Source organism: Camelus dromedarius, chromosome 7 (genome assembly GCF_036321535.1).
Source record: "Camelus dromedarius isolate mCamDro1 chromosome 7, mCamDro1.pat, whole genome shotgun sequence".
Lineage (NCBI taxonomy): Eukaryota > Metazoa > Chordata > Mammalia > Artiodactyla > Camelidae > Camelus > Camelus dromedarius.
Genome location: NC_087442.1, coordinates 79,144,611 through 79,196,844, shown reverse-complemented (window position 1 = coordinate 79,196,844; position 52,234 = coordinate 79,144,611). Strand labels below are relative to the sequence as shown.

Genomic DNA, 52,234 nt, shown 5'->3' with positions numbered 1-52,234 from the left:
GTATTTCTCTGTCTTACTTACTTCACTCAACATAATGCTCTCCAGGCGCATCCATGATGCTGCAAATGCAAGATTTCCTTCTTTTTTATATCTGAGTAGTATTCCATTGCATATATAGACCACAGCTACTTTCTCTAGTCCCCTGTGGATGGACACTTAGGTCGTTTCCATGTTTTGACTGTTGTAAATAATACAGCAATGAACACGGGGGTGCAGATACCTTTTCAAATTAGTGTTTTGTTTTCTTCAGATAAATACTCAGAACTGGGATTGCTGGATCATACAGTAGTTCCATTTTTAATTGATAGAGTTTTCCATCGTAGCTGCACCAATTTACATTCCCTCCAAAAGTGCTTAAATGGTCTCTTTTCTCCACATCTGCACCATCACTTGTTATATTGAGTCTTCTTAGTGATGGCCATTCTGACAGGGGTGAGAGAATATCTCATTGTTGTTTTGATTTCCATTTCCCTGAACCTCAAATAAACATATATATATATATGTATTTTTTTTTTTTTAACTGTAAGCATGTCTCAAATATCACACAGTACCATGCAGGGTTTTTTTCTCTCCTTTTTTTTTTTTTCTGCCCACTAAATCTGGCCACCCTACATGAGGACTGTTTACTTGATGACGAGCAAAAATGCTCTATCAAATTGATTTATAAGCAAACACACACTATTGCCTTTGAGGAGAGTCGAATAAAGATCGACACACCTCATCTTTTTTTTCTTAGTTGACATGGCTTCTAAGTCTTTTTTTTTTTTTTAAGTACAGTTGATTTACAATGTTGTGTAAGATTCTGGTACACACCATATGGATTCAGTTATACCTATGTATATATTATGTTTCATTATAGATTATTATAAGTTATTGAATATAATTCCCTGTGCTCTACAGTAAGACCTTGTTGTTTATCTATTTTAAATACATATAATCATTTGTACCTGCCGATCCCAAACTGCTAATTTATCCCTCCCCCAACTTTCCAATTTGGTGACCATCGGTTTGTTTTCTTTGTCTCTGGGTCTGTTTGTGTTTTGTAAATAATTTCATTTGAACACAACTGATCTTAAGTTCATGAAATAAAGCAGGTTGGAGGCTTTTAGATTTGCTGTTGGTTGCCTCAAAGTTTCCCTACCGGGAATAAAAGGATGGTAGTTCAGGGAAAGAATATAAAGAAGTTTCATCACCGGACAAGACCAGGGCAGGAGCATTAACATTGAAACACTGACCTGCAGGGACGTTAGCCCAATTCAGGACAGTGCACTCCCCGAGGCCACAGGCAAGCTCATCCAAGGTCTCCCTCCCACCCCAGCTGACCCACCTACTTGCAGCTCTGAGCCCCCAGTGCTCCCCGCTGCCCTTAGGAGAGGGTCTGCTCCCTGCCGGCCTCAGGAGGGCCCTCAAGTACTGGGTGGGAGTGAGGGTCAGGGCTCCTCCAGGAGGGCCCCCCGCAGAACCGCCCCCTCTGCTCTCAGCCTGGAGTCTTTAAGAGAGAGCCCCACTTCCCTCCTGTCACATCTGTTCCGAAGCCCAGTCTCACTCATGGCCACAGGCATGTTGAGGGGTCCAGCCCTGCTTCTCGTTTTCCTGGCTCCTGGTAAGTATTTTGCCTGGATGCTCATGGGATTTTTCGTTATTTTTTGGCAAAGGTCATACTAAGAAATTAGTGTTTCATCTTCTGCATCTTTTTTTGTTGTTTTTGATTTTTCCCTTGCAGTCACTCAGGTGTCTTCCAACATGGAAGGGGACAAGACGTCAGTCACAATGAAGATAGGATCGTCTTTTGAAATGACTTGTGATCTTAATACACAAAGTGTCAACTATATCCACTGGTATAAATTCGGGGACAGGACAGCTCCACGACGCCTATTCTACTATGATGTCTACTACAAAATGACTTCGTACGACTCAGGAATCGATCGAAAGAAATCCCGTGCTTATGAAGGAGCAGAGAAGAAAAATAAACTGCTCATCTCCAATCTGGAAGACAGCGATTCTGGCACGTACCTCTGTGCCATCTGGGAGCAGCACGGTAGTTCAGACTTGCTTCGTGCTGCACTGGAAATTGTGCTGTGGCTGCCAAGAGCAGCCCTGGTGCACAGCACACAGCAGCCCCTGCCCCACTTCCCGTCCCAACCTCCCAGTCCTCTGAGCAAACGAAGTCCTGAGCTCAGGGCCCATCCCCCAGCCCTTAGATGCCACAGCCACCTGTGCCCTCCCCCCAACAGCCATACTTTTTCCTAAAAACCAGCCTCCATCTTCAGGTCTTGGGCAAGCAGCTGGCAGCGGGGAGCATCTTCTCATCTCTCCTAGAAGCTGATGGAGTCCATAAAATTTTCTCTTTAGACAGACAGGTCACCTAGGGTTTACGTAGAAGGAGAGACATTTAGGAGAGCAAAATGGAAAAGTTATTACTGAATCATTTGTCCGGTCATTTTCCAGAGGAGGTGGCTGAGAATACAGCACCTTCATTATTCAGGAGTGTGAAGAATGAGAAGAGTTGAAAAGAAAAATGAAGAAATCCTGAACCTCCAGCCAGTGTCCGATTTATCTTTTGGACAAGCTGGTATTTTCATCATGTAACCAAGCAGGGCATGGTTGCCAGAGTGAAAGCGAAGGCAAGGAGAGTGGTTGTTTTCGGTCTGCCAACCACTGTATTTTACTTACACCTTCTTTTGAAGTTCAGTCCACAGCGAGGACTGCTGTGTCTTAAATAAGTAAAGCCACACTTCTTCCTGCCCTTTCCCTCTACATTCCCGGGGCCAAGTCCCAAACTAGAATGAGTCTTATCAGATTTTTTGTTTCTCAATAAATCAAATTAAAGAGCACTTTGGGTGAATAATCAGACAATGAATAGCATACAGTTCAATTGAAAAGTCATACAGGAAAGGGCTGTGGCTGCCTGACCGGGCTAGGTTTAAGGATGGAAAGATAATACTGAAGTATAGACATGCTGGATTTGTATTTCTGTGGTCACTTGTGTATTGGATCCTTCCAATTTCTACCAGACCAGTGTTTCTCAAACTGTGGTCCGTGGACCACCTGCATCAGAAGCACCTGGCTTTGTCAAGGGCATGTGTTGCTGGCAACCAACACAGTGTATCCAAATCTTAGAATGAAGGCTGAAAAGTGTGTTCTTCCATAAGCTCCGCAGCTGATTTTTCTTCGAATGGTTCTAGGAACTGTTGTGCTATCGCTATAAGGTAAAGAGAGGTCGAGAGTTCATTTTGAGAGGCAAAGGGAAGGAATCAATGAGGTGTCCAAATTAGTGGGTATGTTTGTCTGCAAATAAGTGGAACAAGTTGAGGAGGAGGAAGAAGGTTTTTATCAAGTTTCTTTCATGTCCCTCTCCACAACGGCACCAAGATCCCGCCCCTAACAGAACAAGATGTGCCCTTGCTCCTCCAGGTATAAAACAGGAAATTAACAACTGTTGAGAAATTATGATCAGATTCTGAACTTCCATAGTTGATGAATTTAATAGAGAAGATCGTGTAGAATATTATGATGCTTTTGTTCTTGAGTTTAAAGATCAATCACACAGATTTGTTTACTTAATAGTAATCAACACATTAGAATATAAGAAATAACATAAAAGAGATTTGATGTGTAGATAAATGATTATAATGCTTTATGAATGGATATTATGTTAAATTCATTCTGTGTCCCTGATGTTTTTTAGAACAGCAAATAATAATAAAGTAGTGAAAGAATTCCAAATGTTATGAAATGACTGAGACTATAGAACTGCCTGCCACTTTCAAATGTCAGCTAAAACCCACCCGACCCCTACCCCATCCCTACAGCTTTTGTGATTGATCTTTCCTGTAGTTCCTTGATTTATTTTCTGGTAACTTTTGAATCAGTCTTTAACCGTTTTGATTACATGCTGATCATTATTACTCTACTGTAGTTCTGTTGCCTTTGCTTTTTTAACTGATAAGTTAAAGTTACAGAGTAATTCCCAAAAATCTGCAGTTACATTCTGAAAGTATTTGGGGCAGTAGATTTCTTTACCTCTACTTCTTTTCTTTGCTCAGCCAAAGGAAAACAAAGAATTAATTAATTTTTGTGTACAGAGTTGAATACATAGTCATTCAAGGAGCTCAGTTCCATATGAAAATAAATAAAATGTAATGTTCTGATGAGAATATAATAATAACATTTTTATTGAATATACCTCATGTGATAGGGCACTATATTAAGTATACCATATACTTTATGTTACTTAACAATATGGAGGAATAAGTCTTACTATTATCTCAATTTTATGGATCTCTTTGCATACTAATTTGATAAATGAAGTGAGTTGATAATAAGAAATAAGTCTGGGATCTGAATACAAATCTGTGTGATTACAAAATCCAGATTCCCAGAATGATGAGCAAAACAAAAAAATAAATCTCCAGACTTTTCAAAGGAGACATTTTAGGGGGAAATAGAGAATTTAACCAGTTATTTTATGATCAGGTGTTTTTTACCTGCAACATGAGTTTCCATTCTCCAGAGCCACATGGAATTATTTAAACTGAAGCCTGAATTGTTTATTTAGTGACAAGCTACAGAGAATCCTCTGCAGAGAATTTTATTATACAATGAATTTCTCCTGACTTCTGAGTTCTAGGAATTTTTTTTATGAGAAAAAAAAGACATCACAAGTCTATGAGCTAAAGAAAAGCAGCAAGATGGAACACACAAGATTGCTACCCTCCTCCACTCTCAACCTGCTGGAAAGGACAACAGTATTTTCCATAGGTGGATGGAGAAGAAAGTAAAGGACTTCCAGATCAATCACAGTGACCGAGTTGAGAAGTTGTTTACCCTACTTTCTTTGCTGAATTTGAAATTCTCCCGGACATACTCCCAACCTCACTGGGAACAGCCTGAGAGCTCCTCAGAAGTGGAAAACCCTTGGTGATGAGACCCTGAGCATTAGCACCTGGTGGACAGGAGATCATTGTGCCCAAACGTGGAAGGAACAGGTTGATGGAGGAGGCAGCCATCATGTTGAAAACATTAAAAGTGAATCAAGGATTGCTGGAGGCTGTTTGGAGGCATATGTATAGAGTGTTAATTGACTTACTGTGTCCAGTTCACAAATTTGTGATGGAGATTGTCTCCCAAGTGAACCAATGAGTCTCCTACTTGTTCCCTCGAACACACATCTCTAGGTGCCTTTTTAATAAAAACTTAATTTATATGGTATGAAGTGGAGAGCTACTTTTGTTTTCCCAACAGAAAATCAATAGTCCAAATTTAGTGTTAAAATAATCCGTCATTTTCCTACAATTTAAAAATGTCTTATACTTTTATGCCAATATATACTTGGAGCATTTCTGCAGGGTTTATGTTTCATTGATATTTCAGTATTCTTATATCATTATCATACAATGGCAGTAACTTTGCAATAAGGGTTAAGATCTGCTAGGCCAAATGTCCATTCATTATTATTTTTAAGAAACAATTTTTAATTATCTCATATTAATGCTGCATATTTCAAATTAAAATCAACTTAACTAGCTCACCCCAACCCTTATACTATGAAACAAAAATAAATAAATAAAAAAGTTGGCTTAATTCTGATTAGAATTATAGTTAACTCATATACATGATTTTGGGGAAAATTAGCAACTGTATGATATTGAGTTTTTCCTTCATGAATATGACGTGTCTCTCCATTTATTCAGGTTTAATATTTTGCCCTTTAGTAAAATCTTAACACTCTTTTCTTCTTCTCGTTCATGTATTTTCTTATAAACTTAATTAAAAGATTCTATAACTCTTTACTTACTCTTTTGCATTCTATTGCTTAAATCCTTCATGGATCTTGAAATTTAGACATCTCCTAAAGTTCCTGATAATCTGCTCATGGCCCTGGAATAAAGAAAAACAGAGCACTGAGTCACAGAAATGGACTTAGTGGATAGAATTCAATCTCAATAGGTGCAAAGAGTATTTGATAACATGAAATACAAATAATTCAATTCTCAATTTTTAAAAAAGCCTTCTAAACCTAATTTTCATCCAGGTCTCTTGTCCTGTCCCATGGTGTTCGGGGCTGTGAGCTACTGTGAATGGACAGTTGCCCACTGTGACCTCCTCTTACTTTCATTCTCAGGACAGAGGCAATGGTTGCTCATGGGACTCAGGATGGGACAGGAGGGATCAGGGTTTGTCCTTTATGGGTCCCAGCGCATGGATAGTTCATCTGGACTCAGAGGAGCATTCAGCTGCTTCTTCACAATTTCTTTTTCTCCTGATCCAAGGTGAGTGGCTTAAGATTACAGAACAGCCTCCCAGAGACTTCTTCTTTCAACATATCAGAGAACCTGGACTTTGTTTTCAAGTTTTACTTTAAATAAGAAATCTATTATTTCAAAGGAGATGGAATTTGACACATTTCTTTTTTAGCTTAGAAAAATATGACAATTCATCACAGAACTTATTTTCTCCTTTCGCATTACTGTGGTAAAGAACCGTGTTGCCCAACGAACAGAGAACTTGATCCCATCTCTCAGTACACTTGTGTTGGCATACTTTGCACTTTCAATTACTGAAGAGCTTCCTCCTTTCAGAAATACATTCCCAAACCGCTAACGGAGCAGCCCTGGTGTTAGTGAGAACAGAGGGGGTTTTCCTTTGATGCAAACTCGGAGCAGTTTCAACGCAGCTGAACACCTGGATATTTCAAAAGAAGTCTTAATTCTTTGAATGCTTTTCCTGGTAATTTAGAAAAGCAGTTGGTTAACCAGTAGCTGACATCACATCTTCTTTTCCTGCTTTTATCTCTTTCATCTTTTATCAGTGTTTTCAATAATTACTCCTCTGAAGAAAACAGGTATTTGAGTCCATTTTGAGGCAAATTTATCGACTATCAGATACCATAAAACCTACGTTCAAGGACTTCCAAAAGAACCCAGAAGATCAAATTGCCAGTACAAAATTTTTTAACTGCTAGTCACTTCGAGAAACTAGGGGAAGGCTGAGGTTTTTGTTGAAACTTTAACCAGTGTGATAGCTCGGGCTGGAGGAAGACATTTGGAAAAGGGACTGAGCTCATAGTAGTTCCCCTTGGTAAGTAACTTTTTTCTTCTATTTTTACCTTAGTAGTGAAAAACTGACAGATAGTTTTCCAAAAAAACAATTTAGGATGCCCCTTATCTGACTGCCACATTCTTGGCCTCAGCATGTGAACAGCAAGTTTGCAGCTTCTGCTCCCTGTATATGGAAACAAAACTACTTTGAAAATGGTCTGTTCTCTTCCCCGCTCAAAAGCAGGTTGAAATTTTTCATTTAGAATGCACACACACACACAGACACACACACATACATGCAATAGAGTCACGCTAGATATTAGAATGTTTCGGCGACCCTGTCTGTTTCATTATTTCGTTTATGTTTCTTACACCATTAACATAGTATTTATTGTGCCGGTATGTTATCGGTTCAAGTTCCTTTTCCTGTAGATGGTCTACTAAGTGAGAAGCACCTTTCTTAATTTTCTCTTCTCTATAGTTGGAGCTAAAACACAGTGTTCCTTTCTCCCAGTAACCTGCAAAACCAATATTAACGGTTTTCATTTCATCCCTAAAAGCAGTGAAAAAAATTCTCATAGTAAATGACTACAGAACATCAGTAAACCCTACTTCTTATTGCTCTAGCTTCTTACAGGTAGGCTGAGCTCAACTGAGTTTATGCTATTGCATCACTTGTTACATTGCCTGGATCTGGTCCAAGTTAATGGAATTTGTGAGCTCAAGGAGCCATTTCCACTCCAAAGTCCATGGAAAGAGTCTGCATGGCTTTACATCCTCATTTGCACTTTCATTCTCTCAGCAAACATTTATTGAGGACAGTTTCTGGAGATAAAAGGGTGAACAAGATGCAGATAGGACAAGTCCCAACACTCAAACAGCTTCTAGTCTGGTGGAAAAGCACTCTAGATTCTGGCTTGATTGGACCCCATGTTCTAGGGTCTGTGGCTGCTGAAAAGTGAGATGTCTTGGATTGATGAGCTTGTTTCCTTTCTTAATTTATGTAACAGTTATTGCTTATAAAGCCCATATCTTTTGTTTGGTGGAAGAATTTGGTGAAACGGCCCCAAACCATTCCACTAAAGAGAATTTTAATATTAGCAAATATGGACTGAGGGCCAGATACCATGATATGCTGTTTCAGCACTGTATCTCATTCCTCAACAGGAATTCTCTTCTTCCCATTTCATAGATAAGGAAACTGAGGTTTAGGGGTGTTCTGTTAGTTGCCTAAAGTCATGTAACAAGTTTAGGATTCAACAGAGACTTGTTATTCCAAAGTGCATGGTGTGGGCCATTATGTGATGTTAGAAATCTTTACATCACGTTTTTATATCCTGAGTACTTACAATTCTGTAGCCTCATCATTTAAATAGATTCTTTAATTGACTACTTAATAAGTAATAGTTCATTTTTTTTTTACTACTCATGAGTGAAAACAATGCTTCTGTTTTTAATCATGGCACTGAAATAACCTCTCTTCTCCCTAAAAAGTGTGTATAAGTCATATTGAATATAGACTTATTAAATGCTCAAAATATGATTCTCAGGGTATCTCCACAGAATGACACCATTGGGCTCAATTTTATTTCTGTTTTAGCATTGTATTTACCAGAAATACTGAATCTGGTAGAAGAATTACAGCATTTCTACTAAAATACTTGACAATTGCATAAGCCACAGCTGCTTTCCAATCATGATGGAGGCAGAAAATGGAAAACTAAATAAAATCCTCCGTTGAGCAGGACAGGGTATGAATTTAATGCCCTAGGAACCATAAGGCAATTTTCAAGTCAAAAGGAGCATCCTCTTAGCAATGAATAGCTTAAGAACTCATCATTGTCTGTAACAGCTCATATGGTCTCCTAAATCAGGACTGGGTTATGGAAGGAAGCTACCGTAGAATCATTTGATACACACACCTCAACACATACAAATCACAAAACATCTGCAAAATGTATTGAGTAAGCATTTATTTAATGCTCAAATATATTATTCTTATTATTGTTCCTCTTTGATAGCTAAAGACATTAACTCTAAGTTACACTCTAGGCAAAGAAATGACTTTGTACATGAAAAACCCTTTCCAGAGGAGATTTAAAAGATTCAGGAAAAATGGTGAGAAAAGATGAAATTATCTTCCCAATAGATGTGTGATGAGGCAGGAACAGATGTAACCTGAGCTGCCCAGGCAGAGAGGAGTCACTCATCCATTCTTGACCACATTCACATCTCATGTAGTTTTGCTGAGCGTCACCTCTGTGTAATGGTAGCAGGGTCAATTTCTGTCTGTGTTTATATAAATATTGAAAAAATAGGGGCAAAAGGATAAAGCAGGCACAATTCTGTGTGATTTCCGAATGTTTTGCATCTATGTCACAGAACTAGGATGGGCAAACATTATCTCCCATTTCTCATGTCATAGTGGAGTTAGACCTTATTAAATGATCAATCCCTGTGATGGGCAAGCTATTTGTCATTTATTTAAATGGCTTGTTTCCAAAATTGATTGAGACCTCAAATGGAAAACACTTGTATAGGCAGAGCATGAAATAAGAATAGAAGATCAAGGCATTGATGGAAGCAGAAGAAATAAGGCCTGTGATGATCTAGCAGGAAGCACAGGGTAAGATTTTATGCTCAAAGGAAAGAGAGTTCAGTGTCAGTCTATCTCTATTTTTAAAAAAGTGAATAAAAAATTTAAAAGCTGAAAAAAATGTAGTGGAATACATACTTTCAATAAACTGGTAAAGAAGCACACCAAAATTTCAAATAAGATATATTTTCTCATCATAAAATTAGAAAAGGACTTCATTGCAGGAGTCTTCAGGAGGAAAGTAAAGTAAAAAGGGGGTGTTGCCTTCAACATCTATTTTGTAAAATGGAAGAAGTGGTCTTTAATCAAACCCATTTATATTCCCAGTGCATCAATATTATGGACATTGTAATATTTAATGTCATTCACAGATGGTGATCCTGAAGAGAGGGTCAGGCAGGTAAGGTTTTCGTGATCCGCCATGAATATTGGAGGAATCTGAGGACCAGGCATCCTGCCATTTCTCTAGTCATTGTGCCCTCAAGGCCCACTGCCAGGAGTTGCAAGCTTAGCTCTGCATGTGGGTTGGACAGAAGTCAGTTTGAGGCTGAAATTTCTAGTAAAAATTTGAAACAGAAATAGATTATGCTGTTGATTGGTTAAAAAGCCATCTGTTGTGGACAACACAAGTGAAGCAGTTCCATATATTGCCAGCATATTTTAGGCTTTAGCCAATATTCCTTTTGATTTTCTTAACCCTGGAGATGCAGGGGCTAAGACAAGACAGATCATTGCCTTTTAATTAGATGTGTGTAAAAGGCACGTTTCCTGTGATGACCGCTTTGAGAATTCCAGGCAAATGAGAGTGCAATGGAATGCAAACCAGGGAATCAGTCTTCATGTTTAATTGCCACAGATCCAATTGCAACCCCAAAATACTGAATTCCTATCAGTGAGATCAAGTTTGGTCCCATGAGATTCAATGTCATGTTGGACTACACAGTTATGACAAATTGCAAATAATGATAATAATCATTATTATCTCATTTCTATAGCATTTTTAATCAACTTGCTTTTCAGATCTTGTTTTATTTTGGTCTCCCTTCAGCACTGGTAGTTATGTTGCATTGATTTATACTAACACCTTTGTTTTCAAATAAATAAAGTATTAAAGGATATAATTTACCTGATTTGCTCACCACAGAACTTGTTAGGAGCGAAACAAACCAGGACCGGAAGCCTGGTCTCTTGGATTGTAGGCAGTCTTAGTTTTACTAGGATTTGAAGAATTCAGAGAAGCTAAATTAGTCTAAAGATTTCAATATGTATTGAATCACTTTGAAATCATCATAGAAAGTCTTTGGTAATGGAATATAATTTTCGTCATAGGGAGGTATCAGAAGGACACAATTTTTTCAAGGTAATAGAGGGAAGGCAAGAAACAAATTGGAAAAATAGTTAAGAATTTAGGAAAAAATGAGAATGTGAATGGGGATTAGACGTAGAACTCTTAGGAAAGATTTTAAAACAAATCCATATTGTAAAGGACAGTACAGACAACATTGTGCAAATATTGTAATAAGATTTGTCTTTGTCTGCATGTGGACTTTTATAAAGGGCTCCTGTATAAGGTATTCAGTCATCATGAAGTGTTTGGCCCAAGGCTGAAGTTTGTTATTACAGGTGTATTTTGTGAGTTGATATTTCATTTTCTGGTGGTGAAAGGGTGTTTTCAATGTGCCCAGGCTTCAGAGTCAGGCTGACTTGGTGCTATGAATCCACCACTTACTGCTTATGTGAATTTTAGTGATTATTCTCTGGCCTCAGTCTCCTAATCCATAAAATGGGATAACAGTGTGTATCCAGCAGGTGGTGTATGGGAATTGAATGAGATAATGTGAATAGTGTGCTTGGCACGTTGTCTTGGCACATGAGGGGTGCTGGGTATATGTATCTACACCCAGTTCAAATGTCAAGGGAGAATTGTATTCAATATAGAGAGTTGTTTTCAGCCAAGAATGTGGACAGAACAGAAATTCTCCAGAGGATGAAGCTACACTTCCTACTCCTCAAATGGAAAGTTGTCTTACTGTCCACTCACACGCAAAACATTGAATTTGAAGATAGTTGTCTCTCTTAAGCTGACTCTTCCCCACTTGGCAAAAAAACCATGAGATTAAAATGTGTTTGTTTGGTTTTTTTTGTATTTCTTGTTATTTTACGTGCTTCAAATCTGAACCCTTGATCTTAATTGATAGCTTCTCTAACACCAATGTTTGTTGGCTCTAAAATGTATAGCCAATAAGTTTTGCTCATATTCTTCAGAAAAAGTTTTAGTTCATAAAGAAAATGATCAAAATGTAAAATCAATTAAATATAGTTAGAAATGTCATAATTTGATATTCTTATTTAGATATGCAATAGGTCTATTTAATTTATAAAAGAAAAAATGATAAGAAAAACAAGTCAATATAAACAAAGTATACAGTTGGAGAAATATACAGTACCTTACCATTATTATCAATAAAAAACTATTTGTACTAAAATAATTGTATAAAATAAAAATGAGTACATTATGGCCTACTTATACTTTCAGCATGATTTTAAACATTTATGTTTGCTTGCTGATTTAGAAGAAAATCAAGAACTTTGCTAAAGAGGCAGAAATTCTCAAGAATTGTTTCCTTTTCTTCTCAAATGAGGAGTATAGTTATTCTTAAGAAATTGCCCATCAAATGATGAAATGAACTCTGAACTCCAATTTGAATTGAGTATTAGTAAAATATTTGTCTTTCATTGGAAATCAAATTGGAAAAGGTTCTTACATTTATAATTCCAATTGTTAGATTAGCAATAAATGCATAGTCAGTAACATTCCAGCATTCAAGTCATTTGCCTTTGTACATGTAAGACGTTTCGGCATCTATTTTGAAGTTGTAAGAAACGCAGGAACTATACTTTTAATATAATCTCTAATTATATATACACTTTATTCAGCAGGTGAAAAAAAGAGAAAATGGTGGAGCTCTGAAGATGCTCAGCAGCCTTACAAGGCAGATTCAAATTATGAGGGAGACACTGAGAGTTAAAATATGATGTATTTTTAGTCATGCTTCAACTTCAAATGGAATTCCAAGATACAATGTGCTCTTTTGGTGAACATTTTCTGAAGTGAGACAAAGTGCCTGATAAGTGCATTACTTGATAATGTTCATGTGAGAGCATTTATGAAGATGCATTTATAATAGAAGTTTTAGAAATATTTCAATATTCAAATATTTATGAATATATAAATAATATTTATATATTATGAAGATGCATTTATAATAGAAATTTTAGAAATATTTCAATATTCAAATATTTCAATATTCAAATATTTCAATATATTCAAGGCACAATAAATAATTTGGAGGTGCAGCTTTAATATGGCCCTACTCAAAAATCTGGATTGGTGCATATGAGACACTGAGAGTTTGTATAAAATAGGAACCAATGAGGCGAACCCCGTCACTGCAGAACTGGGCGTGGGACCCACATATGAAACTAAAAATTCAACTTGATAGGCTGTCAAGTACAGGTGGACATAGATTCCCATTAATGCAAGTGACTGTATATTGTTTTTAAAAACTGATAAATTTCCTCCTGACATTTATTAGTAAGGAAAATATGGAAATATGTTGCATCCCAGAATCAGTTAAATAAAGAATGAGTTTCCACAGAGTTGCAGATCATAAGAAGTTTTTATTGGACCAAAGAGAGTGTAAGTTACAAAACTCATGGGATGGGAATGGGAAGTAGTTTAGAAATAGCCAAAGATCCTCACCTGTAGAAAGGTCATCATTGTTACCTGGTCTCCTCCTTTATACCCATCCCCACCACCCACCCATTCAGCCTAAAACAGCCTCCACTATGATAGAACAAAAGAGATTTTTTTTAAACATTTTTTATTGATTTATAGTCATTTTACAATGTTGTGTCAAATTCCAGTGTAGAGCACAATTTTTCAGTTATACATGAACATATATATATTCATTGTCACATAACAAAACAGAAACAGACTCATAGACATAGAATACAAACTTGTGGTCGCCAAAGGGGCAGAAGGTGGGAATAGATAAACAAGATTATACTGTATAGCACAGGGAAATACACACAAGATTTTTTTTTTAAAGTGTGTCCATGAATGTCGGAAGCCATGATATGTGGCAGTTAAAAGTCATAGCCTATCTTAACATACATGCAAAGAACGGAGGCCAAGGTGCAAATCAGCCAGTGCTACTTAATAGCTGTGACTTTGGGCAAGTTACATAAAGTCTTGAACCTTCTTCCCATTGAAAATAAGAACAATAATTAGCACCTGACAGCTGACTGTGGCCATAAGGTCAACTTGAGCGCTGATTCAATGGCTCCCTCCTTTTACTACACGGTTCCAAACCACACAACCTTTGTGTTTCTGTCATAATTCTCCTTAATTACTATTTTAATTCCGCTCCCCGCAGCTAGCGACCTTGATGCAGACGTTTCCCCCAAGCCCACTATTTTCCTGCCTTCAATTGCTGAAATAAACCTCCATCGGGCTGGAACGTATCTTTGTCTTCTGGAGAACTTCTTCCCTGGTGTTATTAAGGTTTCCTGGAAAGAAAAGAATGACAACAGGATTCTGCAGTCCCAGCAGGGAGACACCGTGAAGACCAGCAACACGTACATGAAGCTGAGCTGGCTGACCGTGCCTGAAAAGTCCATGGATAAAGAACACATATGTGTCGTCAAACACGAGAAAAATAAAAAAGGAATTGATCAACAGATTCTTTTTCCTTCCATTAATCAAGGTATGTATATAGAAATAGAAGCATTACCTCCCAGAACATTATTTTTTAAAGGGAATAGCCCCACCTTTTCTGTCAAGCGTCGATGAAAAACAAACAAATATAAATCTTTCTTAAGTATTGAGCTGTTTCCCCACAGAATTAAAATAGTGTAGGGTTTGAAATATAAGAAAGAAAAAGGAAAAAAATTACTCAACCTTTCTCACCTCGGTTTCATCTTCCAAAATATTAAGCTCACAGTGATGTATTTTAGGGTTGTTCTATGGTTTAAATGAAACAACATTCATGAAACTTAGCACACAATATACAACTTAGCACACAATAAACACACAAAAAGAGACTCCCCTTTTAATGATCTTAGTTGATCAGGAGATAAGAATAATTATACACCTCTTATGATTGTTCCTCTCCATCAAGCAAAGGCATCTCACTTCAGTCTTGCTTTACTCAAAGTATAACCCAGAAACAATGAGTATTAAATGACAAAATGGTGATCATCTGAGAGAAGCAGACTGCAGTGTCACACAAGGTGGAATAATTTGACTACTGCACTTTTTTTTTATGGTCTTAGGTTTTTGAGATTTGTGTTTTATATTTCACTGCAAGGTAAAATTTTGGAATTAAAGGTTGGGTGAGGTTACAGGGTACAGACATACTTCCATTCTACATGATGAATATATCTTGCCATTGGTAAGTGCCTCTCAGCAAAGTGTAATCACAGCCCTAGCGTGTGCGCCGAGCCTGGAGGGGACGTGTGCATGATACCCTCGGTGAAGAACCGTCCCAGGGAGGACGCACTGCAATAATGAGACTATACCCTTTATATAAGCACTCAGAAGTCCTGAGTCACTTAAAGTCCTGCGTATGGACACAGCTGACCAAACTGCCCGGAGTGCCCGTAAGAAGGAATCAGTTTGTACTTTTCCCTGTGGTTAATTAAAAAGCCCTTTCTAAGCAGCAGGAAGCAAGCGCCTAACAAAAGATGCGAGAATTCGCTGTGTATCACTCCGAATTTCTGATCTAAGTCTTTACTTCTCAGAGCCTTAGTTTGTCCAATAACCAAATTTGGTTTCAACACTTGCCTGCACTTTGTCCTAGGGCTCCACGAAGAGCAGATGAAACAAAGTCAGTGAAAATGCTAGCTTTTGAAACATAACCCAGACGTATTTATTCATATTTTCAGTGTATTTTTTATGTCCTTTCATAAAACTCTTTAAAAGCAAGACTACAAAATAACCCTAAATTTCCTGTTTCCACAGCTAAGAAAAAGAGGGAAAGCAAATATGTAAAGTGTTAGTTTAATATAATCGTGGGCTTAATTGTCTTTAGATTTTTTTTTTAAGAGTAGGTACCAGGGATTGAACCCAGGACCTCATGCTTGTTAAGCGTTACACTCTACTACTGAGCTATACCATTCCCACCAGATTTTAATTTTTCTAGTGATGAGTGAAGAATAAGAATTATAGTAAGTTTCATAGGGATGATTATCATAAAGGAGATGAGTTTGAGTTTATAATGTGTTCTACTTAGCACTAATTTTCTAAAATAAATGTTTCCCATGGGCTATTCACAGCAACAAAGCTAACGTGGGCATTTCTGTTAATGTCATCCTACAGCAAATTTTTTTTAAATTTTTAATTTAAAAAAATTTTTTTAAATTGAAGTACAGTTAGTTACAATGCATCAATTTCTGGTGTACAGCATAATATCCCAGTCATGCATATATATACATATATTCGTTTTCATATTCTTTTTCATTAAAGATTAATATAAGAAATTGAATATAGTTCCCTGTGCTATACAGAAGAAATTTGTTTTTTTTTTTAATCTGTTTTTTATATAGTGGCTAACATCTGCAAATCTCAAACTCCCAATTTTATCCACTGTCTCTTGGAAGTTTTGTTTCTGTTTACATTTTTATAGAAGCTAGGAAGGTAACATGGAAGGCCAAATCAGTGTTATGATTTTGAAGAGAGAGAAAACTAATCTGGTCCAAGTTTTCCACCAACCCTCATTGAGAAAGAGAACTTGGGATACTTCTGCAGAACTTATTATGAAAATGTATTGCTTTGTTGTTTCTACTTCAAGCCATGCATTTTAAAAAGAGATTTGTTTTTCTTTTAATGAATAAAGTCACTGTAAAGAAAACAAAGAGAATTTTAAGATACATTAAAGTCAATTCTTGAGGATATTTTAACATCTAAGCATGACTGTACTAACATTTTCATTCTTAAGATTTACTCTGAAGCCTTTATACATCAAACCCACTTCTTTTTTTTTTTTTTTTAAGAATATACTGAAAAAGAATCTACATACAACGGCCTACCAGAACCATGTTCATATGGGCAAGAACACATCCAGGAGAAAAAGGATAAACCAAAACAAACACTATAACTCCATTTTTCTCCATCCAACAGCCTATTATCTTAAAATTTTTTTTTTTACTTATATGTATGCCTTTTTTGTTTTTTCTTTATTTGTAGACAAATACAACTCTCACCTCAGGTTTTATGTAATCCGAGAACCATACATATGATTTGGCATATTTTTCTACCCTTGAAAAATTGCACTGAAATGCTGAGCTCCTGTAATATAACGGTCATTGTAAAGAATATTTAAGATATTTAGAAGAGAAGATGTTTTTAGTGTCCACAGTGGTGGAATTATGTTGTCTCTCTACAGATTAACTGCTCTGCATTTCTATGACAGTTTTTACAAAGTGCTTTCCACGTGCTCTGTCTCATTTAATCCCCCAGGATGATCCTTTGAACGCTGGCTCTGCCCTCACTGGTATGACTCTTAGCAAATTACTTACCCTCTAATTCTTATTTCCTCCTTTGTAACACAAAGTCCTTCAAAATACAGCTCACTCTACTGTCACCAGGGGGTGAAACGAGATATTGTATGTGAAATATTGAAGCCAGAAACAATCACTCAATGGCTAATGTTGTTTTCATTAGTCCCACAAACACAACTGCAGAAAATAATGTACATGAGTTGGGGATACTGGGGACATGAATGATTTGGAAGTGTATGGCTGTTTATTTTTCCTGGATGGGAAATTGCCTGAGCCAGACTCCTTCAAAAAGGAAATGTTATTGTGGATTCTGGGATTGGATGAATTCATTTGGGTAGCCACTCTTCAGCTCAGCAGCATGCGCTGAAGACTGGAGAGCAGCTAATTTTCTGATTAATTGTCTTTTTGACAGTATTTCTCCAACACCTACTTTGTAGCCAGCACTATCATAGGCGCTATAAATACAGAAGGAAAATAAGATGGTCTTGGGTATTACCCGCCAGCTGTGACTAAAAAAAAAAGAACAAAAATGTACCCTTCAGAACTTCGATATCTTCATGTGCAGAAAACAATATATGTATTAGATCTGCTAACTCATATAGAATCAGACCAACTGTTCCTGAAATGCTATAGGGCTCGTGTTTTGAATGACTGTCTCCCTGTCCATAGTCTATATACATATACATGTTACAATACATACGTGTATTAATACATACACACACTGTCAAATAATGGGCAGGAATAACTGACTAATGCTTCTTCTCATTTCTTGTAGTTGTCACTTTAGTTACTGCTACTCCAGAGCCGACAAATGATTGTTTGAAAGCTAAAAGCAGTAAGTTATTGCACATGTTTGCCTTCATACTTTGGTCTTTTTTATTCTCCTGATCAATTTACCTTTTGAAATTTACCTGGCTTAAAGTACAAACAACCAGTTATCTGGAATTGTAGGGCTCATCATCTGCATTCTTTTAATAATTCTCCTCCTGTCTCTCTGTCAGTAGACACACACCAGAAAATTACAGGCATGAGCCGCTGACAATATTTGCTCTCATTTCTTCTAGAGGGCACTGCTGTTGATTCTACAAAAGCTTGTCCAGAAGATGACAGTGGTAAGCTGTTCTTTTACATACTTGCCTTCATTTCATCCTGCAGCCTTTTCCCCTCCTAATCAAGCTAGCTTTTGAGCTTCCTTGGTCCATAGTAGGAGAGACCAATTATTTCTGGAATCGCGGGGCTCCTACATTTAATCAGTATCTCTCCTGTCTCTGTTGGCAGATTTTACAAATATACGTATGTCTATATGTATATATCATATTGTCAAATAATAGTTGTGAACAATTGACTAAGACTTGCTCTCCTTTCTCCTAGAAGCCGCTGTTGTTAATTCTACAAAAGCCTGTCTGAAAGATGAAAACAGTAAGTTTTGTTCATGTTTGCCTTTCTGTGAGGCTCCAGCTCTGTTTTCCTCTGGATAAACTTAACTTTTGACTCATGGTAGAAAAACCAGACTGGATTTGCAGAACAGACTGAGTGAGATTTTTCAGTCAATGTAGCATTTCCTGGGAGTCATCTGAACATAGTAAATGCTGGTTTGGGTATAAGATGACTGTAAATTAGAGGGTGCAGTGATAGGTTCCGAATTATTTCAAGAATGGACTCCATTCTTTAGTGTGGCCTTTGTTTCTAGTGACCGAGGAAACGTGGTATCACTTTGCTTCTAGACTTTTTTTCTCCTTGGTCGTTGCTAGTGGCTAATACGTGAACTGACACAGAAAGCTTTTTGTTCAGAAGTTATTGTGCTCTATCTTGCATGCTCTGTTTAATCCTCATCATACTCCAATGGAGTGGCACAGTATTTTCCCCCTACTTTACAAATGAGGGCAATGACATTAAAATTAATGATGTCCCCTGTACCATGTCACATAGCTAGATCTGGGGATCCAACCAAGCCCATCTGAATCGGTGGTTCATACCCTTACTCAGGTCTCTATTCCTCTTCTAGGCTATAGACACAGAGCAAGAAATCCCAAAGCCAAGGCCCTGAGACAGGATGGACACGTGGGTGGGGGTGCAAGTGCACAGGCCTCTGATATCACAGACTGAACTTTAAATTCCGGTTCTTTTATTAACTAGTGATATGAAAATGAGTAAATCTCATGTATTCTGAGCAATACTGTCCTCACCTGCCAATAGGGAACAGTTATTCCTCACTCAGTTACTGAGGAGGTAAGGGCACAGGCGTGGAGTGTCTCCCGTGGGGACTCCACGCAGCTGGCACAGAACCAGCACTAGCGGGGCGGGGGCGGGGGGGGGCCTTTCCCCCTGCGTGGAAGGTTCTGAGTGATTTAGAAGCATTGGCTCTGGCCCTGCTCATCCTTCCTCCTTCTCAGGAGGTGCGGGGGTGTCAGTCACAGCAGGTCTCCAGAAGGGAGTAACTGTGCCCCCCTCCCCTCACCGTGTCCCGGCCTCTCAAGGCAACGGGTGAAACTAACGGCCCGCTTTCCCCTTAGACACAGTGCGGCTGCAGCGCGAGAGCACGTCCGCCTACTACGCGTACCTCCTCCTGCTGCTCAAGAGCGGGCTCTACTTCTGCGTCGTCGCCTTCCTCCTGCTGCGGAGAACAGCCGTGTGCGGGCACGGGAAGGGCTCGTGACGGAGGGTGCCGGAGGGCCGGCTGTTCCTCACCGTCTGTTGTCTGAAAAAGACGTCTGCTGAGGACCTAGCGGGGCTTCCCTCCTGGGTTTGGGTCATTGCAGATAATTTTTTTTTAATTATTGTGTAACGTTTTTTCAAACTGCTGGGCAAACATATTTTACTCTGTAACAAGGAATTCTGCCATTACTCGGGGTTGGGAGGGGGCGGGCAGAGGGCAGGCCCCCGGGAGCCTTTCCCGCCTCGTCCCCACGGGCTCTTCGGCTCCTCCGGCCGCACGAGCCCCCGCCCTGAGCGCCCTCCGCCCGCGCGGCCGCCCCGACCTTCCCCGGCGCACACCCCGCGCCCGCCAGCTTTGCCACTTCAGTTCTGTACTTCGTTCTTCATAATGGGCACAAGAAATTAAAACAGAAATCAAAAGCCCACTTTGGTCTCTGTGCACTTGAATTTCACGAAATCTAGCCAAGGTAAGAAACAGGATGCCGACAGAGCTATCCAGTTCTGCGTTGGTTGTAGCAAAGGTCAACACCACGTGCCTAAGTCTTTCTCTGAGATGGTGGTTATGGTGCTTTCTCTGGGGCACTGACTCCAAGGGGAGTCGCAGCCAAATGCAGGTGCCCGGGTTCCTTCCCTTCCAAAGGTTGCCAGATCAGACTCACTGGTGTGAGACATTCCCACTGTGACAGGGTGACCCCCAGCATGACTTGCAGTGTGTGTGTGTGCAGATCTGTATGAGTGTTTCATTCACAAGCACTGACTCCTGGTCCTCACATGAACTCCCCAAGAACTGTGCTAACACCAATATCCTGTGGCTTTCCCTTAACTCACTTTCTATTGGGAAAAACAAGAACAAGCCACAACAAAACAGAACATGCACAGCTTCTTAACTAAAAGTCTTCTCCAATGAGTCAGGGAGAATTTTCTCAAGACCTTGTGGGTGAATCTGTCTTGTCCTCATGTCAGTATAACTGCTCCCTTGCTTGTCAACACTACGGAAATCCTGCCTTATTCTGTGAATGCCCCTAGATTAGCAACTGTTCCTTGGGAGGTGCTAAGAAATTGAGAGCTTTGGGCAGAGCAGGACTGTGGATGGTGCTCTGACCGTCCTGACACTCAAGCCCCTTCCCCAGCCTCAGTGACCCCAGACCTCTCTGTGGAAGCCTCTGGTGAGTCCAGGTGCATCTCTGATGTAGGAGAAAGTCAGACATCCTTGTGGTCCAGTATTTTCCACCAGCACATGGTGCTTGGCTGCCACGTGGTGTGAGGGGAGGACCACTGGGCCAGAATTTCCACCTCTCACCCCATAGTTGGAGCATCAACTATGGCATTATTTCATTTTTATGGCTGAGTAATATTACATTATATATATAGATATACATCTTCTTTGTTCACTCATTCTTTGATGGACAGTTAGGCTGCTTCCATGTCTTGGCTATTATAAATATGAGGCTATGAACATTGGGGTACACGTATCTTTTTAAATTAGAGTTTTCATCTTTTTCAGATATATGCCTAGGAGTGGGGTCGCTGGATCACATGGCAACTCTATTTTTATTTTTTAAGGAGCCTGCATACTACTCTCCAAAGTAGCTGCACCAATTTACATTCCCAGCAACCATATAGGATGGTACCCATTTCTCCACACCATCTCTAGTATTTATTATAGGTAGATTTTTTGATGATGTCCATTCTGTCCGGTGTGAGATGATACATCACTGCAGTCTTGATATGCATTTCTCTAATGATTAGTGATGTTGAGCATCGCTAATTCATGTGCCATTAGACCATCTTTATGTCTTCTTTGGAGAAATGCCTATTTAGTTCTGTCCATTTTTTGGCTGGGTTGTTAGTTTTAAAGAAAAAGGTTTATGTATTAGAATTAAAACAATGTCTCATTTAAAAAGGGAAGCTTTTCTGTTTGTTTGTTTACAATCTATTTCAGCTTCCATAAAACAGCTTCTTTGGGAAACTAGTAGAACTTCTCTTTTGAAAACAAAATAAGACCATCCAGACACAAGAAAGATGAAATCTAATTTAGAGCTACTCGATTCTCCTGAATTTGATCAGATCACTATACCTGAATACCTAGCCCTCCTATTAGACATTTGGAGCTATTTCTGCATTGGGAAATCAGAGAGGCAAGAGGGGAAACTTGCAAATCACTGGGAGTTTTGTGCAGCTGGTACCCCCCCCCCCCCAGGGCACTGCTAGGCAGCATCTCCCGTGGTTTCCACCTTCTTAGCAACTCCGTCCCCTACTCGCCCTGGCCGCCCTGACCTGGGAGGTGAGGGGAGGGGAGAGGCAGAGGTGGTGGAGGTGACAGCATGAGTGGCAGGAGGCGCTGCTGTGGCTCATGTTGCTTCATTTCCTCAGGCTTCTTTTGTTCATGTGCTCTGTTAAATGTGGTTGATTCGTGGAAAATGATCAAAGTCAAACCGGCCCGTATTGTTTGACGCTGTGCACGGGGTGGCTGGGGTATTATAAGAAAATAACAACAGTTAAACCACAACCAACTTGGCTCACTTTCAAAGGGCCACAGCTAATGGGAAGGAAATTTCCCTGCACACACACGAAATTGCCGTGAAACACACTCTCAGGCCGCGGGGCGGGCTTCCCACTATCTGTCCCTCCAGTTGGCTCCTATGTGAGGTGGGAGCCTCGTGCCTGGGACGTTCAGATGCCGCACCTTCTGTCCACGCTCAGGAGCCTGTTCTGAAGCAAAGAGCAGACAGGACTTCCTGCAGCACCAGGACGGCCCCTGACGTTCCACCAGCGACCTGCCCTCTCCCGGGAGACGCGGTCACTGGGGCTGCTACTTCTTGGTTTCAGTTCCTCAGTGGAGACGGGGTGACACAGGACCTGCTCCCCTGAACCCAGCAGCACAGACAGACTGCAGGAGTGACAACAGTGACGTGCTTTGTCCCTCACAAGAACAGATATGGAGGCCCTGGGCTCACCTGTGCAACTGAATGTCCTGTACTGAGTCACATGAGACCCCCTAAAGGGACAAAATGGCCTCAGAGTCAGCCTGAGCAAGGCTTCAGAGAGGAAAGTAAGTCGGATCACAGTGTGATGGTAAATCAGCAGAAGGCTGCTCTGCAATGTCAGTGTGAGAAACAAATGTCCCCCGCCCCACCCAGCAGGGGACAGAGAGGGGTCCAGGCCCACAGGCTCAGTCTGTCCTGTCCTAGAGGAACAAAGCTCTCTTGCTGAGATCAACAATTCAGGTTCTCACTGTCTGACTTGAGGGCACATTCAATCATACACTTCATTCCTCTGCTCTGAGAGCCAACATCTGGGGCGGGGGGGGGGCCTTGGGCTTCCTACGAGGACTGGCCGGTCCCACGGGTTCAGCCCAGCATGGCAGCTGGGAGCTCGTCTTCAGGTTAAAGTCACACACTGACGTCGGGCTGAGGCGCCCTCTCTGGGCTTGGTGTAGATGCGAGTCCACTCCTGAGACAGGACGTTCCCACTGTGATGACACCACTGCATTCTTGGGCTTTTAGTCCCAAGGTCAGACCCTGGGGCTTTTCCTCCCCTCTTCCTCCCTGTAAGAAGCTCTTCCTGGTTAGAGCCCAGCCTCCAGGCAGCCTCTGGGCTGCACTTCTGTCATCTGGACCATTCTCAGAACAAGCACGGCTGGAAGTGATTTGATCGGCGCAAATGGCCAGTTTCCACCCAGACCAGCACCAGTACACATAATTAAATTTTTCTCAAATGACACATGAATGATGAAAGAAAAGTAATAGACATACTGCCTTCCCATGAAGCATTCAGATGACTATTCATGTTTGGAAATAATAGCTCACATTATAATTTAGTTCATTTTAATTCAAATTAGCTGAACACAGGAGAAAATGATGCCAATGATTTCATAATAGAGGTTCAGAAAGACAATTCAGTCAGTTTTAGAGCAAACTTCTAAGAGGAAGATATAATTTCTGGTGAACTTTCGTATGTATTCACAATCCCTCTGCCCCCCTTTTGTAATTCTAACTCTTTAGGCCAAACACATAATGTAAAACAGGAAAAATAAAACTCATCATTCTGACATGTTGGATTTTGTTACTTGTAAAAATTGTACAAAGAGCACATGTGCATGAGTTAAAACACACACGGGAAACGTAGGGTGTTGAAAAGGAAATACAAAAGAAGTCTGAGACATGACACATAAAATTCCATTCTGCAAATCCAAATAAAAAGATATTTTACTTACTTAAAAATGTGTTATTCCAATATACTAAGAAGTCTTTTGATTAGGAACACAGCACGAGAGTTTCCTGCAACTGTTCATGAACAGATCAGACTCAGTCTCACTGAACACAGGGTGGAGCATAACATTACCTTTCCAGCCTCAGGCAGGCTGCTACATGATTGTGGATATGGTACAATGTCTGTGAGGTATTACAATAAATAAATTCTCTATTAGCCATCCGACAACGTCAGCAGTGGATGCCACCATTTCAACTTTCAAAAGGGAGAATCCATCTCCAGTCCTTTTTTCTCCTCTAGTGACTTTCAAAGAGGGTTTTTCAACTTAGAAAAAGAGAGAGAGAACACAGAAATATTTGAGATGCAGTGTAAAAGGCAAAATGCTGCACTTTGCCTTACGTGTTAACAAACTCTAGGTACTAAAGGTGGGCTGTGTTACATCTGAAAGACCGTGGTTAAGGCCACACAAGAATTTATTTCAAGGTAATTTAGATAAGGATCTACTATTCACATGCCCAGATTTTTGTCTTATGCCGAACACTGCTGTGGAAAGGTGGAGTTGACACGTGCTGGGTACCACGGATGCAGCACAGGACCTCTAGCCCCCGGACCCCGGCTGCCGGCTGCCTCCGCTGGCCAGTCTGCCCCTGTGCCGGCCTCCCACCTGCTCTGAATCAGTGCACTGCTTTCCCTGCTTTTACATTTTATTTATTATTTTCTATTGAGATGTAATTGACATATGGCATTATATTAGTTTCAGTTATACCATGTAATGATTTAATATTTGTATGTATTATGAAATGGTCACAGTAAGTCTAGTTAATATCACTATACACAGTTACAAATGATTTTTTCTTATAATGTGAACTTTTAAGGTCTACTCTCCTTTCGCTTCTGGGATTAGTTGGGTGGAGTTCCTGCTATTACAATTTCCTTTCTGTTTATTTGCTTGTGATTCTGAGGGTGAAATGCTTCCTCTGGAGATTCAAAGGGATTTAACAACGGGTCCCCCTGGAGGCACATCCAGCCGTCCTGCTGCGGCTGGACCCCGTCCTTCATCTCAGAAGCTCCGAGACACTCCAGAGCCCTCCTGGTACCAGGTGGGTCTGGGCTGCATCCCGGCTCTGCCCCCCGCCAGCCGCGGCCTTGGCCCAGCTACTCCCCCTCCAATGTCACAGCCCTCAAGGGCGAGCCAGACAGTAACAGTGGCAGCCTCCCAGGACTGCCGCCCCCCAGCGCTCAAGAGTCAGGGTCGTCACTACACTATGTCTGACCCCGAGACGGTCTGGCTCAGGCAACAGAAATGAACTGCGTCATCCTTATTAGGAATTTGGGACTGTGCGCTAATTTCATCCTTTGCAAATTTATACCTTTAAAGAAAATGTTAAGAAATGCTGCATTATAAAATGTGTCTGAGAAATTCATCTAAATAGGACATACGTGGCTATATGCTCACATCCTATTCTTTGAATTTAATCCGAGAAAGGCTCCCTGTTTAACTACTTTGTTGTCATGGTTTCCTTTTCAAAGGCTTACTTAAACAAAAGTAGTTCTCATCATCCTAAAAGTGGTTTTTCTGTGTCCTGTTTTTCTTCAGCTGCTTCTTCAAATCCTAGATGGTGGGGAAGGGGAAGGGAGAAAAGTACTGCGTTCTATTAAAGATGGATTTCTTTCATTAATTTCTATGAAATTGTGATATACATGCATAAAATTTTAAGTGAGAGATACATATGTTGAATCTCCTCAAAGAGATTTAGGTGAACAAAACTATAACTACAAAACAAAGTTTTAATTTATTTCTCATACACAGAAAACCTTGAAAATAGGTTCGATCACTTGCATTCATCTGCCAAAATGGATTTGACTTATGTTCTTCTAAAAATATTCATTAAAACCAGAACTATTATTGACTGATGTTCCTCCTTCCAACTCTTTGCTGACAAGCTTTCATATGTTTTTTAAGTGAAAATATCTTGAGGCTTTAGTACAAATAATTTAAAAATTATTTTGAAAAATATTTTGAAAAATGGCTGTATTCGGTGAGTGAGAGAGCAGTAAGGGCTTCCTAGTGCTGGGACGATGCCAGCCTGTCTCCCTCCTGCAATGTTCCCAGGGACCACTGTTATACCACTGCCGTCAGTGTCTCCTGGACCTTATACGATTCTTGAATTTGATCCAGTCATTCCACTCTGGAATTACTTCCTAGGATAGATCCCTGAGGAAATCGTACTTCTTTTCCACTATGATGTTTGTCCCTTTAAAAATCAGAAGAAAAATCTAACATCTGAGAGTAAAAGAAAAATAATTACTATATTTTCATGGAACATCTTGCATTCACTTAAAAACTGTGTATCAAGCAACATCTTATTTCTCTTTTCGCGGAGACTCGTGGAGCCTTGACCAGAAGCTTCCGAACTCCCTCTTAGGGCTCAGAGGGAAAGCCCTGGCTACTGTGTGACTCTGTCCTGCCCAAGAGTTTCCCTCTATGGTATATGCAAACACGTGTCTATTAGATGAATATAACTTTTCAGTGCCACTTAAGAGCACAGACACATCATGCTAGGAAGAGAAATGTAACAAAGGAAACCAAATGTCACCTGTTGAAATAAATTTCTGGGCACAAGATGGAGGTGCTGCCGCCCCGGATACCAGGTCAGCAAATTGAAACTTGCATAAATGTGCACTTGGCCAGAAACACAGTATTTCCCGCCAACCAGTCCCTTAATACCAAGAGTCTGTCGTGATTTCTCTGTTCCAATTAAGATCAGATAGGCAAACTTAGCCAATTAACTAAGCCAAATATTTTTTTCCTTATTCCCTAATGGACCTGGCAGCCTTCTAAGGAAATACCCCACCTCTTAACTAACCCTGCCCCGTTTCCACTGCTGCTTCCAAAGTTCTTCCAAATGTGCTCCTGGCCCACATCCCTGGGGAGCAGTACTCCCTTGCTTGTGAGACTCTGTACTCCCCCAGTCCATGCACTGTTCTCCTTGAAGAGAGGACATCAAACTCTTAACCAGATTGGTTTTTTTAAACCATTTGTCACACCAAAGAGAGTATTTGCCTAGAGGCCTGGGGCAGACATCATTAAAATCTAAGGCTGGTTAGTGCCATCAGCCTTTGACCCTTAATTTGAGCAGCAATTGAATGAAAATTGTTATTCAAACAATTGAGGAACACAGTTTGGAATGCTGACATGAAATAAAATTTACTTGCATAAAACAAGAGATGGTTGTAGATTTTGTCCCCCAAAGAAATATTTCCTTACGGGTGAATACCTAGAGAATAGAGGGAAAAAATTTCAGCTTCTCCCCACCCAAACTGCTTGCCTTCTATTTGGAAACTTTCCACTGTTGTTCTTCTATGTTGATGTCACTTCAATTGTCACTTTCTTTTCCACGTAATATTTTACAACAGCTGGGCTAGACATCAGCAGAGGGTATAAATGATAACCCCAGGCATATTCTTTTAGCTAAAATATTCTATTAGCTCTGTTGGGCCCACACCTCACTAGCTCAGCACATCCCAAAACCCTTCATCTGGGGACACTTGTGCCTTGAATCTTGGTTACAGCTGAGCGTGTCTGACTCTCGGTTTGTCCCACAGAAGAGGAGCTCCGGAACTGGGTCAGTTGGTGCAGGCTCAAGGTCCCATGTCTTCCCTGCCCAAGCTAAGGCCCCTCTCTTCCCCAGGCCCACCGCACCCTCCTCTTGGCCTTCAGTGTATAATTGGCATAACTAATTAGCATAATTATATAGACCCAGGAGGCCCTGGGTATAATTGGCATAACTGAAAAGAACCTGCATTTCAGTTGGAAGTCGAAGCCACCTTATTCCCAAAGCCTTATTTCAGATGAATTCCCCAGCTGATCCTTCCCAGTGCCCTGTCTTTACCATCGCTGAGGATATGATGCTGGAACTGGAGGACCTGGTCCCACTCCATGGCCCTCATTTCCCCCTGGTTCAATTTCAGAGTCTTTGAATACACACACACACACCCCAGATTCTCCAAAACTGTAACATTCCCTATAATTTCTACACTAAGTGGACAGCAGGAATCATCTACCACCAGCTGCCCAGTTTCAAGGTGAGGAAATAATCCCCATCATTTCTTGAGCATCTTCTCTGCATATGGGACCCGGCTGCATGCTGCAGTCACGTAATCCTGTTTACTCTCCACACGACCCCATGACATCCCTTTTTACAGCTGAGGAAAAGGAGATGAGACAACGTGCCCGAGACTCCAGCTATCACGTTATTGAAGGCATTTAAAATCTCCTTTTGCTGGGACCTCTCGGGGAAATGCTCCAATGCTGCTCGGATGGCGGACTCGCCCTCTGAGGAGGGATGGCTTTTCTGGGCTTGACCCTTCCTCCCCAGCAAGCAGCACACGCCCTGCTCCACTGGTATCAAGTGACTAAACCAAGCATGAGATGTGCCCATAGCCAGACCTGGCTCCAAATTCCAGCATCATTCTCCTTGGGCATGCAGCCTTGGAAAAGCAATTTTAAAACCAGCTCCAGCTTTCCCATTTCTAAACTGAGGATAATATTTGTCCCACACGGGTAATTTGCAGGATTTAATAAAACAACGAACGTAGATCAGTTAGCAAGCACCCTGACAGAGTGCAGCTGATGTCTGATCAAGGATTGCTGTGTTGCTCCTGTTAATATTCCATCAACTTCTTTTAGCGTTTCTCAGACCTCTCACATTTATCATCCCCGCCTTCCTCCTGTGGTCACACTTCCGTCTCCTCCCTCTTGGCCCCTCCCGCCTTCCCTCCCTCATTTCTCCCTCAGTTGCCTCCCTGCACCTGAGAGCTGCAGAGGCTCCTGCCCAGACCTGGCCTCACCACCGGCCCGGCTGGCCGCCGGAGAGCCTCCTGGCGATTTGAGCCCCAGATCACCATGGGCCCCTCCACCCCGGCGGGATGCAGAGCCCTGCTGGGCTGCCTGGCCCTCCTGTGGGCCCTCCCGGTTCCCAGTAAGTCCTGGCCCTTTCCCTGGGTGGGTGGGGAGCACCAGGAGGCTGTGGGCTCAGCCCGCCCTCATCACTGCCCTCTCCCCCGCAGGCGACCAGGAGGAGGTAAGGCTGGTGCAGCCGGCCCTGGTGATGGCGCGCACCAGGGGCTCGACTACCCTGCCCTGCCGGACCTACGGCTCTGTCACCTATGTCCACTGGTACCGCCAACTGGAGGGCCGGGCCCCCGAGAGGCTCCTCTATCTGGCCTTGTCGAAGAGGGATGTGCAGTGGGATTCGGTACTGAGAGGTGATAAAGTCAACGCCCAGGTGAACAACGATGGCAGAAGCTGCTTCTTGTCGCTGATGAAGCTGGAGAAGGCTGATGAGGGCACGTACTACTGTGCTGCCTGGGACGCCCACAGCCCCGCGCGCCGCCCGGGCCCCTGCACAAAAAGCACTGGGACCCACTGGTCGGTCCAGGCCTGACAAATGCCACGCCTCTGGGTCCCTCGGGTTGCCCTGAGGTCAGACCTCAGAATCCCGGCCCTCTGGGACTCCCCCTCCGCAGGTCCTGTGCACATAAAATCGGATGGGAGCAGGAGCTGACCCAGGCAGGGACCTTTCTTAAGACCATCCAGCTCAGCGTTTCTGGAGCATCTGGCGGACAGTCTGGGCCGCTCATTTCCACCAGCCACTAGCCACATGTGGCTACTGAGCCCTTGAAATGGAGTTGGTCCAACAGTCCAAGCTGAGGTGCCCTGTGAGGATAAAACACAAACTATATTTTGAAGACAGTGGCAAAAAAAAAAAAAAAAAAAAAAAGAGGTAGACGATCTCATTAATGATTTTCATACTGACTGCATGTTGAAATGATATTATGGAGATCTTGGACAAAGTAAAACTAGTCCTAACAGTAATTTTAACTGTCTTTTTACTTTTTCTAATGCAGAAGTCAAAACATTTTAAATTTGTGACTTGAACGGGTGATTTCTATTGGACAGAGCTGTCATAGACAGAAATATAAGAATCTGGCCACCTCCCTTGAATGACGCACAAATAAAACGTTGTGCAAATGATTTCAAGGGTGAAGGACCCTCTGGAGATTTGCCACAAAGTGACTGAAAGCTGAGCCTGGAAGTGAACTCCTGCCAGAGTTCAGCAGGTATTCTGTGAGGATTGTTCCACATGTTGGCACCTTTGAGGTATTTGTGGGGGGAGGGTGAGCTCTGTGTCCTTCTGTTCTGCCATCTTGAAGCCCCTCCCCTGGAAGGGAACTCCTGACTCCAGTCTATAAGTTATCATTTGGCAGGTAGGGTAGGGTTGGGGGTTGGGGTCAGGGGGGTGGCAGTTAGAATCCCAGGAAACACTGGCAGCTTCTCAGTGCCCTCATCCATCGGCTCGCCTGCACTCAAACTCATGCTGGTAGGTTACAATCCTCAGGGTGGTGCAGTCAACCCTGGATGAGACAGCAGACCCACTGCCTTCCACCGCTCCTTGAATGCCACCACATATGGGATTTGGGGTGGATCTCCAGCCTCTCCAGACCTCTGTTCTCACTTCTGTAAAATGAGGTGGTTGAGCTGCTAAAATTACATGACTTTGATTTTTGCATTAAGGCAAAAATCATACAAATCAGCTAGCGCCATATTCACTGCCTTCTTGTAAAACCAGTCAACTTCTTGCAAAGAAAACCTGTGTCACTGATTCTTCAGCCCCAAATAGGAAACCCCTCTGCTGCTATATGTGGGGGAGAAATAAAAGTTCTTTGAGGTTGAAGCTGAATATTCCTTTTCAACTGAAAATTCAAAGTTTATATACAGCTTAAAAGCAACAGTCAAATGAGTAATACAAGGAAAGTCTAAATGATCCTGAAGAAGATTGGTCCCGCAGATTCCTTAACTCATTGTGTACCTTCCTGAGCTCTGATTTTGCAGTTAGAGATATGTAATTAAGACATGCTTGGCTTCTGAGAAAGCCCAACAGCCCACCCTCTACTGCACACCTAGTTCAAGGCTAAGAACCCCCACACCCTAGTATGTATGAGAAGAGGTGGGGGTAAAGGGGGCAGAAACTTACTTTAGCTCCGTTTCTGTGTGGTTCCTTTACTTTATCTTCTCCATTCTCCTAATAAAATTCTTTCCTCTTCTTGCATCCATCCCAGTGCCTGACTCCAAGGAGAAGGGAATTCTGTGACCTGGTGACAATGAGGGGTGTGGCCATCAAGAGGAACCAGCTCGTCACTCATGTCCTTACAGAACAGCATTGTCCCCAGTCCCCAAGGGGTTGCAAACCTCGACTCTGCTCTTAACCCTGTTTTCACAGCTCACTGACCCCTGCTTTGGCCTGATGAAAATTTCATTATGCAATTAATTTTTTCTGACTTTTGGGTTCTAGGATTTTTTTTTAACATGGAAAAAAGGCAAGACAAAAACTAGTTATTGATGCAAATAAAAACATTAAGTTGGACCACAAAGACATGCCTCTGGATTATTGTCTTTGGTGCTGCCCTGCTCCACTCTCAGCCTGCTGTTAAGTACAGAGATATTATCCACAGGCAGAGGGAAAGGACATAAAGGACTTCCATTTTAACCATGGTGACTTAGTTAAACACCATACTAGAAGCTGATCTGACTACTTTGTTTGCTGAGTTTGAATGGTGCCTGGGCACACTTTGACCTCATTGCTAACAACCTAAGAGTTGCTAAGAAATGGAATACCCTTTATGATGGGAACCTGAGCATCAGGACCTACGATTGGTAGGAGGTCACTGTGCCCGAGCTTGGAGAAAACAGGTTCACTGGGGAGGTGGCCGCCACATTGAAAAATTCAAAAGTGAATCAAGGATTTTTGGAGGCAACTGTACAAAATTAATTGACTTACTGTGTCCAGTTCAGAAATCTGTGATGGAGCAGGTCCCTTTTCAACTCTGATACCCACTTTCTCTAATACATACAGGCGCTCACATGGGATATACAGCTTACCCTATCTGATATTCTCAGATTCAGTCTCCCCATCCATAAAGGGGTATAGTAAGTGTTCCTTTCTTGGAGGGCTGCTGGACTGTTCACTGGGTCAATACACGTAAAGAACTCAGACACATAGTAAGGAAGCTTGTCATGTAGTAAGAGGTTTATAAAAGTTAGCACTGGCCATTATTGTCTGTGGCCTGGGCCCTGGGTAAAGAAGATGCAGATGAGATGGTCAGGAGTCCTCCGTGATGACTTTTCCTCTCAGGAGCCTCTCAAACCCAGACAATCTGAAAGACAAGACAACCGCCTTGGCTGAGATGGCCACGTTATTCTGCTTCCTCAGTGGCCAGGGCTGAGCACCAGGTAGGCGGCAGATCTTGAACTTTACATCTTTTTTTTTTTTTTATGACCTAGATATTATCATCCCCCTTTATGCATGAGGTATTTGGGATTCAGAGGGACTATGGAGCATCTAAGATCACAGAGGCATTGCTAACAGCAGAGAAGGGGAATTCAAAGCAAGTATGAGCAGGAATATCAAATCACTGTGTTGTACACTTGAAACTAGTATAATATGGAAGTCAACTAGACTTCAATACATTTTAAAAAAGAAAAGAAATGAAAACAGCAAGAAGAAAGTATGCTTTTCTCACCACATCAAACAACCCCAAAAGAACTGAATTAAAGGACAAAGAAGAAAAGAGGGGGTCAGATCTGTGTATATATTCAAGAAGATGGAGAATGTGTTCCCACAAATGTAGCCATGCAGGAAATTTGGTCCTGTAATGAAAAAGTGTTGAAACAAAGAATTTCCAGTTGATTGGATAAAACATGATAGAGCAATCACCATATCAGAGAACTGGGCTTTGTTTTCAAGTTTTAGTTTAAATAAGAAATCTATCCTTTCAAAGAAGATAGAATTCCACAAATTTCTTCCTTTAGCCTACGAAAAATAATGTCATCACAGAACTAATTTTTCTCACTTCGCATTACTGTGGTAAAGAATCACGTTGTCCAGTGAATGGAGAACTTGTTCCCATCTCTCAGTACACTTGTGTTGGCATATTTGCATTTTCAGTTACTGAAGAGCTTCCTCCTTTCAGAAATACATTCCCAAGCCTCTAACGGAGCAGCCCTGGTGTTGGTGAGAACAGAAGGGTCTTCCTTTGATGCAAACTCGGAGCAGTTTCAACGCAGCTGAACACCTGGAGGGGAAAGAAAAGTGTTGTTTCTCTGAATACTTTTCCTGGTAGTTTAGAAAAACAGTTGGCTGATTGGTTGGTGCTGTGTCTTCTTTTCCTGCTTTTATCCTTTTCATCTTTTATTGGTGCTTTTAATAATTACTCCTCCGTGGAAAACAGATATTTGGGTCCATTTATTTCAGGAAAACTTATAAAATATCAGATACCATAAAATCTACGTTCAAGGACTTCCAAACGAACCCAGAAGGTCAAATTGCCAGTACAAAATTTTTTAACTGCTAGTCACATCATGAAGCGAGGGGAAGGCTGAGATTTTTATAGGAACTCAGATCACACCCGGGCTGCAAAAGGGGCTGGAGGAAGATATTTGGAGAAGGGACTGAGCTCATAGTGACCGACCGCCCCTGGTAAGTAACTTTCTTCTATTTTTGCCTTAGTAATGAAAAACTGACAGATGCTTTTTAGGGGAAAAAACCCCCCAACAATTTAGGATCCCCCTTATCTGACTGCCACATTCTTGGCTTCAGCACGCGAACCATAATTTTGCAGCTGCTGGTCACCGTATATGGAAAGAAAACTATTTTGTAAATGGTTTGTTCTCTACCCTGCTCGGAAGCAGATTGAAATTCTTCTCTTAGAATATGCACACACACACAAATGTAGACAGCAGACTCAGGTTAGGTATTAAAATATTCTGAAGGTCATGTCTGTTTCATTGTTTTGTTTATGTTTCAATATTCTTATACCATTATCATATTATGTCCTTAAGTTGGTATAAGTTATCGGTTCAAGTTCCTTTTCTTGTAGACAGTCTATTAATTGAGAAGCTCTTTTCTTACTTTTCTCTTCTCTATAATTTGAGATAAAACACCATTCTCCTTTTCCCCCCAAACCTGCAAAACCTATATTATTGGTTTCCATTTCAGACCTAACAGCAATACGAAAAAATTCTCATGGTAAATGTCTACAGAACATCAATAAAGCCCAGTTCTTATTATTCTAGTTTCTTGGAGGTAGGCTGAGGTCAGTTGAAACTTATGCTATCGCATCTTTTGTTATGGTACCTGGATACAGACCAGTTTAACGGAATTTGTGAGCTCAAGGAGCCGTTTCTGCTCCAAAGTCCATGAAAAGAGTCTGCACGGTTTTACATCCTCATTTGCTCTTTCTTTCTCTTGGCAAACATTTACTGAGGACAGTTTCTGGGCTGGATGCTGCAGATAAAAGGGTGAACAAAACAAAGGACAAGTCCCAGCTATCAAACAGTTTCCAAGGCAGGATGTCTCGGACCGATGAGCTTGTTTCCTTTCTCAGTTGATGTAATAGTTATTGCTTATAAAATCCATATTTTTTGTCTGATGGCAGAATTTGGTGAAATGGCCCCAAACCATCCCCATAAAGAGAATAATAATATCAGGTACTATTTACTGAGGGCCAGACTCTGTGATAGATGGTTTGAGTGCCTTATCTCATTCCTCAACAGGAATCCTCTTCTTCCCATTTCATAGACAAGGAAACTGAGGTTTAGAGACGTTCAGTTACTTGCCTAAAGTCACGTGACTAGTTACTGTGGCAAAATTTGAGATCCAATAGAGATTTTTCTATTCCCAAATGCATGGTCTGGACCATTATGTGATGTGAGAAATATTAAGTGTAAGTTTTATATTCTGAATATTTACTCTTCTGTAGCCTGATCTTTTAAATGGATCCTTTAATTGACTTCTTAATTAGTAATACCTATAATTTGTATTACTCGTATATGAAAATAATGCTTCTGCTTCTATTCACGGCACTGAAATGAACTCCCCCCCACAAGACATCAGGTAGATCATATTGTACATGCATTTCTTGAGTACTCAAACTATAATTCTTGGGGTGTCTCTCAAGAATGACTCCACAGGCCTCAGTTATCTTTCTGTATTGGTATCAAATCAGCTCGAAATATGGAAGCTGTTAAAAGAACTACAACAGTTGTACTGCACTGCATTCCTGACTTGCACAACTCACAGCTGCATTTACACTCAGGACAGGGGTGGAAAATGCCAAACCAAATACTGGAGAAAATACCAAACTGAATCGGGTTCTCCGATGAGCAGCGCAGGATTTTCATTCAATGCCTTGGAAACCATCGGGTATTTTCATTCAGCAATGAATAGCTCAAGAGTTCATCCTTAAGAAGTCAGACTCTGCAACGACTCATCTGGTCTTTTAAGTAAGAATTGGATTCTAGACAGAAGTTACTTTAGAATCATCCCAGACCTCAGAAAAATAAAAAACACAAAATCCCTGTAAAACATGTTGACTATGCATTTATTAAACACTCAAATATGTAATTCTTCTTATTGTTTGTCTTTGATAATTTAAGGAACATTAACTCTACATTACACTCTCGACAAAGAACTGACTCTATACATGAAAATCTTCAAGTCAGAGAGGAGATTTAGAGGGTTCAGGCAGCAGGGTAAGATGTAACCATACTTTCCAATGTAGTGAGAATTGAAGTGAGAAAAGCACAGACTTGGCTGCCCAGGCAGAGCTGGGTTGGTTATTTGATTCTTTTTTTTTTTTTCTCAATTGAAGCACAGTCAGTTACAATGTGTCAGTTTCTGGTGTACAGCACAGTGTCCCAGTCACCCATCTACATACATATATTCATTTTCATATTCTTTTTCACTAAAGGTTATTACAGGTTCTTTGATTCTTGACCACATTTATAATTAATGTGGTTTTCTGAGCTCCATCTTGAATGTTAACAGGGCCAATTTTTACATATTTATATAAATACTGAAAAAATAGGGGCACAAGGATAAAACAGGCACAATTCTGTGTGATTTCCGAATGTTTTGCATCTATATCACAGAATTAGAATTTGCAAACATGATTTCCCATTCCTCATGTCATAATTGTTAGGCCTTATTAAATGATAAATCTCTGGGACAAAAAAAGAAGCAAGCTGTGATGCATGAACTTGCTGTCATTTATTTAAGCAGCTGGTTTCCAAAATCTATTTGAGAAGGTCTCACATAGAAAACACACATACAGGCAGAGCATGAAATGAGAACAGAACATCGAAGACACTAAGAAACAAGGCCTGTGATGATCTAGCAAGAGGCATGGGGTAAGATTTTATTCTCAAAGGTAGTAGAATCAGGTGTCTGCCCTATCTCAATGTTACACATAAAAAAGAAAAAAGTAGAAAATGGGGTGGAATACATACTTTTTATTATCAGATAAAATGGGCACACCAAATTTTCAAATATGGTATGTTCTTACACTATAAAATTAGAAAAGGACTTCAATAGACAAGATTTAGGCGGGAAGTGAGAGAAGATGGGATAGTGCCTGCAGCGTGCATTTTATAAACTGAAAGAAACGGTCTTTAATCAAATCCATTTGTACTCCTAGGGCATCGATGCTCTGGGCACCATAACACTGAATGTCATTCACAGATGGTGGCCCTCGGCAGACAGGGTCAGGCAGGTAGGGTCTTCATGATCCAACGTGATACCGGGAGGATTTGAGGGCCAGGCATCCTGCCATCTCTCTGGTCATTCTGTCTTGAAGGTCCACTGTCAGGACTTGCAGGCTGAACTCTGTGCATGAGCTGGACAGAAGTCAGTTTGAGGCTGAAGTTTCTGGTAAAAGCTTGGAATGAAAATAGATTGTGCTGTTGATAGACGGAAAGAAGCCTTTTGTTTTGAACAACACAAGTGAAGCAGTTCCATATGCTGACTGTATATATCAGGCTTTAGCCAAGTTTCCCTTTGATTTTCTTAACCCTGGAGATGCAAGGGGAAAGAGTAGACAAAGAATTGCCTTTTCACTGTGTGTGCAAAAAGCACTTGCCCCGTGTTGATGGCTTTGAGAATTCCAGACATATCAGAGCACACTGAATTGCAAACAAAGGGACAAGTCTTCGCAGTTAATGACCACAGACCCAGTTGCAAGTCCCAAATACTGAGTTCCATCAGTAAGGGCAAGCTTTGGTCTCATGATATTAAAATACCACGTTGGAGCTTACAATCAGCACAAATTGCTAATAATAATGATAAGCTAATAGCAATTATGATAATCTCTCTTTGCTCCGGCATTCTTAGTCAATTTGCTTTTTCAGATCTTGTTTCATTTTGGTCTCACTTAGGACTAGTAGGGATGTTGAATGGATTTACTCTCACATTATGTCTTCAAGTAAATAAGCACCAAAAGCTTTAACTTATTGATTTGCTTAGCTACAGAACTTGTTATGAGCAAAAGGAACCAGGTGCAGAACCCTGATCTCTTGAATCCCAGGCCAGCACAGTTCCACTAAGATTTGAAGAACTCAGAGAAGCTAAATTAGTCTAAAGTTTTTGATGCGGGTTGAATCACTGTGGAATTATATAATAAAATCTTCGGTGGTGGAACAAAACTCGTAGTCACAGGTAGGTATCAGAGGAATGTCATTTTTTTTTTCAAGGTAATAGAGGGAAGGCAAGAGACAATTAAATTGGAATAATAGTTTAAAATATTTGGAAAAGTGGGAATATGAATGGGGACTAGCTGTAAAAATTTAGGAGAGATAGTAAAACAAATCCTCAGAGTAAAGGACAGCATAGACAAGATTGTACAAATATCGTAGTAAGATTTGTCTTTGTGTACATGCACACTTATATGAAAGGGCTCACGTATAACATCATGAAAGTGTTTAGCCCGAGGCCGAAATTTGTTACTAAACTAAGTTTTGTGAATTGACACATTTCCTTTTCTGATGGTGAAGGGATGTTTTCAAAGAACCTGATTTTGGGGTCAGGCTGAGCAGGACCTCTGGGTCCACCATTCACTGCTTAGAAGAACTTGGTCCATTATTCTTTGGCCTCAGTTTCCTAATCCATAAAATGGGATAATAGTGCATGTCCAGTAGCTGTTGTATGAAAATTAAGTGAGATAGTGTGAATAGTGTATCTGGTACATTGTCTAACACATCATAGGCGCTGGGTCAGTGTATCTACAGTCTATACAAATGTAAAGGGAAAATTGTATCCAGCAAGGAGAGTTGTTTGCAGGCAAAAATACTGACGGAACTGAAATTCTCCAGAGGCTACAGCAGTACTTCTAACTTCACAAATGGAAAGTTATCTTAATGTCCACTGGTAGACACACAAAATTGAATTGGGAGATATTTGTCTCTCTCTTTAGCAGACTTTTTTCCACTTGGAAAGAAAACTGAGATTAAAATGTGTTTGTTTTTTGTATTTGTTGTTGTTCTATGTGCTTTAAATCTCAATCCTTTAACTTAATTGATATCTTCTCTAACACCAACATTTATTAGCTCTAAAATGGATAGCCAGTAAGTTTGGGCTTCATGATCCTGTTTATCAGAAAAAATGTTTTAATTTATAAATTAAATAATCAAGATGCAAAGTCAATTAAATATAGTGACAAAAATCACAATGTAATTTTCTTCTTTAAATGTGAAATAGCTCTCATATTTAATTTATGAAAGGAAATAACAAGAAAAAATAGAGAACTCTATGTAAACAAAGTATATGGTTGGAGAAATATACAGTGTCTTACGGTTATAAGTAATAAAATACTATTTACACCACACGTGAGATGTATAAAGTCACACATTATAGCCTGATTGTATTTACAGCGTAAATTAAAAATTACTACTGTTTGCTTCCATTTAAAAAAACCCAGGAACTTTACTATAGAGGCAAAAATTTTGAAGAAGTGTTTTCTTTTCCTTTTCAATTGAGAAGTCCAATTTTTCTCTTCTTAGGAAACTGTCCACCGAACGATTAACTCCAAACTAGCCCAAAGAGAATAGTAGTAAAGTATTTGTGTTTCATTTGGAAATCAAATTGAAAAGGCTTCCAACATTTATCATTTTAACCATTAGGTTAGCCATAACTGTATAATCAAGTAACATTCCAGCATTGAAGTGACATTCTTTATAAACTATGTTTTGTTATGTATGTTGACGCTATGTCTGCAAGAAACTCAGGAAGCATACATTTAACCTTACTCTAATTATACGTACATAGTATTCAGCACGTGAAAGTAAACAGTGGTGCTGTAAAGCAGTTCAGCAGCCTTACGGAGTAGACTGAAATTTGGGAGAGACATTGAGATTTAAAATATGGTAGATTCTTAGTCATGCTTAAAATTCAAATGAAATTCCAAAATACAATATACTTTTGTTGAACATTTTCTAAAATGAGACAAAATTCTAACTGCATTACTTGATGAAGTATATATAAGGCATGTTAGAAAACTATACACTTTAATAGAAGTTTTGGAAACATTGCAATTTTGTTACTAAATTTGAGGCACTGTAAATAATTTACTGCTCCACTCAAAAATCTGGAGTGGTTCAGATGTGAAATTGCATTGTATACAATCGGAAATCAACCCGGAGACCCCCCAACACTCCAGAACTGGGCATGGGACCCCTGCATTGGAAGCTAAAAGTTCAACAACATAGATTGTCAAATACACAGGCACACTAAATCCCATTACAAAAAGTGACTATATATTGCTTAACATATGATAAATTTCCTACTAGCATCTATTCATACAAGAAATAAAATAAATATGGTGCATCCCAGAATCAGTTAAATGAAGAATGAGGTTCCAAAGAGTTACAGGACATGAGAATATATTATTTAGTCTAAGGGAACATAAGATACAAAACATGGATGGGGAAGGGAAGTAGTTTAGAAGCCATCACAGATCCTCACCTGTAGTGGGGAGGGTACAGCTCAAGTGGAAGAGTGCATGCTTAGCATATACAAGGTCCTCGGTTCAATCCCCAGTACCCCCTGTAAAAAAATAAATAAGTAAACCTAATTACCTCCTCCCACAAAAAAGTAAATTAAAAAAAAAAAAAAAAGATTCTCACCTGTAGAGAAGCCATCCAGGTTATCTGGTCTCCTCCTCCATCCCCATCTCCACCACCCACCCATCTACTACTTTCAAACTGGCTCCTCTAGGGTAGAACAAAAGAGATTTAAAAAAATGTGCTCCTAAATGCTGGAAGCTTTGAAATGGGGCAAAAGTCATGCCCCATCTCTGCATATGGAGAAAAAATGAAGGCCAAGGTGTCATTCAACTACTTAATAGTTGTGGCCTCGGGCAAATTATGTAACCCCTTGAACTTCTCATTCCATGGAAAATAAGGATAGTAAGACTTCACCATCTACTGAGGCTGAAAAGCCAGGGCGTGAACTAATTCAATGGTAACTTCTCCTCCTTTTACTACACGCTGGGTGGTTCCAAACTGCACAATGTTCCTGTTTCTCTAATAATTCTTTCAAGTTACTTCTCCGTCTCCCTTCACAGATAGAGGGTTTGATGCAGACATGGGCCCCAAGCCCACTATTTTTCTGCCTTCAGTTGCTGAAATAAACCACCATCGGGCTGGAACGTATCTTTGTCTTCTGGAGGACTTTTTCCCTGATATTATTAAGGTTTCCTGGAAAGAAAAGAATGACAACAGGATTCTGCAGTCCCAGCAGGGAGACACCGTGAAGACCAGCAACACGTACATGAAGCTGAGCTGGCTGACCGTGCCTGAAAAGTCCATGGATAAAGAACACGTATGTGTCGTCAAACACAGGAACAATAGAGGAGAAACTGGTCAAGAGATATATTTTCCTTCAATAAATAAAGGTATGTATCTATAAATATGAATATAACTTCCCAGAACGCTGTTTTTCAAAGAAAACACCCCACTGTTTCTGCCAAGCATTCATGAAAAACATATAAATCTTTCTAAAGTGTTGTTAACATTCAGTGGTAGCATCAATGTCTTGCTACTTTCCCTAGAATTAAAATGGTACAGTTTGAAACATTAAAAAAAAAAGAGAGAGAGAGAAATATTCTTAACTTTTCTCAGCCTCAGTTTCATCTTCCAAATTATTGAGGTCACAGTGCTGATGTTTTGGTTGTTTTATGGGAGTAAATGAAACAACACACTGCAAAGCATCTAACAACTTAGCACACAAGAAACGCACAGAAAGAGATTCCACTGTAGATCATCTTAGATAGTCAGGAAATACGAACAATAACACGTCTTTCAGGAATGGTCTACTCAGCAGGCAAAGTCAGGCTCGCTTCAATCCTGTTTTACACAAAGACTAGCCCAGGAACAATGAGTCATTAAATGACAAAATGGTATTTGTATGAGGGAGCCAGAGAGCAGCTCAACCAAAAGAGTAATCTGACTGCTCAGATTTACTATGGTCTTAGGTTTTTGATGTTTGTATTTTATGTACCACCTTAAGGTAATTATTTTTAATTAAATATTGAGTGAGGCTAACGTGTGCAGACAGACTTCCGTTCTACATATGAGTGTGTTTCTTGCCATCGCTACGTGCCTCTCACAAACTTTCATTGCTGCCCTAGCGTGTGCCAAGTCTGGAAGGGATGTGTGGGTGATACACTCGATGAATTACTGTCCCCAGGACAGTACAGAGATTATACTCGGTTCCTAATCACTCAGGGTCACTGATCATTCAGGCCTGATGTCCCGGAGGAGTCCCTTTGAGGCGGATGCTGTGAGTACTGCTCCGCGTGGGCAGAGGGCTGCACGTGCCTTGGCACTGGCAGTGGTGACTTGTAACTCACTAGACCCGGGACTTACAGTCCTAACAGACCAAAGGTCCCAGAGTGCCCATAGGAAGGAATCGTTCTGTGCTTTTCCCTGTGGTTAAGCAGCCCTTTTTAAGCAGTGGGAACTAAGCACCTAACATAATGTACATACATAGACTTTTGCGGTGTTTTGGTCCAAATTTCTGAAGTAAGTCATTTTCTTCTCTGTTCCTATAGTTTGTCCAATGATCAAATCAGGTTTGAACACTTGCCTTGGCTTTGTCCTGGGGCTGTGTTGAAGAGCGAATGAAATAACATGAGTGAAAACGCTTGCTTTTGAAAACATTACTTGGATGTATTTATTCATATATTCAGGGTATTTATTTATATCCTTTCCTGAAACTAATTAAAAGTAAGATTACAAAAACAGCCCTAAATTTCTATTTCTACAGCTAAGAAACAGAAGGGAAGCAAATTTGCTAAGTGTAGTTTAATATAACCACGGCCTTATGTTTACCATTGGGCTTTAAGTTTTTAAGTGATCAGAAAGAAATCAGTGTAATAAGTTCCATCGTGGTAATTATCATACAGGAGACAAGTTCTTTTTGTAGTGTGTTGTATTTGGCACTTAATTTTAGAAACGGATGTTTTCCATGGATTGCATAGCAATAAATCTAATGTTAATACCATTCCACAGCAAATTTCTGATGCTGTTTTTCAGAATTTTTTTGTTTCTTATGAAAGCTAAGAATATAACACAGAAGCACAAACCATGAAGTGATTTTTGAGGAGAGATATAAAGCTAATCTGGTCCAAGTTTTCGACCAACCTTGATTGAGAAAGAGCTTAAGATCCATGGTAATTTATGATGAAATTTTTTTACTTTATTGTTTTTACCGCAATCAATTTGTAGTAATAAGAGATGTATTTATCTTTTCATTAATATAGTCACTGAAAGCAAAAGAAAGAGACTTTCAAGACACATTAAAGTCAGTTCTTGAGGCTATCTTAACATCAAAATATGATTGTACTAACATTTACTGCAAAGCCTTTGTACCTCAAACCTATTTGTTAGATTATAGTGAAAATGATCTCATTGAAGGCATAAAACGGCATACAGAACCACACTCATGAACACACCCAGGAGGACAAGGATAAACCAAAAAGCACCATTGTTGAGTCTGTTTTCCTGCCGCCAACAGTCCATTATCTTAAAAAAAAAATTTCGTCTTTGTATGCTTGCCTTTGAATTTTTTTACATTGTAGATGGCTACAACTCACACCTCAAGTTTTATGGAGTCAGAGAACTCTAAGTGTGATTTGGTCTGTTTTTCTACATCTGGAATTTTCCATCCCTGGAATTACACTGAAATGCTGAGCTCCTGTAATAAAAAGGTCATTGCTAAGAATAACTAAGATATCTGGAAAAGAAGATGTTTTCAGTGTCCGCAGTGATGGAATTACATTGTTTCTCTATAGATTGATTTCTCTCTATTTCTGAGGAGTATTTTTGCAAAGTGCTTTCCATGTGCTCTGTCTCATTTAATCCCCCACAATGATCCTTTGAACGCTGGCTCTGCCTTCACTGGTGTGACTCTCCGGGAGCTACTTTCCCTCTAATTCTTATTTCCTCCTTTGTAACATGGAGTCCGCCAAAATACACTCACGCCAGTGTCACTGGCGGATTAAAGGAAATAATGCATGTGGCGTTTTTAAGGCAGTGTGTGGCCCAGTTACATTCACTCAATAGCTATGAGCCTTATTAATACTGTTTTCATTATGCCCACAAACATCACAACTGCAGACAGTCACATGCATGAGTTGGGGGTACTGGGGATCTCTGTGATTTGGAAAGGTCGGCTGCCTTCCTGTGCTTAGATGGGAAATGTGTCTAAGCCAGCCTCCCTCCCACGTGGGATTCTGTTGTGGATTTTAGGACTGGACAAATTCATCTTGGGAGTGTCCCTTCATGTCAGCGGTGTGTGCTGAAGATATAGGGCAGCCAGCTGCACTTTCGTTTGTCTCTTCGACAAATATCTCTCGAACACCTACTTTGAGGCAGGCACTTTGCTTGCAGCTATGCATACAGAAGGAAAACAAGATGGTCTTGGATCTTACCCTCCAGTTATGATAAAGAACAAAACTCTACCTTTCATGAACTTCAACCCTTCCATGTGCAGAAAAAGAATATATGAATTAGATCTACTGAATTACATCAAATCAGACGAACTATCCCTGGAATTGTAGGCCTCATATTTTTAATGACGGTCTCTGTGTCAGATTATCTTAGATGTACACACATATATGTTACATACATGCATGCACACCCATATGTGTATTACTCACACATACACTTATAAACACACACACACACACTGCCAAACAATGGACACGAATAATCAACTAAAACTTGGTCTCATTTCTTATAGTTGTCACCTCGATTGTCACTACTACTGATTCTCCAAACGATTGTTTGAAGGATGAAAAAGGTATGTTTTTTGTACATGTTTGCCTTTATGTCATGCTTCAGTATTTCCCCCCCCTCTGGATTAATCAACTTTTGAACATCTCTGGCTCAAAGTAGAAAAGACCAATTAACTGGAATTGTGAAGTTAATCATTTTCTTAGTTTAAATGACTCTCTCTCTGTCAGCAGATTATATCCATATACATAAACACACATATATATACATACACATATATACACACACATATACACACACATATACACTCACATACACACACATATATACACATACACGCATATACACACTCATATATACACACACATATACATACACACATATATATACACACTCATATATACACACATATACACACACATATACATACACACATATACACACACATATATACACACACATAGATATACCCACATGTATATACATACATATATGCACACTGTTAATAATAGGCAGGGACAATTGATTAATACTTACCATCATTTCTTCTAGAAGGCATTGTTAGTGATTCTACAAAAGCCTGCCCAAGAGATGGAAGTGGTAAGTTTTTATATATATTTGCCTTCATGTCATCCTGTAGCATTTTTACCCTCCTGATCCAATTACCCTTTGAACTTTCCTGGTTTATGGTAGGAAACACCAATTATTTCTGGAATTGTGGGGCTCCTACATTTAATCAGTATCTCTCCTGTCTCTGTTGGCAGATTTTGTGTGTATGTATGTATATATGTATATATCACACTGTCATATACTAGGTCTGAACAATTGACTAATACTTGCTTTCCTTTCTTCCAGAAGCCACTGGAATTAATTCTACAAAAGCTTGCCTGAAAGATGAAAGCAGTAAGTTTTGTACATGTTTGCCTTTATGTCATGCCCAGCGCTGTTTTCCTCTGGATAAACTTAACTTTTAAACTTCCCTGGTTTAAGACAGAAAACCAGAATATCTGTATGTTGCAGAACAGACTGAGCGATATTTTATGTCAATCTATCATTATTTCTTGGGAGTCATCTGAACATAGCAAAAGCTGGTTTTGGTATGGGATGACTGTAAATTAGAGGGTGCAGTGATAAGTTCCGGATTATTTCAAGAATGGACTTCATTCGTGGGGCTTGTGTTTCTTATTACTAGGGAAACATGATACCAAATTGCTTCTAGATTTTTTACGATCTTTGGTCATTGCTAGTAGATAATAACATAAACTAACACCTACAGAGAGATTCATACATAGAAGGTGGATGGAACGTGTGTCATACATTTTCTGTATAATTCTCACAACAGTCTCATGAGGACGTACATTTAGTTCCCCCCATTTAACAGATGAGCTAGAATTAAGTCCCTTATACCAAGCCACACAGCTGGATCTGATATTTCTACCCAAGCCATTTGAATTCCTCCTCTCAGATATTGCTATAGAGCAAGAAATCCTCAAACCAAGGCCCTGAGGCATGATGGACACCTGGGGAGGGGTGTTAAATGCATGGCTTCTGCCCATCGCACGCTGCGGTTTAACTGCTCTTCTTTTACTATTAGTTGCATGAGTATGGGTAAATTATTTACATTTCTGAGCAATACTGTCCTCACCTGCCAATAGGGAACAGTTATTCCTCACTCAGTTACTGAGGAGGTAAGGGCACAGGTGTGGAATGTCTCCCGTGGGGACTCCACGCAGCTGGCACAGAACCAGCACTAGCGGGGCGGGGGGGGGGGGCCTTTCCCCCTGCGTGGAAGGTTCTAGGTGATTTAGAAGCATTGGCTCTGGCCCTGCTCATCCTTCCTCCTTCTCAGGAGGTGCGGGGGTGTCAGTCACAGCAGGTCTCCAGAAGGGAATAACTGTGCCCCCCTCCCCTCACCGTGTCCCGGCCTCTCAAGGCAACGGGTGAAACTAACGGCCCGCTTTCCCCTTAGACACAGTGCGGCTGCAGCGCGAGAGCACGTCCGCCTACTACGCGTACCTCCTCCTGCTGCTCAAGAGCGGGCTCTACTTCTGCGTCGTCGCCTTCCTCCTGCTGCGGAGAACAGCCGTGTGCGGGCACGGGAAGGGCTCGTGACGGAGGGTGCCGGAGGGCCGGCTGTTCCTCACCGTCTGTTGTCTGAAAAAGACGTCTGCTGAGGACCTAGCGGGGCTTCCCTCCTGGGTTTGGGTCATTGCAGATAATGTGTGTATGTTTTTTTAATTATTGTAGAACAGTTTTTCAAACCGCTGGGCAAACATATTTTGCTCTGTAACAAGGAATTCTGCCATTACTCGGGGTTGGGAGGGGGCGGGCAGAGGGCAGGCCCCCGGGAGCCTTTCCCGCCTCGTCCCCACGAGCTCGTCGGCTCCTCCGGCCGCACGAGCCCCCGCCCTGAGTGCCGTCCGCCCTCGCGGCCGCCCCGACCTTCCCCGGCGCACACCCCGCGCCCGCCAGCTTTGCCACTTCAGTTCTGTACTTTGTTTTTCATAATAGGAACAAGAAATTAAAAAAGAAATCAAAAGCCCACTTTTGTCTTTGTGCACTTGAATTTCATGAAATCTCACCAAGGTAAGAAACAGGATGCCGACAGAGCTATCCAGTTCTGCGTTGGTTGTAGCAAAGGTCAACACCACGTGTCTAAGTCTTTCTCTGAGATGGTGGTTATGGTGCTTTCTCTGGGGCACTGACTCCAAGGGGAGTCGCAGCCAAATGCAGGTGCCCGGGTTCCTTCTCTTCCAAAGGTCGCCAGATCAGACTCATTGGTGTGGGACGTTCCCACGGTGACAGGGTGACCCCCCCACCCAGCATGACTTGCAGTGTGTGTGCTCAGATCTGTACGAGTGTTTCACAAGCACTGACTCCTGGTCCTCACATGAACCCCCTGAGAACTGTGCTAACACCAGAGGGGCATCGCGGTGGACGGTGGAGCACCCGGACTCTGACCCCCGGGGGCCTGGGTTTGCACCATGAGTCTGTATTAGTCTCTGTGTGACCTCAGGCAGCTGCTTGAACTCTCTGTGCCATCATTTCCTCATCCATGAACTGAAGCCCCAGAGCCCTTTCCCCTGGAGCTGTGTGCACTGGCTGAGATAATAGTTTGGTCCACGCGAGTCCTCAAGGACATTAGCATCCACTGTCCGCAGCTCCACTTTAGAAATAGTAGATCCCACACATACAGAGAATCATCTCCAATCCCATTCCCTGCACACAGGTTAGATGTGAATGTCACAGGGAATCAGTTTCTGCTGTTCACCAGGTAACCCACCAGTCCTCTAGGAGCCCTTGGAGGAAGAGACAGGGACAGTCCACAGTTGACAGACTGGAGTGGTTAATTTGTTTACTCCTGCTCGCTATTTTGTACCTAAGAGTCATTAAAGCCAGGTCTCTGTGAACTCAGAGCCCATGTTTTGTTTCCTAGTATCCTGTGGCTTTCCCTTAACTCACCTTCTACTGGGAAAAACAAAACAAAAACAAGCCACAACAAAACAAAACATGCACAGCTTCTTTACTAAAGATCTCCTCCAAGGAGGCAGGGAGAATTTTCTCACGGACTCGTGGGCGCATTTCTCCTCTCCTCAAGTATATACTCTGGTATCACTGCAGTTGTTCCCTGGGCTCTCAATACTACAGAAATCCTGCCTTATTCTGTGAGTGTGTCCTAGATTCGCAACTGCTCTTTTGGGGGGTGTAACGAATTGGACTGAGATTCCGGGCAGACAGGACAGTGGATGGTTCCCTGACCATCCTAACACTCCAGCTCCTCCCTAGACTCAATGGGCCCTGAGATCCTTAGAATCTCGGTGCATTTCTGAGGTGGAAGGAGGGCACACATCATTTTGGTCCAGTTTTTTTCCACTACAGCTCGGCTTCCACATGGAGTAGGGGGAGGAACCCTGGACCAGAAGTTTCACCTCACAGCTGGTAGATAGAGTGTCAGTTACTTGGTCTGCTCTAACCAGCTGTGCCCATTCTTCTTGACCAGTCATATTGCCTGTATTTGCTCATCTTCATAAGAAAGTGTTCAAATTAAGTAATTTCAGACTTCTAGGGAAACTTACAAATTCAATGATTAATATCCTAATGAAGTAATAATAGCAACAGCTTTCTGGTTCTGGTCTAAGTGCCTGCACATGTGCAATTATCTCTGTTCTGTGGTTGGGGAAACTGAGGCAGAGAGGGGCTACAGAACATCCCTGGAGTTAGAGACCTAAGAAGAAACAGAGCTGGTGTGTGAACCCCAGCAGCCTGCTACCAGAGCCGGCTCTTACCTCTTAAAGTAGTTGCCGCTAGAGTAGAAACAGGTTATTTTCGCTTTCAGTGGAAACAGGAAAATTTCCTTCCTTATTAGGCTAAGAGCAATGGAAGGGAACTCCCTCTTTCCCAGTCCTAATTTCCTTCCTGTTCGTACAATTAGAGGATCACAGGCCAGCCTGTCCCACAATTTTTCATGCCAGGAAGACATACACTGACTTTCCACCTACTAATAGGACTTCTGTGAGCTAGCCCACGACACTTGGTTGGATAAAATAAATAGCACAACAGCAGGCTGCACCCACAGGTGTGCAATGGAAAAGTCAGGCAGATTTGTATAATTCTCCCCTAAAAACGCTCGCGTCTCATCAGTCTTTACAGAACTAGAGTACTCCACACACTTCTCAACTATAAACAGGGAAACCGCAAGGCAACAATTCTCAGAATTTTCTCCATTATGAATTCTCCCTACTGTTTTGGAATCTCCCCCTCACAGACTTTATTTTTTTGAAGACTTCCTGTCAATCAAGGAGGCCATGAAAAGTAATACATGACATCCCACTCGATTTATTCAAAGTCCTATCTAAGTGTCAACTAGAAATTCTGAGTAATAAGAGATACCCAGAGGTATGACACCAAGATGGTATTCAGCCCAAAGGCTAGGAACTCAGCATTTCCATTAGCCGTGGAAACTTGTCTGGGTAAGTGCATGCTCTCTGTCACGTACTGTTAGGCTATTTTTTCTTTGCTTGTTTGAATAACAGCTAGCACCCACCACCTAGTGAGCATCGGGAATTCTGCTGGGCAGCTGCCTGCTTCATATCTGATGAGCTCACTGTACCACGGTTCAGTACGATGCTCATTTCACTGATGAGTAGACACAGTCCCAGAGAGGCTAAGAAGTATGCCTGAGGTTCAACACAGGGTAGTGTCAGGGTCCACATGGGCCGAGTCTGCCTGACTTTAAACCTGCTGCTCGATCCTTTGTAACAGTGATTCTCTTCTTGGGAAAATATGGTACGTTTATTAGAACTTAAAATGAATGAATGAAAGAAAGGAAGGAAATGAAAGGAAGGAAGGGAAGGAGGGAGGGAAGGAAGAATCAGAGGTCCACATTTCATCGCAGTCCAGGCATCAGACTTTACAAAACCTCCTTCAGGAATTCTAACGTGCAGCTGGGTTGAGGTAGCAAGGGGCTGAAAAAGCTCTAGGGCTGCCTTCACAGACCTCAGCAGCGAGGAGTCACTGAGTGCATTTCAGTGTAGAACTTGCTTCACCCAGAAAGTGTTCTTACTACAGATCCATTACTTTCCAAAAAGAAACAAAATGTACGTACGAAGATTGATGTGCACAGATGTTCCTTCCCTGTAGCACCATTTATACCAGCCCTCAGTTAACCCTAATGCCCAATAAGAGAACTAAAAAAATGAACTAAAGGATGTCATATGACAGAGTACTATGCATTTTCAAAAAAATGTAAATTACTTAAAGAAATGGAAAACTAGTCATGAAGTGTTGTGGAAAAAGTAGTACCCATAGCAGAATCCCAATTAAATGGTTACATAATACAATCAAGTGATGCAAATCCATTAAAACACTGACAATTGCATTAAAAAACCTTGCTTTAACCACTGTCTTCACCTTCCTACCTCTTACAGGTCACACTTTCGTTTCCTCTGCATCCTTCCCGTTTTTATTTAGGAAACACAAATGAACACACAAATAATGAGCGAATAAATAAATAAAAACACACACACATATATGCATCTATATATATATTCTAATTTCCTGCCTTGTACACAAACATATTACACAATAGACATTATTCTGCACTTCTCACTTCTACAACCTAGAGCTCTTTTTATGCCAGTCTATGGGGACACATAGACAGCTGTGTGTTATTACACAGGTGTACATGTATTTTATAAAAATCAGTTCCCCATGACACATACCCTGGCTTATTTCCACTCATTTACTATTAAAAAAAAAATCTGAGAATTTAAGTGTCTTACATCATTTTGAACCCATGTATTGGTCATTTTGATAGATATGGCCAGCTTGCCTGTGATGGACATAGTACCACCCTGCATTTGTACCACAATGTGGGTGAGTGCCAGGAGCGTGCTGTCAAAATGTCGGGATGTCACTGATCTAGAGGTGGAAAATACTATCTCACTGCGGTTTTAATTCGCTCTTTTCTGTGGGTGATGATAAACATCTTTTTATATAAAGTCTATTTATATTTCTTTTCTGTTGAATACTTGTTCATGTCCCTTGACCCTTTTTTCTACTGAGTAGTAATACTAACAAGCATGACCCTCACTTATATGTGTGTCTGGGCACTTCCGCAGGCACGGGCATAAAACAAAATATTCATTGCATGACCTATTGGTGAAAAAATAACTGACTGTATATTTTTGTTTTCTCTAATGAATCCTATTAAAAAAAATCCTTTTCAAGTATTAGAATTAACACAATGTTCCGATTAAAATTGGGAAGGCTGTTTTATTGGTTTACAATCCACTTCAGTTACTGTAAAACCAGTTCTTTTGGAAACCAAACAGAGGTTCCCATTTGGATGCAAAATAAAACCAACCAGACACAAGACAGATGAAATCAAATTTAGAGCGACACTTTGATCCTTTTAAATTTGATCAGAATGCTTTGGCCCAAATAGCTGGGACTCATCTGAGACATATCGAACGATTTCTGCACTGGGGAAGCATAGAAGCCAAGAGGGGAAACTTGCAAATCACTGGGAGTTTTGTGCAGCTGGTTTCCCCTCCAGGGCACTGCTAGGCAGCGTCTCCCGTGGTTTCCACCTTCTTAGCAACTCCGTCCCCTACTCGCCCTGGCCGCCCTGACCTGGGAGGTGAGGGGAGGGGAGAGGCAGAGGTGGTGGAGGTGACAGCACGAGTGGCAGGAGGCGCTGCTGTGGCTCATGTTGCTTCATTTCCTCAGGCTTCTTTTGTTCATGTGCTCTGTTAAATGTGGTTGATTCGTGGAAAATGATCAAAGTCAAACCGGCCGCCCGTATTGTTTGACGCTGTGCACGGGGTGGCTGGGGTATTATAAGAAAATAACAACAGTTAAACCACAACCAACTCGGCTCACTTTCAAAGGGCCACACCTAACGGGAAGGAAATTTCCCTGCACACACACGAAATTGCCGTGAAACACACTCTTAGGCCGCGGGGCAGGGTTCCCACTATCTGTCCCTCCAGTTGGCTCCTATGTGAGGTGGGAGCCTCGTGCCCGGATGTTCAGATGCGGCACCTTCCATCCACGCTCAGGACCCTGTTCTGAAGCAAAGAGCAGACAGGACTTCCTGCAGCACCAGGACGGCCCCTGACATTCCACCAACGACCTGCCCTCTCCCGGGAGACGCGGTCACTGGGGCTGCTACTTGTTGATTTCAGTTCCTCAGTAGGGACGGGGTGACACAGGACCTGCTCCCCTGAACCCAGCAGCACAGCCAGACTGCAGGAGTGACAACAGTGACGTGCTTTGTCCCTCACAAGAACAGATACGGAGGCCCTGGGCTCACCTGTGCAACTGAATGTCCTGTACTGAGTCACATGAGTCCCCCTAAAGGGACAAAATGGCCTCAGAGTCAACCTGAGCAAGGCTTCAGAGAGGACAGTAAGTCGGATCACAGTGTGATGGTAAATCAGCAGAGGGCTGCTCTGCAATGTCAGTGTGAGAAACAAATGTCCCCCGCCCCACCCAGCAGGGGACAGAGAGGGGTCCAGGCCCACGGGCTCAGTCTGT

At 41.2% G+C, this 52,234-nt stretch overlaps 1 protein-coding gene and 1 gene segment (V, D, J or C); both read left to right on the top strand.

The window, feature by feature from the left end:
• The first annotated feature begins 1,451 nt into the window (after positions 1-1,451).
• Positions 1,452-20,277, top strand: LOC105102691 (T cell receptor gamma constant 2). The gene is made up of 8 exons (XM_064487708.1): positions 1,452-1,603; positions 1,724-2,073; positions 7,017-7,080; positions 14,076-14,405; positions 17,975-18,034; positions 18,264-18,311; positions 18,571-18,618; positions 19,713-20,277. Exons 1-8 carry the CDS (start codon positions 1,549-1,551, stop codon positions 19,853-19,855), a joined length of 1,098 nt encoding a protein of 365 aa, XP_064343778.1. The 5' UTR covers positions 1,452-1,548; the 3' UTR covers positions 19,856-20,277.
• An 8,585-nt stretch (positions 20,278-28,862) lies between these two features.
• LOC105102689 (T cell receptor gamma constant 2-like) lies at positions 28,863-46,738 on the top strand. The segment is given in 8 exon segments: positions 28,863-29,048; positions 29,137-29,440; positions 37,564-37,619; positions 40,522-40,851; positions 44,202-44,261; positions 44,747-44,794; positions 45,050-45,097; positions 46,164-46,738. Coding segments are annotated over 8 exon segments (1,065 nt in total).
• Positions 46,739-52,234: the final 5,496 nt, after the last annotated feature.

What these genes read in the sequence shown, in the direction of transcription:
- LOC105102691 (XM_064487708.1), top strand. Translation starts at nt 1,549, where the DNA reads ATGGCCACAGGCATGTTGAGGGGTCCAGCCCTGCTTCTCGTTTTCCTG. An exon ending in TCTCGTTTTCCTGGCTCCTG is followed by an intron (nt 1,604 to 1,723) that starts GTAAGTATTTTG and finishes TTTCCCTTGCAG; the next exon opens with TCACTCAGGTGTCTTCCAAC. An exon ending in CTGTCTGAAAGATGAAAACA is followed by an intron (nt 18,619 to 19,712) that starts GTAAGTTTTGTT and finishes CTTTCCCCTTAG; the next exon opens with ACACAGTGCGGCTGCAGCGC.